Here is a 52,101-nt window from a genome sequence, read left to right as displayed (position 1 = left end):
CTGAATGTTAAATAGATCTTTGTCTTTTAATTGCCACCGGGGGCGGGAGGCCACCATTACGTTCAGTTCTGTTTTTTGGTTTGTTTGTTTTTTTAATGCTGTTGGGCTTATTTTTGTTTGTTGAAAATCCATACCAATAAAGCGGTCTACTGAGAATATTCCTGATTCTTGGTGTGTGATTGGCAAACAGAAAGTGCAAGAATGGCGACTAGAATGATGAACGCTTGAACGTATACGGGTGTCCTACTCTAAAAAATGAGGGCTTTGGGGAGTGGGGGGCAGGCACGCTGATGAGATGCTGCTGGCTGCCCATCAAGGTCATTTTTCTGGGAGAGAATCTGGCAAAGGGATCCATGTTCTTCATTTATATTTGCACTCCACCCCACCCCCCACCCCCGTTTCGGTCTACACTGCAGGAACAACCAATCCTCAAGAGCTCAGTGGCTTGAAACAACGAATTCTTTTTCTTGCTCATGGTAACCGCCCACTGTGGGGGGGGGGGAGGACACTGTCCCGTGGTCCTCATCAAAATAGGGGGGCTGACCCGGAGCCTCCACCCTCAACACTGCTCAACAACTTGGCAGGATGCAACACATTACTCCCTGGCTCTTAAAGCCTCCACCTGGAAGTGATGTTCACTTCTGCTCACATTTCATTGGCCAAAGCAAATCACCCACTCACACCTAAACTCAAAGGTGTGGGGGAAGTGGGACTCCACCAAGCGACAGAAGAAAAACGGGACTGTTCACAAGCAGGGCTGATGGCCATCGCATCTATCACCACCCGGCTCAGCCGACTTCCTGGTGAAGGTCTGAGCCAATACATCAGCGAAGGAAAGGGAAAGAAGTGTGATAATTGGAAAGAGGAAACATTTGTCATTATTTCTAGGTTATTTTTCTCTCCTATCTCTACTTAAGAGGACAGAGGGTCACAACCTGGCGGAAGTTGGCATCCGTGTCCCACAGGTATGAGTTAGCTCAGGCAGAAAGCATGCATTTGCCTAGAGTGTTCCTTCCACACCTTACCTCCTTCTGGCCATGAAAAAGCAAAAGCTTCTACAGAAAGACCAGAACAGAGAGAAAGAGCTGAAGACAAAGTATTAATGGTGAGAGAGAGAGAGAGAGAGAGAGATACTGCCTCTCCTAACTGAACACAGATCAGACTGACATAAGGCTTCTGGCTGGCAAGTTGTTATCTTGCTCTTTTTGAATTTCTGTGGTTACTATTATGTTACATTATCTCTTCAGTTCACAAAAACGAATCAATGGCTCAAACAGGTTCTTCAAATTGTAAACTAATGATGAAAATGGCAACATAAGTCCTCAGAAGAATACGGCACACATCCTGAATAAGCAGTTCTCCAGTGTGGCGAAGAAATAGGGGACCACGTATTCCAGGACAAGCAAATTCTTGGGTAACGGTTGTACGCGTGCAGCCGTACATGAAAACTGGGAGAAGTCCAATGGGAAATTCTGGAAATTTTCATTGATTGCACCAGCAGCATGTTTGCCCCTAGTCCTCAATATGTTACCAGTAACATTAAAACTGGGATAAATAGTAGTCTGAAGCCATAAAAAATATTTTCCATTATCTTCCCCAAAAGCAACCAATCCAGTTTTCCCAGAACAGAACAAACCCCAAATAATGCTTTCTAATGTAAGACCGATTGTTCTTGTTACTAAAGGTACAGAGGAGGTCAGAGCTAAGGGGCATCATTCTAAATTGCTGCCCTATGAACAAATGTACAGAAAAGTCAGTTGTACAATTACCAAGAAGCCTATAAACCAGCTGCAAAAATAATGATAAAGACTGCATGGAGAGAAAGCCAAAAGGACTCTTGACAAAACTCCTTTATCAGATAAAACGGTTGGAGGTTACACAACAGCAAGAACACACAAAGTAGAAAAGCAATCGGTGCATACACATGCTAGTGAATACTTGGCTTTTGAGCAAGCCAAAACTCTCACGTGAGGCGTATGAAGCAAGCCCTTGGCACAGACGGGGTTCAAACGTGAAGGAAAAATGCTGCCTGGCTTGTCATTTTGTTTGTCGTGCCAAAGTATGATAAGAGGCTTTTCATTTATAGATTATTTACTTTGTGAGTCATGTGCTAGCAATGGTACTTTGGGATCAGTGCCAGAGTTGAAGGAGCCGTGGCTGCCATAGGGAAGGGCTCGGCTCTGCGAATAAAAGAGGTTGCTCCACGCACTGCTTTCTTTGTTCACGGAAAAGAGTTGATGGTCAACAAAAATGCATCGGGACCTTGATTCGGGGTTAAAGGAAGTAATTAAAAAAAAAAAAAACACGAATATCTTCGAATCCTGGCAGAGTTAAATGCACATCTTTTCGGCATGCTGTGAGAAAAAGCAGGTAGTGGGCAGGTCAGTATGCTTTCAGTCAGGGATGATAGAAACCCAGTTCCAAGTGGATTAAGCACTAAATGGAACTAATTAGATCATTTGTGATGTCAGGGCTTCTGGCTCCATTTCGCTGCAGGTGCCTTGGCTCTGTTCTCCTCCTTGTTTTGGCTTCTTTTCAGACCAGCTTCCCTTGTGGTAGAAAAATGGTACAGCAGGACCAAGCCCCACACGTTCACCCCACACCTTCCAGACCAATCCCAAATTCCCTGAAAAAGACCTGAGGTTCACACTGATTGGATAGGCTTAGGTCACATGTCCACCTTCGAACCAATCACGGTATGGCTAGGGGGTGGAACCCACTGACTGCTCCACCCCTGACCCGACTGAGGGCCAAAGGCCAGCAAAGCTGGAGCAAGAAGGGCGGGAGAGCGGGAGAGAGACCTTCTCACGGATATGAAACTGTTCTGAAGGTTCAAAATACTGTTTTATCTTGTAATTTAAAATCGTTGATGAAACTCTACTTTTTTGCTACAAACTGGTGATCTGTGGTGTGAAAACTTTGAGGAACTGTGCCTTACGAGGGTGCTTTAAGTATCTGATACCTGATGCCCATCCCTTGCAAAAAAACCTCTCCTTCATCCGTTCCCCTCATAGTGAATGGAGTCAGTAAATGGCAGGGAGAGAACTGGAAGCATCAGGCGAGACCTTCTATTATGCTATGGTTCTGAACTCTGTGCTGACCAGGCCCCAGCGCCACAATGTCAGTGTTCCCAGCAGGCTGTCCTCGCCATGACCGCTCCTCTGTCTGCCTCTTCCTGTTTGTTTCTGCTTCTCCTTCTTCAGTTCCTTCACTCCGTCGCCTCATCACTCTGGTTTCTCTGTTCACACAAGGACTATCATGGCTGTCTGTCCCAAAATGGCTCTCTCAGCCCCAGGTCTCCCTGACCTTCCAGGTCTAGCAGCCAAAGCTAACCTAGAAGAACCACTGCCTGGCGCGTCTCACTCTCCAGAATAGAGAATCTGATTGGTGCGGCTTGCATCAGGTGTCCACACCTGATCCAATTAGCAATGGAAGACTTGGGAGGGGGGCACCAGTGTGGGGGAGGAGGGGAGATGGCAGCAAAGGGGACCGTGGCTCAGTAAGTACTTCAAAGTGTTTACAGATCCTTTAGAAGACATCTCGACACCCTCCTTGAAGTATACCTTTCATGAGAAGATGGTTCTTAAGGGTGACAGGGCCAATGTTGCCCAATTAGTGAAGAGTAGCACTCAAGCAGACCATGTGGAATCAGGATAAGACCCCAGCTCACTGGAAAAACCTCCCTGTTCCCAGTGCTATGAGGAGAGGGCTGGCTGCATCTCTGGATCTGATTGAAGTCTGGGCAACTGCCAAGCTGATTCTTCCAGGAGCTGAAGAAAACCACCTGGCTGCAACTCAGACCAAGTCTTACACTTCATCACCTGAGCTGTATCTTGTTCCCGTACCAGATCCATTGTGTCTTTATGGGCTCTCCTACTGACTTCTTCTGTCTTTGGGAATTACTCCTTACTTTTGCTGACCAAAGCTGGAACATGCATGAGGCACTGAGACAGGGAAAAACTCTGGGCCCTGCCAAGGTTTGAACCCATCTCTTTCCCCTCCTTAACCTTAGACCTAAGCTCCTGGCTCCAAAACCTGATCAGCAATAGTTGCCATCACAAAATCAGCTTTCTAATCTTTGACACAATCTCCAGACATTAAACAAGATGCTTGTACAGACCTCAAGTCCATTTTCCCTTGTGAAATTTGTGTCTCTGCTTGCATAAGAAGAAAGTAGACAGTGGTGGTGGGAAAAATATGGCCTTTGGGGTCAGCAAGACCTGAGTTCGAGCCCTAGACTCACCACAAGAGCAATGGGATCTCACTCAAGAGGCTTGCCTCTATGAGCCTGATTCTTGACTGAAAAACTTGTGATAAATCTCCCATGAGGATTAAATTAAAGAACCTAATTTCAAATGCTGACACAGGTGAATCTCAAATGTTAGCCCCTTTGCCCTCCTTCAGAGCAGGGATGAGAGCAAAACTTGAGTACCTACTCTAGGCTCTATCTCTTACACACAATATCTTATCAATTCAACCAACACTTACTGAACAATCACTTCAAGGTGATAAGGGAATCCAGCATGAACCCTGAGCTCCAGGAATTCACAGTCCTGTGTCTCCATCCTCATCTATAAACATCATCAGAGAGAAATGGTGGAGTCATGTGTTCCCCAACAGAGATCTTGGAGAATATAAAACTTTGTAAATGATGATTGCAAGGAAAAAAAATCCTATTTTCCTCTCTCTAGAAATGTCTCAGCAACAGGATTCTCTAAAGGACTTGGTCTGCTTTTTTCTCTTCCCTCTCTCACACCCTGGCTCACCTGATTCCCAATTCCTGGGAGGGGTTGAACAGGAGTCACCACTGCCCCAGGGGAAAGTGGAATAACAGCGCAATAGAGACCGGCAGCTGTAGTTCAGGACCATGAACAGCACCAGGTGAGCACCAGTTCGCCTGGTGGAAACAGGTGAGTCCTATTAGCCCATGGCCTTATTGGCCCTGTTTAAGAGCCATTCTGATGGCAGAATCTCCTGCCTCTTGTAGGATTGGCTCCTACTGCAGGAGAAAGTGGATCTACACCAGAGCTTGTGTTGTGAACTATTACAACACTCTCCTGGGGGAGAGTGAGTCTGAAATGAGTCTGAAAACCCAAAATACCCAGGAATGCTTTCCATTTGGACCAATGCATGGAGAAAGGGAAAACCCAGCTGTCAGCTTCTGGGGTAAGCAGATATAAAGGGACATGGCATTTGTGAATTTGCCCAAGAGCAATTTCTAAGCCAGGTTACAGTGCTTTTCTGCTTTGAGCCTCCTCTTCAAGCCAGTCAATGACTTTCAAACACAAGAGTTCACAGAGGAATGCCCCAGTAAGAGAAGCCCAGAGCCAAGTCCAACATATGACTGATCCTTTTCTCTTGGCCCATATGTGGCACTTGAAAGGGTTGATCTTCCCCTCCTTCAGACTCTGTTTTTAGAGCAATGCCTCTCATAGCAAAACTGCTCAATTGACATTCCTTCTTCCTCCTACCCCATCACTGAATGCCTTGAATGACACCAAGTCTGGACTACTACTCTGTTTGCTCTCTCTCTGTCCTCCTTTTCTTCCGTCTGAAGCCTCTGGTCTCACTTCCCTGTCTTTGCCTCTAAAATGTGCTTCACCATCCTGGATTCTTAAACCCCAGTCCTTTAGGTTAGCAATGTAGAATCACCTGTGATTCTTTCTGTCCCTCCATCCCTTGTTAAATCTGCTAATGAAACCGTTCATCCTTTCATTAGAAAATGAATGATGAATAAATCAACCAGTCCTCCAATATTTTCTGAACCAAAATATATGTAGACTGAAGAATAGGGGTATTTTGTGTGTGTTTTTTTAATAAAAAATTTGTTTGTTTATAGAGAGAGAGCACAAGTGGGGGAAAGGGCAGAGGGAGAAGGAGGGAATCCACAAGCAGACATCCCATGGAACAGACATGGGACTCGATTCCACGACCCTGAGATCATGACCTGAGCTGAAATCAAGAGTTGGATGCTTAACTGACTGAGCCACCCAGACGCCCCTGAAGAATAGAGTTTTAAATGATAGTTCAGACATCCAGTTGAAGTTGATGAGGTGACCACATGCATCCAGCCCATTCATCTCTGGAGACTCTTCAAAGATGATAGTAAAGAATAAAAAATGAATGAGCCCATAATTAGGAAGAGAAAGGAAGGGAAGTCATTGAAAAGAAAGTAATCTGAAAGACTGAAAATAGATGGAGAAGAGAAAACCAGTGATGCTTAGATACGTGGAGGGAAATCCAACCAAGAAACAAGCTGATTTGCCCCCAGGGACCGCTCACAAAATGGAGGGCAGGGCCCAGGCTCACTGTTTGAGGTCTTGGATCTTGGATGGATTGCCCTCTGCCTGTGAGAAGATCAGGAAGCCTGGGGGGTAGGGGAGTATGAAAGATCGGGGGCTGCTGTTCTGTAACTGGATCAGTCATAGCCCAATGTAACAGCAGAACAGTAACACCCAGAACTACTGTGAAATGGGATCAAGATTGGGGGCCTGGAAGACCCAGCAACTGAAAAATGCTGAGCAAGGAGCACAGTTGGGGCAGGGGGGCAGGAGAGGAAAAATAAAGAGATACAAAAACAAAACAGTTTCCTTTGAAAATAACTCTGCAAACCAGAATTCCCAAAACCTATCAGGAAATGTAGTGCTAAGAAAGGAAGCCAGCAAAATCAATGCATGAAGTCACTATAGATTAAGCAATCCTATAGGCAATACGACAATGGCTTTAAAGAAGTATATTGAGAATATTCAATGATCTGAATGCCTGCTCTGACTCAAGGCTGGGAGACATTTGTAAAGAGCCTTCCTCCTGGAATTTCTGGGAGGTGGGCTTAGTGTCAGACCCCACCCTTGAACCATTGACACACATGGCGTACAACTCCTCTGCTTTTCACTACTTGCTGGACTCCTGCCTTTAAGAATATTCCAACAGTCAGACCTCAGTCCCAGTAGGCTGAAGGAGGAAGATAACGAGGCATCCCTGCAGCCAGAGGGGGGAACATCAAGTTGAACAGTTAGAACACATGCCTAATGTAGAGGCTGAATAATGGCCCACCCCTCCAAAGACATTCACATCTCAGCCTCAGAACCTTTGAATGTATTACCTGGTATAGCCAAAGAGACTTTGCAGATGTGATTATGTTAAGGATTATAAAATGTGGAGATTATCTTGGATTATCCAGACGGGCCCAGTGTAATCACAAGGGTCTGTATAAGAGGGAGGCAAGAGGGTCAGAGTCAGAAGAAAGAGATATGACAGTAGCACCAGACGTTAGAGTGATATGCTTTGAAGATAGAGGAAGGGGCCAGGAACCAAGGAATGTAGGTGGCCTTCGGAAGCTAGTAAAGGCGAGGAAGTGGATTCTCCCCTTGCAGCCTCCAGAAGGAAACTGACACCTTGGTTTTAACCCAGTGAAATGTATTTTGGTCTTCTGACCTCCAGAAGTGTAAGATAATACATTCATGTTGTGTGATGGTCACTTTGTGCTTATTTGTTACACGAGCAATTGAGAACTAATATGCCTAGTGAAATGGAACTGCTTAGTTTAAAAATGAGATCTAAAATCTAAGTGCTGGGTGGACACGCACACACACAACTTCTTGGAGCATAAAATATGATTTTCAACTAAAAACCTCCACAGGTAAATGAAAGATTACTGAGACCCAATTAGTGACCCTGAAGATGACATGCAGGAAATACCTCAAAAACATGGAGAAGAAGGATTTTTTAAATGTAATTTATGAGGGAAAAGAGGCACAGTGAACAAAACCAGGAGATCTAATGGACAAATAATAGCTGCTCCAGATGGAGACAAGCATGAACAGATGGGGAAGAAGTCTTAATTGAATACTAGAAGAAAATCTTCCTGAGCTGAGGAAAATACATCCATCAGCTGATTGAAAGGCTCGCTGAGTTCTATCTGGGTTGATGAGAAAGTCACACGTGAGGGCGCATCCTGGTAAAATGCATGATCTCAGAGAATAAAGAGAAAATCTTCCAGGCTTCCAAGCAGAAGAGCTTAAAAGGATGGAGTTGTATCTTACAGGGTGCAGTTTATGCTTTGGGTTAGAAACCTATATATGGTATTTTCTCTCTCATCACTGGAATATAGGAGTCCAGGAATTAAGGGATAGAAATAGGAGTGAGTCCTCTCACCATTACGCCTAGTAACCTGCTTGCAGAATTTTTACTTCCCTCTGCACAACTCTGAGCTCTGTAGATTTGGAGGTCTTGCTTCCTAAGAGAGGAATGCTTCTACCAGAAGACACAAGTAAAGTTCCATTAAATTGGAAGTTGGGATTGCTACCAGCCATTTTGAGTCTTCCTTCCACTAAACCAAGACGAGAAGAATGGGGTTACTCTACTGCCCTAGGTAATTGATCTTGATTACAAGGTGAAATTTGTTTGTTGCTACACAGTGGAGCTGGAGGGAACCATATCTGAAACCCAGAAGATATTCTGGGATGTCCCCTAGTACTTCCATGTCCCATTGCGAAAATGAATGGAAAGCTACAGCATTTCAAAAGGCAGAACCACTAAGGATTCAGAGACTTCAGAAATGAAGATTTAGGACACCTTATCAAGTAAAGAATCCTAACCAGTTGAGAAGAAAGGCTATGTAGAATGAAAAGTGGAAGAAGGAATTATAAATGTCAACCGCAGCCTCATGACCAGTCACAGAAACGAAGACTGAATCAACTGTGAATATTTTCTTCCTTGCTTGCTCTATAATGTGTGTATTTGTGTATATTAACCATTTTTTCCTTCTCCCTCCCCCGTCCTGTTATTATTTTATGTAACTTTTGTTGGAGGTTAACTTTCCAATTTCATATTTAAGTAACAGAATATTCAGGGAGGACTGTAATTAGATTTGAGAAGTTGTTAGTTGACCAGAGATGAATACAGCCCTTTGGGACTTAATGTCTTCTCATTTTGGGGAAAGACTGAGAATGTCTTTTTTGCATGAAATATAGTTGCATCATGTTAAATGGAAACATAGAGTTATTTTCTTGCTGCGTGAAGGTCAAATGTATGTGTAACGGTGACTGTGAATGCTAAGAAGCCAAAGAGAAGGACTATGCCACAGAAAGCAATGTCTCCCAGCTCTAAACCCACTCTTCTATACTCAGCTTTGTGATGGGGACCTGAGACTCCAAACCATATTGCAGCTTGGTCAGCTGGTGCCATGTTAGACTCTGCCAGTAGGGGACACTAGGGGAACAATAGGAGACCAAGGGAGGAAAAAAGGGGCTGGCTACTTTTCATCTGCTGCTTATTTGATTCCCATCAGCTTGCTTTTCCTGTGCGAGTCACCTAGCAGATCTTCCTACAACAGCACCTGAGTCCAGTCTGAAGTCTGTCCAACACCTGCAGAACCACCCTCTTCATGCTCTTCACGCACAATCCAAGGACACAAGCACCAGCCAGCCTGGGCTCCCTCCTAGGAAGTCTGGTTTCCAGCTCTGTGGGGCTCCTCCTCCAAACTGAGCAACACCTGCTCTAGCCTGACAGGACCTCCTCATTAGATGTCTGAGTTTCTCCTCTATGAGGCCCCTCCTCCCAGTCACTAAATTTTAATAATTCCAACATCTTCCCTTTGTTTCCCCAACCCTAGGAGTGGTAGCTGCATCATGAAGTTACTTCCTCCATATCTTAAAAGGATCTCTTTACCCTTTCAGTTACCTAGTTAATGCCTTTATACCTAGTTCACGATTCTTTCTTTTCAATTCTCTCGGCTCAAATAACATGTAGTTTTTATTCCTTGAGTAGATCCAACTTACACACTATTCATTCAATGTCTTTAATGATTATAGGACTATTCATGTTTTCTACATCTTCTTGAGTTATTACTGGTAGGACATATTTTTCTAGGAATTTGTCCAGTATAAAATTTCAGATTATTGGTATAAATTTGTTCATAATATCCCATTATTATCTCATGGATGTCTGCAGCCTCTGGAGTTGTATTCTCCTTCTTCCATTCTTGTTATTATATTATGTGCACCTTCCCTCTTTCTCTTACCAGTCTCAGCAGAAGTTTATCAAGTTCATTAGTATTGTATTTTAGTTTTATTTTAAATTTTTATTTTAATTCCAGTTAACATACAGTGTTATATTAGTTTCAGGTGTACAATATAGTGATTCAACATTTCTATACCTCATCAGGTGCTCATCACAAGTGCACTCCTTAATTCCCATTACCTGTTTCCCCATCTCCAACCCCTCCCCTCTGTAACCATCAGTTTTTTTCTCTATAATTAAGAGTTAATTCAATTTTTATTTTAATTTTTTTAAGACTCTATTTATTTATCTGACAGAGAGAGAGACAGCAAGAGAGGGAACAGAAACAGGGGGAGCGGGAGAGGGAGAAGCAGGCTTCCCGATGAGCAGGGAGCAAGACCCTGGGATCATGACCTGAGCCGAAGGCAGACGCCTAACTATCTGAGCCACCCAGGTGACCCTTAATTAGTATTTTTAAAGACTTAATTATTATCGTTGTAGATCTCTTCTACTGTATGTTTGTTCTCCCTTTCATTAATTTCTACCCTTTATTATTTCCTTCCTTCTCTTTCTTTGGGTTTGTTTTGCTGCATTTTTTTTTTACTAACTTCTTGAAATGAGCAAATCATTAATTTCAGTTTCTTATTTTCCAATGTATGAAATAAAGGCTATAAATTTTCTTCTATATACTATTTTAACTGCACATCACAAATTTTAATATGTGATATTTTTATATTATCTTTCAGTTCAATGTTATAATTTCATCTCTTTCAGATTTGTGAAAGTAAGCATTTTAATTTCCAAATATGTTAATAATTTATTATCTTTTTGTTGTCTGTTTATAACTTAAGCAATATAACCACAAAAGGTGATCTGTATACTTTTAATCGCTGATATTTGTTGAGACTTGCTTGGTGACATATGGTTCATTTTCACAAATGTTCCACAGAAGCTTGAAATGAATGTGTATTCTCAAATTCTTGTTCAAAAAATTATATAAATTAACACTCAATCATACTTGCTAACTACATTTCATAGCTTTTACATCCTTACAGGGTTTTTTCTGCTTGATCTGTCAATGATAGCGAGAAGTATGCTAGTATCTTCCACAATGGTGATGGATTTGTCAAGTTCTTGTTCTGTCAGTTTCTGCTTTACTCATTTTTAAGGCTATCTTATAAGATGCATGTAAATTTTGAATTGACTTGACTTCCTGGTAAATTGAATATTTTATCACTACTCTCTATTCTCAATAATGGCTCTTCTTTAATGAATATTTTATCTGATGTTAATATAATTAAAATAGTTTATTTTGACACATTTTTTTCAGCTTTTTGTTTTTAAGCTTTCTACACCCTTTTAGATTGAAGACATCTCTTAGACAGCTGGAAGGGGGTAGGTGGTTAATCCATTTTGCAAATTTCTGTCTTGCCTTACATTGGGCTCCCTGCTCAGCGGGGAGCATGCTTCTCCCTCTTCTCCATGCTCATGCTCTCTCTCTCTCGCTATTTCTCTCTCTCAAATAGATAAATAAAATCTTTTTAAAAAAAGGAAAGAAAATTTCTGTCTCTACCTGGTGAGTTTAGTCCACCTACTTCTGTGATTATTAGTAAATTTGGACTTATTTCTACAATCTTATTCTTTTTCCTCTTTGCATTTTCTTTTTGATGCTTCTTTGTTTTCTTTCCTGGCCTTTTTTTCCTTTTCTTTTCTTTTTTTAATGACTGAGCTTTTCTTTGTTTTATTTTCTTATTCCTATTTTCTATTTCATGTATTCTCTGGAATTTATTCACTCAATTTCCCCTTTAGGGATGATCTTTGAAATTATACCATGCATATATAACTTACAAAGTCTAAAATTAAGCAATATCTTATTCTACCCTCTCCTGAACAATTCAAGAAACATAGAACACTTTAACATCAATTTACCTCTCTTTAATTATAAGCTATTGTTAGTCAGTATTATGAGTCCTAAACTTTATTATCCATTAAAGTGATGAAGTTTTAGAACATAAGTGAGGTTCAGTGGGGTGGAGTCCGGAGCTGACGACTAAGAAAGAATCCTTGAGACATCTTTGGTGCAAAATGGTGGTTTATTAAAGCACAGGGACAGGACCCATGGGCAGAAAGAGCTGCTGCACCAGGGTTGTAAGGGGTGGCTGATTATATACTATGAGGTTGGGAAAGGTAAGGAAAAGGGAGGTTTCAATGTTAAAGAAGACTCAGGATACTGGAGGCCTGGCCATTGTCAAGTTAAGGTTGTTTACCCCTCTAGTAAGGCATTAACATTAAGATAGTTGGGAACTTCCTGGAAGAATGTCACATGTCCCACCCAGGAGTGGAGGGTGGGGGGAGGTTGCAGGGTGTTGGCTTATGCTTTGTCTCCAGCCAGCCTTCTGTTCCCTCATCAAAAGAACCAACTTTCAGCTTTGTAGGTTTTTTTTATCATCTGTTTCTTTTTCTTTTTTCTGTTATCTTTATTATTATCTTCCTTCTGCATACTTGGGTTTAATTTGCTCTTATTTGTTTAAATTGTTACAGTGAAATCTTAGATTATTGATTTTAAACTGTCTTCTTATTCCTTTTCCAATATCAGCATTTAAGTTTTCTTTTATAAGCTATATAGCTATAAGGTATAAGTTTTCCTCTAAGCAATGCTTTGGTTGCATCCCACAAATATTGATAAATATTGATAAAAACTAAAAGGAAAATAGAAAAACTATACAGTTAGAGACTTTAATATTTCATTCTCAGTAATTGATAGAACCAGTAGACAGAAAAAATCAGTAAAGATACAGTAGATTTGAACAACACTATCAACCAATGCAATCTAATTGACACTTATAAAACACTACATCCACAAACTACAATATACATTTTTTCAAGTGCACATGGAACATTAACCAGGTTAGCTGTATGCTGGGGCACAAATCATATCTCAATAAATGTAAAAGGATTGGAATCATATAGAGTATGTACTCTGACTAAAATGGAATTAAATTAGAAATCAATAACAAAACGAAACCTAGAAAATCTCCAAATTTGGGGATTAAGCAACACACTTCTAAATAATTCTTAGGTCAGGGCGCCTGGGTGGCTCAGTTGGTTAAGCGACTGCCTTCGGCTCAGGTCATGATCCTGGAGTCCCTGGATCGAGTCCCGCATCGGGCTCCCTGCTCGGCAGGGAGCCTGCTTCTCCCTATGACCCTCACCCCTCTCATGTGCTCTCTCTCTCTCTCTCATTCTCTCTGTCTCAAATAAATAAATAAAATCTTTAAAAAAAAAAAATAAATAAATAAATAAATAAATAATTCTTAGGTCAAAGAGGAGGTCACAAAAAAATTAGAAAATATTTTGAACTGGAAGTCATCCAAAGCCCAGGGAATTTCTTCTGATCAGTGGAAAACCCACCCATATCTTGACCGAGTGCCCACCTCTGGGAAAGAAGCTGCCATAGGTACCCATTTACTGTGAAGGAACCATTATTTTCTTTCTTTTTAAAAAAATTTTTAAAAGATTAATTTTTTTTTTTAATGAGAGAGAGAGAGAGAGAGGACAAGCAGGGAGAGGCACAGAGGGAGAGACAATCTCCAGCAGACTCTGCACTAAGCTGGGAGCCCTACACGCGGCTTGATCTCATGACCCTGAGATCATGACCTGAACCAAAACCAAGAGTTGGATGCTTAACAGACTGCTCCACCTGGATGCCCCACCATTATTTTCTGTAATTTGGTTCATTGTGACTTCCTGACACACACTGCCCTTTGCTAGGCCAGTTTTTAAAATATGTTTTTAATTCTATTTAGGTTTTTATTGTTGTTACTAATGGAATGAAAGTCTTTTTTGTTTTTGTTCTTCATAAACAGATGTGAAATGCCCCATTGTATTTTTTTTTTTTTTAAGATTTATTTATTTATTTGAGAGCGAGAGAGAGCGAGAGGAGCATGAGCAGGAAGGAGAGAGAGAAGCAGTTTCCCTGCAAGCAAGGATCCCAACACGGGACTCGATCCCAGGACCCTGAGATCATGACCTGAGCCAAAGGCAGACACTTAACTGACTGAGCCACCCAGGCACCCCAACTTCCATTGTATTTCTTGAATCTGTGGATTCATCTCTTTTTCATCAGTTCTGAAAATTTTCCCGCTATTATCGTCTCAAATTGTGCCTCTCCTTTGAACTCTCTATTCTTTCCTTTGAGACTCTGAACAGACCTTTCTATTTTATTTCCGTATCTCTCAACTCCTCTTCCATGTTTTTTAAATTCTCTATGCTTTATAGTGGGAAATTTCTTCAGAGACACGTTTCACTACACTAATTCTCTCTTCAGTTGTATCTAATATGCTGCTTAATCCAGTCAGTGAATATTTGATTCCAATATATTTTTTATTTATTTTTTCCAATCAACTTGTCCATTACTTATAGTCTCTTGATGCTCGTTCATTTGTGTGTATGTGTGTGTATCCTTTATTTCTTTAAATGTGTTACAATAGTTTTATATAGAATCCTAATCTGAGATTATATATCAATTCCAATATCTGCAGTCCTTAGTGGTCTACATGCTTTTATGTTTGCTATTTTCCTGACTCTAACTCATACTGCCTCAACTTCTTGTATGCTTAGAAATCTCTGATTGTGAGTTCTTTGATAACTGTAATCTGTGGAAACCCCATAGGTCCAAACTGAAGCTTTTACTCTGGGCAATTGAATTGTACTTTAAGTCCTATTTGTGGTTGCCTGAGGCTCCAAGCAGCAACAATGACAAGAGATAGCTTCAAAGCCAATGTAAAAAGAAACAGATGACCTACAGAGGAATAATGATGCCTGATTTCTTAACAGCAAACCAGAAGTGTTGAGCTACCTACGAAATCATGAAAAAAAATTTGTATTTCCAGTGAAACAATCCTTCAATAATGGGAGCAAAACAAGGACACTTTCAGACAAAAACTGAGTTTACCACCAACACACTCTCATTATAGAACTTCTTAAAAATGCTTATTGCAATATCCATAATTAGTCTAAAATATTTCATCATAGACAAATTGTCCAAGCCTAAAGGAGTGGTCATTTGGTATTGTATTAGGAGACACATTTCAGGGGCAGGGACCACTTCTGCTATCCATATCTAGATCAATATGCCAGGCTTGTTAATTAATAAATTGAATAGCAGGAATTAGTTTTCACTGACAAAATTAACAAATTGCTAAATAGCATGACGACTGTTAGTAAAAGACTCTCATGGTTAAGTTAAAGGTATTCAAGTTATGTTAACTTATTTGAGTGACACTCCTTATCCTTGTATAAATAAGATCTAGAAATTTAGCAAGTCCTGTAAGCTGCACACTTAGGGATGCTGCCTGAGAATTGAGCCCTAAAATGCCCTGTATCCAGGCAATGATGAGGAGAATTACGATTTGCCTGATACCAACCATAAAAGTAGTACAACCCTGTCTCTGGAGTGGTGTCACATCTACCTTTAGTGCACATTCTATGCAAGATGATGGCTAGAGCACCTGAAAGGACAGATTTGGGGCTTCATTAGCATATAGAACTGCTTTGTACCTACTTGCTAATTACTGTTTGTTTATTAAACATCTATTTTTATATGTGGCAGAATTTGGATGGGAGAAGCAAGTAGCACATCCTCATTCACCTCAAACTCTTAACAGTTACCAATATCTACTAAAACAAAGCTAGGAGCTGGCTTGACCACATTAGCTTGGTCAGTTCACATTATCTGACACAAAAAGCAATGGCAAAGACCTTTTGTAGGATCCAAACATGCATGCTGGCAAGGCAGTGTGTTGTTATGCTTCTATTGTATAAACCAAAAAGAAGGAAATGGTGGGGTGGTGGGGGGATTATTTAGAAACAAATCCATGGCATTGAAACCAAACCATTGTGAAAAGTTGGGGAAACTGTGGGAAGCAGCAAGCCAGTCTCTGGATATTTTGGTTGAGTTTAGAGATTGTGTGAAGGAGAATAGAGAGTTTGGTGTAAAGGACAGTGAAAATGAGATAAAGAGACAATGAGGTGAAGGATGTTAAGGAGAGAGTATGAGGAGAAGGATGGAGTAGGAGCTAAAGAGTAAAATCTTAGAAGAAAACACAGGTATATATTTTCATGACTTAGGATTAAGCAATAGTTTTTAAAATATGACACCAAAAGCACAAACAACCAAAAAAATAGACTAAATTGAGCTTCATCCAAATTTAAAACTTTTGTATTTCAAAGGACACTATCATGAAAGTGAAGAGACAACCCCCAGAATGGGAGAAATCTTGCAAATCATATATCTAAAGGTATTGTCTCTCAGCTCTAAACCCACCATTCTATACTTCACTTTGTACGGTATCCAAATATGTAAAGAGCTCTTACAACTCAACAACAAAAAGACAACACAATTTTTAAAATGAGCAAAGGACTTGAAAAGACATTTTTCCAAAGAAGATAAGATTTTACGATGAAGATAAGCTTAGAAGGTAAGTGTTGTCTTACACAAATGAAAAAAAAGAAGATATACAAATGGTCAATAAGCCCATGAAAAGATGTCCAACATAATTAGTTATTAGGAAAGTGCAAACCAAATAACAATAAGATACCACTTTAAACCCACTGAGAAGTCAATAATCAAAGACAGACAATAGCAAGTGTTGGTGAGGATGTGGAGAAATTGAAATTATTGTACATTGCTGGTGGGAATGTAAAGTGGTTCAGCTGCTGCAGAAAATAGTTTTTCAGTTCCTCAAAAAGTTAAACATAGAATTACCCTATGACCCAGCAATTCCATGCCAAGGTATATACCCAAAAGAATTGGAAATAGGTATGCAAACAAATACATGTGCACTCATTTCAAGCAGCACTGTTCAAATAGCCAAAAGGTGGAAACAACCCAAATGCTGCTCAATGGATGAAAGGATAGACAAATTGTAGTATACGATGGAATATTATTTAGCCATAAAAAGGAATGAAATACTGACACATGCTACAACATGGATAAACCAGGAAACGTTATCCTAAGAGAAAGAAGCCAGACACAAAAAGTCACAAATTGTCTGATTACATTTATATGAAATATCAAGCACAGGTAAGCCCATAGAGACAGAAAGCAGATCAGCGGTTGTAGGGGTTGGGGTGAGGGGAATGAGGAGTAACTTCTTAATGGGTGTGGGGTCTCCTTTTGGGGTGATACAATGTTTTGGAACCAGATAGAGGTGGGGATTGCCCAACATTGTGAAAGCACTAAATTGCCACTGAATTGTTCACTTTAAATGGTTAATTTTACGTTGTGTGCATTTCACAACAATAAAAAATAAGGCGAGTATTTTTGTCAGGTTTGATAGAAACAAAATCTAAGTTTGAAAATAAAAGAACAAGGGGCGCCTGGGTGGCTCGGTTGATTAAGCGACTGCCTTCAGCTCAGGTCGTGATCCTGGAGTCCCGGGATCGAGTCCCACATCGGGCTCCCTGCTCGGCGGGGAGTCTGCTTCTCCCTCTGACCCTCCCCACTCTCATGCTCTCTCTATCTCATTCTCTCTCTCAAATGAATAAATAAGATCTTAAAAAAAAAAAAGAAAAGAATGAAAAATACATAATGGGAAAATACTAAACCAAAGAAAGCAGGTGTACAAATATGTAGATTTTTTTAATCCTTTACCGAGTTAAGAGAGTTTCTTTGTATTCTTGGTTTACTTGGTATTTTTTTAAATCATAAATGGAGGTTGAATTTTATCAAACACTTTTTCTACATCTATTGAGATGATCATGTGGTTTTTCTCCTTTTATCGGTTAATGTGATGAATTACATTACATAATTTTCTGATGCATTCCTGGGTCCAGTCCAAACTTGACCTACATTTCCTTTATTTACAACAGTCTTTGGTTTGGATACCAAGAGTATGCCAACTTCCTAAAAAATGAATTAGGGAGTACGGGTATTTTTTCTCCTCTCTGGAAGAGTTCGTGTTAGATTGAAATTATTCAATCCTTAAATATTTGGTGAAACTCCCTGGTTTAAGGGAAAAAAAAGTCTCATTCTTTGGTATGGAGATTTTTGATCACCAATTCAATTTTTGAAATGGTTCCAACACTGTTCTCATTTTAAATATTTTCTAGAGCCAAATTTCATTACTTGTAAACGTGGATAAAGTGTGCTTTAAAATTTCAAATTATTGGCCAAAGGTTGCTCATAATATCCTCTTACTATATTTTTAATTTATTCTTTGTCTGAAGTCATGTTTTCTTTCAATTCCTTTCAATAGTTTATGGGTTCGATCTTTTGTTTCCTAATGAGATCTGCTGGACCCGTGGCAGTTTTATTAGTCTTTTCTAAGAACCAGGATTTGGCTTCATTATTCACATCTAGTTTATGGTTTTTTCTATGTCACCTATTTCTGCTCTTATCTTTTACATTTCCTTTTTCCTACTTTCTTTGGGTTTATTCAGCTGTTCTCTTGCTAACTTCGTAGGTCGAACGTTTGGCTTGTTGGGTTCTCAGCCTTTTCACCTCGTCTAAGCCTTTGCACATTCTGATATGTGAAATTTTTATTATTGTTCACTTCTGGTATATTCTAAAGTCCATTCTTTTTTTTTAAAGATTTTATTTATTTATTTGACAGAGAGAGCGCGCGTGTGCACACGCAAACAAGGGGAGCAGCAGGTAGAGGGAGAGGGAGAAGCCAATTCTCTGCTGAGCAGGGAGCCTGATGTGGGGCTTGATCCCAGGACTCTGGGATCATGACCTGAGCTGAAGGGAGATGCTTAACTAACTGAGCCACCCAGGTGCCCCCCATTCTTTCTTTTTTATCCAGGAATTATTTAAAGAGAGGCTTTTGTTTTTTTTTTAATTTCTATATATCTTGTGATTAACTTCTTGAGTTATGTGGTGGTCAAAAAATGTTATTTGTTCAATCCAACTTTTTTGACAGTAACCAAAGATTGCGTTTTGGTAAGATAAATGATCAATTTTCATCCATGTCCCAGGTGTGCTTGAAGAGAATGTAATGTCTCCAGTTACTTGGTGAAATGTTCTAGGCATCCCCATTAGTGATGTTTATAATCCTGTAGCTCCTGTCTTCTCTATCCTCAGACTTTTTGTTTGCTTGTTTGTTTGGGTTGTTTGCTCCAGTTAGTTACTGGGTGAGGGGTGTTAGATGTGGGAAAAGCAGGAGACAGAAGGATGAGTTAAACTCACAAAGAACCCATCAGACACATCCGTCTGGAAGGCCGAACGTTCTGCAAAACGATAGCTTAGTCCCTTCAACTCATGTTAGGAAAATAGGGACTGTTCTAAATTTAAAAAGATTTAGGAACGTAAGGGTGCCTGGGTGGCTCAGTTGGTTAAGCAACTGCCTTCAGCTCAGGTCATGATCCCGGAGTCCTGGGGTCGGGTCCCGCGTCGGGCTCCCGGCTCAGCGGGAGCCTGCTTCTCCCTCTGACCCTATCCCCTCTCATGCTGTTTCTCGCTCTCTCTCTCAAATAAATAAATAAATAAAATCTTAAAAAAAAAAAAAAGATTTAGGAATGTAAGCAGGTTGGGCCCTGGATCCTAATTTAGAAAAACCACAGCTCTAGAGGACATTTGGGGGACAATTGACTTGGGGCTAACTCCTGGGTCCCTCCTGTCTAGGTCCAAGGGCATCCAAGTGTCCTGCCTTTCTGGATGGCACTTTGGTTGTGCCAGAGGAAGGCTGACATCATCGTCAAACTATTACAATGATAATAGACACTTCTGTTGCTATGATAACAAGTCAGTCCCAGGCACCGAGAAGAGTATCTGGTAAATGGCAGACACTTGAAAATATTATTTTGAGTGATTTACCAGTGGACTTCAGAAACAGACTGTGTGGTAGGTCTTGCTTTCTCTAAAGACTCTGACGTTGGGGTACCCTCTCCCCCGTGTCCCCTCCTTGGTTTCACAAAACCCAGAGCAGGTTTATCATTACCCTTGTAGCTCTCTCAGTAATCTGTTTATGGGCCTGCCTCCTCTACTGTGCCCTCAAGAGCAGAGACTGTCTAATTTCCCTGGGTCTCCCCAGCACCTAGCCTGGCTGGTGGAGCAAACAGAATTAGTAGGCCACGGAATCCGGCCTCTGTCTTGGCACAGCCCCCACAGGCTCGATATTTGCAAAATTCTGGGCCCAACTCCCTTACCTCCTTCATCTCTTTTCAGATAGAATATTCTGGCGCATCAAAGTGAAAAACATTATGTACAAGCCCAGCCCTGACAGATCGGAAGGAGGGCAGATGGCAGAAGATTTCTGTGGCCAAGCGATGACTAGGTCTGTCCAAACGGGGAAATTTTGGGGTTTGGAAATTCCCCAGCTGAGGACAGGCAAAGGCACCTCCCTGGCCAGCTCTCCCAGCCGGCAGCCGGTGAGGACAGCTTCATGTTGGTGTGTGAGGCTGGGCCACACCCTCAGGGGGCCCCAGCAGAATGAAACCACTGTTCAGAGAAGTTGGGGAGCCCCTGGGTTTGCAGAGAAATGAGAATCTGCAGCTGGACTCGATGGGACCAGATCAGCTGTTATACCCTCCACTAATCTTTTTAAGACCTTTCTCGAAAGTCAGGCCACTAGACATAGTCTAAGAAGATAATTGGGCAAATGCAAGAAGATGTGTGCATAAGGGTCTTTGTCACAGCTTGTTTGTAATTAAAAAAAAAAAAATGGAAATAACATCCAGTTCCATCAATTTGGGATGGCATAGATAAATAATGATCATCTGCTCAATGGACTACTGTGTAGGCGCTAAGGGATAATGATAGATCAATATTCATTGATATGGAAAGAGATACATGATAGATACAGACATACATACATAGAGACTAAGACATACCTGTATATATATGTATGAAGAGGATGTCCAGAAGGCCAAGCTGTACCAAACTTCACCAAACTGCACCGAAGATTATCACTGGGTAGTGGAATTTAGGATGATTTTTATCTTCTCATTTATACTTTATGTTCTATTTAATTTTTTACTGTGAGCATACGTGGTTTTCCTTATCGGGAAAAATGAAGTCATTCACATTTTGGAATACATAAAATGCACTGTTGGCATTTTTGAAATGTTTAAAAAGAATATTTTCTCAATATACACATATATCAAATCATTACGCGGCACGCCTACAACCAACATGATGTTGTGCGTCAACTATATGTCAATAAAAGAAAGAGTTGGGGCGCCTGGGTGGCTCAGTCGTTAAGCGTCTGCCTTCGGCTCGGGTCATGATTCCAGGTCCTGGGATCGAGCCCCACATCGGGCTCCCTGCTCGGTGGGGAGCCTGCTTCTCCCTCTCCCACTCCCCCTGCTTGTGTTCCCTCCCTCACTGTGTCTCTCTCTCTCTGTCAAATAAATAAAATCTTTAAAAAAAAAAAATAAATAAATAAAAGAAAGAGTTGGTCCACATGCATGATATTCTATTCTAAAAGTGGTAAAACTTTAGTGCACTGTTTGCTCTGTTTCCTCACCCCTCCGTGTAGGTTCTACTAAAACCTGGAATTTAAGACGGAATTTAAGCCTGAGATTTGTTTCTGTTTTAATGATGCTGCTTCCATGTTGGAAATTCTGAACAACCGAAGCACACTGAAATAGTTAGGGCCAGGCGCCGGAGTCAGACCACCTGGGTTTGATCTGGATTGGGTCGTGCTCTATCTAGTTCTGTGATCCTAGCTGGGTCGTGTAATCTTACTTTGACTCATATTTAAATCTGGGGTGATCATAATACCTACATCATAAGATTAAGGATCATTGTGAGGGTTCAGTGGGCTGATACACTTACAGACAGCACTTAGAACAGTGCCTGGCTTAAAGCAAACACTCAATAACGGTTTTCATTTTATTTTTTATTAAAATTCACAGTCACATCATCAATTATGTGGACTTACCGTGCATTTTATTGGTTTACTCTTAAATTGCACATCTCCCGTTTTGGATGCCATTCTTTTTTTTCTGGAGTAGATCCTGAAAAACTTTTTCCCGAAGTATTGACTAGGAGTTAGCTTTGCATGTCTTTGTATGCACAAAATTGTCATTATTTTGCTACCATCCTAAATAAAATTCTTCATGAGTCCAGGTGGGTTAGAAATTATATTCACCGGGACACCTGGCTGGCTCAGTTGGTGGAGCATGAGACTCTTGATCTCGGGGTTGTAAGTTCAAGCCCCATGTTGGGTGTAGGGATTACTTAAAAATTTTTTTTACTTAAAATTTAAAAAGAAAGAAATTATATTCACCTAGAAATGTGTTAATGTTGTTCCTCTGTTTGACATTTCATGTTATAGATGACGCTGGATTTTAGGCATTCAGAAAGTCCTGAGATTGACAGCTATTATGACTATTATGACTGCCCACATGACCCTGGACAAATGACCTAATCTCACTGTGCTTCAGTTCCTTTATCTGTAAAATGGGAAAAATAACAGCACCTAGTTTGCGAGTTGTTACAATTGAATAAATGAATGAATGAATGAAAAGCATGTAGAATGATCCTGGGCACATAGCAGGCCTTCAATAAACATTAGCTAGCTATGTCATAAAGTTCAAAGGTCTTTAGACATTTAAACATCTTAAGAGGCAAAGAAATACAAAATCCAATCAATGATTTGGAAACGAAGTTTGCAGATTTCCATCAACAGAGGGAAGAATTGGGTAATGATAGGACTCAGTTCCAAGGATATGGACCAAAGCAGTCATAAGAGCTCTGAGATGACCCCACACAGTAGGTCTTGAGATAAGCATCTACACATAGTCCTTCCATCAGGGTCATGGACGAGGACCCAGCATATAGATCTCGGGTCATTATGCAACATCAAACAGTTGAGTAAGTAGCCTCAAAAATTGCTCAAATGACCTGATGATTTCCCTAGTGAGTAAGTACTTTTTACTCCCCAGGACGACTTACAGAAATGTAAAAAGAACAAATACCGAAGTGTTAATATTTGTATGTTAACGTGGTTTTGCTATTATAGCCTTATAATGTTAGTGTGAACTTGGGTTATTAGAATAACAGATTACCTTGTGATTCCAATTTAAAATACATAATTGAGGGGCGCCTGGGTGGCTCAGTCGTTAAGCGTCTGCCTTTGGCTCAGGTCATGATCCCAGGGTCCTGGGATCGAGCCCCCCATCGGGCTCCCTGCTCGGCGGGAAGCCTGCTTCTCCCTCTCCCACTCCCCCTGCTTGTGTTCCCTCTCTCGCTGTGTCTCTCTCTGTCAAATAAATAAAATCTTTAAAAAAATAAAAAATAAAAAAAATAAAATACATAATTGAGGGGCTCCTGGCTGGCTCAGTCAGAGGAGTGTGCAACTGTTGATCTCGAGGTCATGAGTTTGAGCCCCACAGTGGGGATAGAGATTACTAAAAAAATAAATAAATAAATAGGGGCACCTGGCTCAGGTCATGATCTCAGGGTCCTGGGATCCAGCCCCATGTTGGGCTTCCCGCTCAGCAGGGAATCTGCTTGTCTCCTTCTGCTCTACCCCCTCAGCCCCTCCAACCCCCTCACACACGTGCGTGCATGCTCTCTCTCTAATAAAATAAATAAAATCTTTAAAAATAAATAAATAAATAAATAAATAAATAAATAAAATATATAATTGAATGATTGATCTGAACTTAAGATTTTACTCTTTCTTTTTTTTTTTAAATGAACTTTTTTTTTTTTTTTTTTAAGATTTTATTTATTTGCGAGGGAGAGAATGAGAGACAGAGAGCATGAGAGGGAGGAGGGTCAGAGGGAGAAGCAGACTCCCTGCTGAGCAGGGAGCCCGGTGTGGGACTCGATCCCGGGACTCCAGGATCATGACCTGAGCCGAAGGCAGTCGCTTAACCAACTGAGCCACCCAGGCGCCCAAGATTTTACTCTTTCATACATTATACTGGGACAGCTCATCAAACTTCAAAGACACCGTATCTATAATCTAAATGTGTTAAACTTATAAAAATCACTTAAGTTACTTGACAAAATTTGTCAGCTAATTATACTTAGGAAGTTGAGAAAATATACTATATGTGATGGATAATGCAATAGGAAAAATTTACAGGAGTTTATGTTTGCAAATGAGACCAAAATTGATCCAAAGCCTCCCGAGAAGTGATTGCTAAAATTTGCTAGACCTATAATTAAAATAATAAATTATTTAAGCTGCAATTAAGAGCTTAAGGACGAACTAGGATTTTTCTCTTTATGTATAACTGTAACAAATTGAATAGTAATTTTTAAAACCTAAGCAAACCCCTAAATAATCTTCTCTGCACATAAAAATTACTTTTTAAAATACTTTTTTGGGGTGCCTGGGTGGCTCAGTCGGTTAAGCGTCTGCCTCCGCCTCAGGTCATGATCTCAGGGTCCTGGGATTGAGCCCCACATCGGGCTCCCTGCTCTGCGGGGAGTCTGCTTCTCCCTCTCCCTCTGCCCCTCTTCCCAACTCACACGTGCCCCCATGTGCTCTCTCTCTCTCAAATAAATGAATAAAATCTTTAATAAAATAAAATACTTTTTTAATTGAAATATAGTTGACACACAATGTGACATAAGTTTCAGGTGACAACACAGCAGTTTGACGACTCTATACGTTCTGCCATGCTTACCACAAGCGTAGCTCCCGTCTGTTACCCACAAAAACTACTTTTAAGGGCATCAAAAAATATTCACATTAATGTTTATATGTGTGTATGGGTTTGAGATTATTTGGGACAGTCTTTTTTTTTTGAGGGATAAGACAGTTTAATTTAGAAATAAGCTTTGGACAGCCTCCCAATCGGAGGGGAGCCTAAGGGCCCACCCGTGGAGAGAAAAGCCCTCATGGAGGGTAAGGCCCCCAGGTAGGGAGGGAACAGCCCAGGAGCTGCTTCCAACAGTACCAAGAAGCAAGAATATGCTGGGGGTGGGGGGAGGCACCGGGGTGGCTCAGTCTTTAAGCGTCTGCCTTTGGCTCAGGTCATGATCCCAGGGTCCTGGGATCGAGCCCCACGTCGGGCTCCCTGCTCGGCGGGAAGCCTGCTTCTCCCTCTCCCACTCCCCCTGCTTGCGTTCCCTCTCTCGCTGTGTCTCTCTCTGTCAAATAAAGTCTTAAAAAAAAAAAAAATATGCTCAGGGGCCATGCTAATCTTCTCTGTATCGTTCCAATGTTAGTGTATGTGCTGCCGAAGCGAGCTGGAAACAGTCTTGTCACCTCTCATTTCTGTCTGTTTGGGGCCAAGAATAGGACAAATTCCCAGCAGGCCCCTGGGCTGACCTCCCAGCCCCCTTCAATTCACACAGGAACTGGGCACGGGTCACGACTCTTCAGGCAGTATGCACCCATCACCAGCCACGGGTCACACAGAACCTGGAAGACAGAAGTGTCCCCAGCCCTTATGGGACTAAGGGTGTGGCTCACAGTGTTCCCCAGAGGGATGGCCCATCTTGGTGTGAGAAGCAGCAATGTGCAGACGTGTCCCAGAGTCGGGGGCTGGGGTTGTGCCAAGGATCCTGCTCCCTCCATGGCTCAGAACATGAAGATCAGGGGCGCCTGGGCGGCTCAGTGAATTAAGCGTCTGTCTTCAGCTCAGGTCATGATCCCAGGGTCCTGGGATCCAGCACTGGGCTCCCTGCTCAGCGGGGAGTCTGCTTCTCCCTCTCCCTCTGCTGCTCCCCCTGCTTGTGCTTTCTTGAATGCTCTCTCTGTCAAATAAATAAAATCTTTTAAAAAAATAAAATAAAATAACTACATAATCAGGCTGACATAACTCTTTTGTCCTCAGGTTGTGGCCTGCCTGCTCACCTGAGAACACCACACCACTGGAAAACCCCTCTCGGCAATGTCTGGGAGGCCCACGTGTGTCCCCAAGCCCTGGGGACCCACTCCCCTCCCACGGGATCTGGGCTGCTTGGCTGGCACGGCACTCTCTGGCACGTTCTCAGCTGTCCATGCATCTTGGAGGCAGAACTCAACGAATCCATTAGAAGAATTCTTTCTAATTAACCCCTAGAAGTTTATGTTTTCAGACAGTCCCAGAACTGCCATGTCACAGTAAGATTTTGATCTTTATTATCACTCATCCTAAGGACTCCCTCAGGACCCCAGGGAAGGAGACAAAGGTGATGTGACACTAGAGAGGCTCACGTCCAGGCTGGTCCTCACTGTGAGCAGAAGCAGGGGACTGAGGCCAGGATCTGGGAGAGCAGGCGGTCAGCAGCCCCGCTTCTCTGGCCCCCGTGCTGGCCCACTGCGCCCGCCCGGGCAGGGACCACACTGCTTGACAGAGCTGACAGAATAGAACCAAAAGAAGCACCAGCCCCTTGCCTCACCCCCTCTCAGATGCAGCCACCTGGCATCCACCTGTCCCATTGCCCCAACCGCTCCTTGCCTCGAAAAAGAATCTGGGAAATTAACACCCCCCCTTCCCCAACAACTGAGAAGTATTTGAAAAAGTTTCCCAGCATAACAGGAAGAGCAGGAAGAGGACAAGTTTGCACAGAGCTGGCTGCAGTCTGCTGGGAGATAAAAGAGAAGGCTCTTCTCATCTGTTTTGCATTCTCTAGAAGAGGGAGGGGTCATCAGGGCCCCCGGGGCTCACATGAGCCAGAATCATTCCTGATTTTATTTGTAATTGCTTAGGAGTCAGTTCCCCCCAACCGTGGCCTTGACCCTCCCCCACAACAGTTCTGTGACCTTGCTGGGAGCCACCAGCCTCCACAAGCCAGATTGCTATCCAAGAGAGAAACAAATCATTGTATTTTGGGGTATCTTTGTACAGAAGCTTAACATTTGCCCAAACTAAGTAGCATAACGGGGGAACGGTTTCCTCCCCCTTGTCCGCCTTTCTGTTGGAGGGTACCCAGGCTTGGAGATTCTAGAGATAGCTCTTTCCATGTCTATTTGTAGCCTCTGCCTCCCTGGATGTACGTCGAGGAGGCTGGGTGGTGGCAGATTTGAGAAGCGGCCACCACTTGGCACTCGGGACCTCACCAACAACCCAAGCAAGGCTTTGCCTCTGTGGCAAGCTCACTGTGATGGGTCCTTTTTCCTCTTGCAATGAGTTTTCTCCTGGAGCTTCCTTGCTGCACTCAGAACAAAGACCGATCTCTCCTTCATGGCTGTAAGGTCTGCATGTGGAGTCCCTGCCTTCCTCAAAAACCTCAGCCTTCTAACCACTCCATTCCAGCCCCACTGTCTTCCTTCTCTCCCTCAGATATGCCAAGTGTGTCCCTACCTCGGGGCCTTTGCACTTGCTGCTTCTTCTGTTTGGAAAGCACCTCTCCCAGATCTATGCAGCTGCCCCCTTTTCCTCATCAGGTCTTACTTAGATGTGGCTCTTCAAAAGGCCTGCCTTGACCACCCTAGCTGAGCACCCCACCCGCACACTCTGTTCCTCTCTACCCTGTGACCTGATTTAGTCTTTTTATGACACAACTCTGGCCTGATAAATCATCTCCTCGTCCTGTGTGCTTATTGTCTGTCTGGTACCCTCATAAGAATCTAGGCTTCTTGAGGGCAGGGGTCTGTCTGTCTTTTCTCTGCCACATTCCCAGCACCTAGGTGCTAGGCTCATAGTTGGTGCCCAGTAGGTATCAGGTGACTGACTACCCAGTGTCAGGAAGGTCCCTGCCCTCAGAGAGCTCAGGCTTTACCGGATTTGACGAGGGACCAAACAGAAGTCTCCTGTGTTCTTGAAACTCTGCAAATCCTCAAATGGGGCAAACGAAGGCTGGCTAGTTCTACCTGGAAGGCCAGATATGGGTTCATATAGAAGGACTCCCCAGAACTGAGTTTTGAAAGATATGTAGGTGCTTCCCAGGTGAACCAAAGGTGCAAAGGTGTAAAAAAAAAATAGGGACTATTCAGGAAACAGTGGACAGACCAAAGGAAGGGTTGTGCAGGATGGAGGGAAGGGAGCAGAGACCAGCAGGAGGGGCCCCTCCACCAAGAGAAAGAACTTGGGTTTCCTTCTAGAGACAGCAACTGGCTACCGTGAGGGTTTTTTCCCTGTTGATATTTTGGCTCCTTCCTGTGTTGAAGAGTCTTAAACAGAGGGATGACTTGGTCAGAACTGCATTTCCAAAAGATCGCTCTGCCAAAATTGGAGTTCCCTGTGTCCCTTGCCCAATTATGACCGTATTCAGGCATATTTCCAAAAGACTCTACTGCCCTCTTTCTAAAAATAGTTAGTTTTTCTTTGGGGGCACAGAAGTTTGCGGCACGATCTTTCAGAAAGAACTATACATGTTTCAATTCCTTGAGACTTATATCGTCACCTGACTGCATGTCTTCAGCTTTTTTGGTCCGGTTTCGAAAGTCAAATTACATCACATGGCAGAGCTCATGGGGTAGTAGGAGGAAATAGAGGGTGTCTGATGGACTAGAACTTACGCTTTGTTCAGCTCAGCTCTGCATCTCTCATGTTTGGATAGAAACCCAGCATCTGCAACAGTGAGGTGGAATAGTACTAGTATCTGGCCACTAAGATTGTTTTGAGGTTTAAGTCAGTTAATATCGTGTATCAAGCACTTGGAAGAGTCCCTGACAGATGATGAGCACTATATAAAGTGTTTGGTGTTCTCTCTGACCAACACAGATTCGATTTCTAGAGTTGACAAAATAAACTGAGTTTCAGTGGAAGAAAAACATGTAAGTATATACACTGTGTGTGTGTGTCCATTGCCCTTTAGCTATGAGCCAGCCTGGGGCATATACATACTTCCACTCCCACTCTCACAGACCTACTATGTGCCCAACAGAGTTCCAGGTGACATACATGTGTTATCTCGTTATTTGCACAGTAAACCTGCAAGATAGGAATGATTACCCCCATTTTACAGATGAAGAACACTGAGGCGCAGAGAGGTTGACAACTAAAAGTTGCACAGTTCAAACTGCACCTGTTTGCGCCTTCATCCCTCCCTGCACCTCAGTACCTAGAGGACACAAATCCCATCCTTTCCATCCTTGCATTCCCAAAGCCCATCAAGGGGGTACCCAGTGAGTGTTTGCTGGGTCTGTAGCCCTGTATATGTTATATAAACATTACTCTTGAAAAGTTACTCTTGAAAGCCCTTTCAATGGTCTGTTTATGTATCCAAAACATATTTATTGAACACCTACTATGTGCAGGGCCCTGACCTAGCGCTGGAGATAAAATGCCCCAGATGGGCAAAATCCCCGTCCCCGTGGAGTTTGGAGTCTAGTGAGGTACTAGCTCTATGGTTAATATCACATCAGATAGTGTTAAAGGCCAGGGAGAAACAACAAGGTGACTAAGGGAATAGAGAATGACAGGCACTACTTTAGATAAGGAGGTCAGAGCATACCTTTCTGCAGAAGTGAAATTTGAGCAGAGCTTGAAAGAAGTGAGGAAACAAGACATGTGCCCATCAGGAGAAAATGTGAGTGTTCCAGGCCAAGGGAAAAGCAAGTGTCAAGGCCCTGGGGTGGGAATAAGCTTGGAGTTTGCAGAGCCCGTAAAGTGAAATATACATGGTATTGTAGCTCAGCCCTTCACAGCGATATCTGCGGGCTACCTAGATCCCCGGGGGGGGGGGGATCCCCTTTGTCAAATCCTCACTCCCCCCCCCCACCCAGAGACCTAGGTGCCATGTGCTTTTCCTTCCAACAACCAGCACCTGCGCCTCTCCTTCTGACCTCCCCAGGATACTAAAGCCACTTTGCACACTGAGGTAGAAAGCAAGAAGTGCCTGGAAATTGACATCTGCCCTCCTGACACCTTCTCCCTGCAGCCTTTAGCCAGTGCCTGGAGGTGGGGGACAAGTATGGAGGAGTGGCTTTCATTCCAGAGCTCCCCTGCAGGATCAGGCTGGGCCAGCCACTCCTGACAGCATCTGAGATGACCCCCTCTGTTCTCTGCTTGGCTTCTCTCCTTTACTGTCCTGTTTCACCCACTCCCTTAGCATCCTCATGGAAGCGCATCCCTGCTAAGTCATTGACTACCTGAAACAAACATATAATGGGTAGTATTGCGGAACATAGTAAGGAACACATCTGTAGAATGTTTTCTGTTTTTAAATGATGGCAACAAATACATAGATTTGGCTGTGTTGAGTTAAATGCACATAAGATGATACCTCCACTGTATTGTATCCCCCAGTCCAGCCCTCTGGGACTGGAAGGCCTATGGCCTGTGGCTCTGAGCTCAAAGCACTGCCTTTTGGCATCAGGGAGGGGATGGTCCACTCTGGGAAGTGAACTTGGATCGATCTTCAGAGAGACAGGAGCTAAAGATATTTTTTTCCAATTCTAAGTTTCATCAAATGATGAAAACTGAGGAGAGGGTTGTAGGAACCCTCAATGTACAGCTGCCCCGTCAAAAGTCTGAGTAATCCAGACTCGCTATCAGTGCCTGAAGTGGGGAGTCTTGCGGGATCTGTGCTAACTCCGGATGCTAAGGTGTCAATTGGACCAAAACATTGGACATCCAGTTGGTGTCTAGAGAGCTGAAAATCCGGTTGTCAGTGTGAGGAGCAAACCCACACACTGGGTGTCAGAAGTGCTGTGAAAAGAGTATCAGATCAAGGACTCCCTTTGATGAACTCAAAGTCCGCTGGTTAGGGATCTTAATCACATCGCAAAAGCCCTTACCTTTTCACTTAACCTGATCATGGGAGAAAAATCCAGCTCATTGCAAGTGCCATCCTCATTCAGGGGAGGGGGTTATGCAGGACCAGCACAGGGGCCGGGGGAGGGGGCACAGGGAAGCAGGAATCTCCAGGGCCTTGAATCCTGCCAAATCTGACTGACAGCGTGCCGAGTTGTGTAACTTCCAAGGCTGGGCCTCAGGAGGCCTTGCAGTGTTCTTCACCTCCTCATATGGCTCTGGCAGCCCTGTAAGGAAGCCTGCACTGGACTGCTGAATCGTGGGAGGCCACGAGGAGAGCGAGGCCCAGCCAATACCCAGGACTAAGCCCCCTGACATGTGAGTCAACTCTGGCCATGTCTCTGATTGCAACCCCATGAAGGACCCGAAGCAAGACCAGGTAAAAACAAAACAAAACACACATAAAACTGCCCAGCTGAGCCCAGGCAACCCACAGAATCATGAAAAATAGATTCTTGTGTATGAAGCCACCAAATGATGGTGTTTTGTAGCACAGGCTATAACTGAAATGCCCTCTCTCTGGGCAGCAACTCGCACAGTCCAGGAGATTAAACTTCTCCCTTTTGGTGTTGGACCAAATCTCAGAAGGACAGACTGTGGAAGAGGTACAGGGAACTTTCTCTCATAGAATAGAGATGATCTGTGAGGCACCCTCAGTGCCTCAGATGGTTGGGCGTCCGCCTTCTGCTCAGGTCATGATCCTGGGGTCCTGGGATCGAGCCCCACATTGGGCTACCCGCTCAGTGGGGAGTCTGCTTCTCCCTCTCCCTCTGCCCCTCCCTGCCTTGCTCATGCTCTCTCTCTCTCTCTTTCTCTCTCAGGTAAATAAATAAAATCTTTAAAAAAAAAGATGATCTGTGAGAGGTGGAAGGATTCGAGGTGGAAGGGACTTCCTCTCCTTAAAGCTCCGGCTGACCCCTCTACCTGGGCTGCCTTTCTCATTCTTCACTTGCAGGCAAATTCGTCTTCAGCTTCCAAGGCCCCAGTCAAATGACCCCACCTCTGAGAAGCCCTCCCAGCCTCCTCTCCTCCAGGTAGTGGGCTGCTCCCTTATCTAGTATGATGGTTCATTTGATTTGTCAGCTTGCTGGGCTCTGAGATGCCCAGATAGCTGGTAAAGATTATTTCTGGTGCGTCCGTGAGAGTGTTTCCAGAAGAGATTAGCATTTGAATCCATAAGCCATCCTTGCCAATGTGCCCTGTTATCTTGTATCCATTGTGGGCCTGAACAGAACAAAAAGGCAGAGGAATGGTGAATTCTTTATCTTCTCGAGCTGGGACATCTATCTTCTCCTGCCCTGGTTCTCTGCCTTTCCAATCAGGGCACTAACACCCGCCTCCTCATTCTTGGGCCCTACGCTACCAGCTTCCCTGGTTCTCCAGTTTGCAGACTTCTTGACCTTCATAACCACATGAGCCAATTCCTATAACAAATCTCCTCTTAATGTATTTCTGTATACACCCTAATGGTTCTGCTTCTCTGGAGAACTCTAATACATTTAGACTCCCAAAGCATCCTATACATACCTTTTGTGGTAGGCTGCATATGCCCCAGCCACCCAAGGATGTCCACATTCTAATCCTCAGAACCCATGAATATGATACCTTACATACGCTGTATAATATGTTACCCTAGGGTAAAAGGGACTTTGCGGATATGATTAAGGTAGGGATGTTGAGATGAGGAGATAATCCTCAATTATTCGGGTGAGCCCAATGTCATCACAAAGGTCCTTATTAGAAAGAAGCAGGAGGTAAGTCAGGGGAAGGCAAAAGTAAATATTGGAGTGATGCAGCGACGAGCCAAGGAATGTCAGCAGCTTCTAGAAGCTGGAAGAGGCAAGGAATGGATTCTCTTCTAGAGCCTCCAGAAGGAACCAGCCCTGGGGATATCTTGACTATAGCTCAGCGACGCTGATTTGAGATTTCTGACCTCCAGAACTTTAAGATAATAAGTCTGTGCTACTTAAAGCTATTAAGTGTGTGGTAATTTGTTACAGCAGCCATAGGAAATTACCACATGTTTATTCTAGCACTAGTCACACTATATGGCAGGTGCCTCTCTCACCTGAGAGTTCCTCAAGCCTGGGCCACCTTTGTTTAGGTGGCTTAACACAAAACCTTAAAAAGGGTCACAAAGGCTGCTGAGTGAACTAACACATGGATTTAATGTTTACCCATTTTATCTGACTGCTACCTCTCTCAGCCTGAACGCGCGCGCGCGCGCGCGCGCGCGCGCACACACACACACACACACACACAGCTCATCTGCCCATTCACCCTGATCGTCCCCAGGAAGGCAGCTCTATTCTTAGACCAAAGCCCACTTTGGGCTGGCCAGCAAATAGCTATTTTTCAAGAGCATGTTGATTTTAAGGAAGGTGAGGGGGATTTCTCCCAAGATGATAATTGGACAAATCTGCATAAATGCAGAGATGAGAAGCAGCAATTTTGATGCAGTCGATTTGAAACCACAAGAATTGGTATTACGGTACAGAAATGTAAAAATCCTCTTTTCTAATAAACAAGTGATGAAAGCAAGAGACGACCCTGATCCTCACCACATCCCCATTCCTCTCCACCTCCATCTCAGCCCCACCACAGCCACGAAAATGGTGGCAAAATTTCCAATTAATGACACCAAGAGAGGTTTGCTTTTTTTCATTAAGGGAGAAAAGCAGAACCCAGACGGTGTGATTCATAAGATTCCATTTTGTTAAAAAGAAATAAAAAATATATATACTATGTATATACAATGTATACATACGCATACATACATGTGTTTGTATAGACGGAGAACAGGCTGGAAGAGGATTCATGAAGATATTAACAATGATTTGATGGAGATTATGGACAGTCGGGTTTTGTTTTGTTTTTTTAATTTACAAAGAACAAGACCGTTGGGGTAATAAAGAATAAAGTTTAAATAATTCAAAGGAAAAGAAATGGAGCGTTTTGTGTGGCGGGGCTATTTTGTGTCCATTCCGGGACAGCCAGGTCTCCCAGTGTCTCCTCACACCCGAAGCTGGGGGCTGGTCTCCCTGTGAGCAATGGCGGAACCACTAAAGGAACTGCACGCAGCCGAAGCTTGCCGAGGCCAGGGGGCCTGGGAATCAGAAAACATATAGACAAGGTCATGTGGGTGGTGTCTGCCAAATGACCCAAGGATGACCCACTCGGGCCTAATCTGGGGTGCCAGGAACCCATCTCACCCCACAGCCTCTCTGTCCCTCCTCTCGCCGCCGCATAGTCCTGGCTGCGATCTTCAACCCGCCTCCAGGGTGAAGGCAGGTGCCGCCCAAGACCCCAGCCCGCCAAAGAACAGATGCACAGGATCCTCCCGGCCTTCCTCCACCCCAATACACCGCCCCCACCCCTCTCCCTGCGGTGGAGTTTTTGTTTTAATTCATCTGAACTGGTTACAAAACCACACTCCCACGAATACATAAATAATGGATTGGGGAGGGGGAGGGCAATGTTTTAAAGAAATTCCCGCAGGGCCTGGCAAGGCAACAGCAAATGCATTTCTGCTGTATCATATTTAACTGTTTGCAAACTTCTGCTGGGAGGATGCGCAGCAGCTGCAGAGACTCCATCGTCTTTCCCCTGCTGGGGCCTAGGGAGACTTGCAAGGGGGAGGTGTTAAAAGGAGGGAGAGGTTGTCAGCTATCGGGGGCCGGGAAGATGGAAAAGGGAGTAAGAAACTGTTTGTTAGACTGCACTGCGCCCGACCAGGCTTCCCGCAAGCCAAGCATCCACCCGGCTCCGGGCCCGGACTCCCGCCGCCAGGCGAGGCCCCTTTAAGAGCCAGCGCGCGCCCCCGCCCCGCGAGCGCTCACTTTCCCTAGCAACCGCCCCGGGGGAGGGGGTGGTCCTGGCAACGGCGCGCCTGCCCCGAGGGGTCACGTGACGGCCCGCAGCTGGAACACGAGCGCGCGCCCCGCCGCGCGCCCGCCCGCCGGGGCCTGTGCGCTGCGGCGCGTGCGCGAGCGGTGCAGCACCGGTCGCGGGAGCAGGGAGTATTATGGGCTGTGGGTGCCGCTGAGCAAGATGGAGCTGTCTGCAGTGGGCGAGCGGGTCTTCGCGGCCGAATCCATCATCAAACGGCGGATCCGAAAGGTGAGCCGCCTCCCGAGGCGGGACGTCTTGCCCCGGAGCCGGTGTCCGGGTCCGCGGCCCATCAGGGCGAAGCGGTCCCGCTAACACGGGCTCTCTCGTCCACCCCCGCGCCGCCGCCTCCTCGCGTCCCCGCATCCTCCCCACCCCCACTCTCCCCTTTTTTTCTTCTCTGTTTTTCAGGGACGCATCGAGTACCTGGTGAAATGGAAGGGGTGGGCCATCAAGTAAGTGCCGGTGGGGTCCAGGGGCGAGGGGGGAGGGGAGGCAGCGGACACCGGGGCCTTTTTTTCCCTTGGTGGTGGTGGGGGGGGAGCGTGCACGTTCGGTGCCTCGCATGTGCCTCTGCCTGTTAGGTTTTCATTTTTATTTTGTGCATGTGTGACTCGGCAGGTACAGCACTTGGGAGCCCGAGGAGAACATCCTGGACTCGCGGCTCATTGCAGCCTTCGAGCAGAAGTGAGTTTGGGGAGCTGGCAGGGGCGGCGGGGCCAAGGCTCGGCTGGGGCGCCGCGCGGGGAAGCGGGGGAAGCGGGAGAGCCGGGGAGGGCAGCGCGGAGTGGGGCCCTGGAAGGGGCTCTTTTTAACCTTTGGCGTTTCTCGGCCGCAGGGAGAGGGAGCGTGAGCTGTATGGGCCCAAGAAGAGGGGACCCAAACCCAAAACTTTCCTCCTGAAGGTAACCTGGCCCAGCCCCAGCAGCCCCGTCTCGGGCCCCTAGCCCTGGCGCAGCACGGGGCCTGCAAGGGAGGGACAGATCCTCGGCTGCCCAGGCAGGCGGACCTTTCCAGAGGGGCCCCAGCTGGGCAGGGGGTGGTTGTGAGCCCCCGACCGAGCCCCTGGCAGCCGGCCCTGGCCAGCTCCAGCTTCAGCAAGAGGGGCCTGGGAGTGGGGAGTGAGGGAGGAGGATAATCCTCGCTGACAAAACCAGGGTCTGGGCAGGCCAGCCGGGCTCCAGCATGGGGGTGGATGAGGCAGGTGGGGGCTGTCCACCTGAGGGGGTGGCAGGGAGGTTACTTCTGCACATCGGATGAGGAGAAACCCTCATCTCCCCCAGCCTTGAGCTGGTAGGGCTCTGCCTGGAATTAGAATCCATGGGGAGAGTAAATGTGGTTTTCCTCACAGCTGGGAACAGGAGAAGCATTTGGGGGCCACCTGCCTCCCCACCCCCAGCTTCCTTCTCTCTGTTAGGATTTGTTCTGCATGCCTCCCCTCCTCACTGGGGAATGCAACTTGAATTTGACCTTAGATCACTTCACTTTGAGTTTATCACCTGGCCTGGGCCTCTGGCTTCCCCCCACCCCTGGCTGTTTCTGGAGGTTCTAATGAGAATGGGGTGTGGGGGAGTGGAAGCATAAACACATTAGCCTTGGCAAGGGAGGGAGACCTAGCCCCAGAGGAAGCCATCTTAGAGGTTTTGGGGGGTTAATTTTTCTTAGTGAGAAAGAACAGAGTCGGAGAGGGAAGGTGAGATGACCCTAGGAGACAGGCAAGACTGCAGGCGGGCCTCCGTGGGACACCACCGTTGGCCCAATAGTGCTGAAGTTGCCTTGGGGCCCCTTCCCACCCTGGCAGCCTGTGACTTGGTGGCAAATGGCACGGGAAGGCCAGGGAAGAGACTGTGCAGAATGCACAGCCTCAGCATCTCCGGTTTTTGCAAAAGGCTCAAAGCCCGGTGAGGGTGGGGTGGGCCGGGCCTCTCCAGCCCCACCCCCACCCCAAAAAGTCTTTCACTTAAAGCCGACGTGAAAGAACCGTTGGTTTCCAGAATTACGTATTTCCGTGACTCCTGTTCCCAACCGCCACACGTTAGGGGATCCATGGAGGAGCACCCTTAACCCTTGATGCTTCTTAGGAGGAGGGGTGGGGCGGAGCAGCTGGAGGGCGGGTGGGCAGTGTGACAGCCTCTCAGCGCAGCTGGAGCACCCTCTAGCGGTCAAGTGAGTAATGACCGTGAGCTTGGATTCACGAAATGCCTTTTTTTTTTTTCCCTTGATGGCTCTAACTTCTGAGCTGGCTCTGGGCCTAACACAGTGCTGAGCCCTCACGTGGATTATCTCCTTTAATCCTCTCAACAACCCTATGAAGGAGTATTATTCCCATTACCCAGATGAAAAAATCAAGGCCCAGAGAGGGGAGGTGACTTAACGTGAGGTCCCACCACCCAGCTTCCTGGCTTCATTCTGGCTCCTTCTCCTCACCCTGTCCCTCAGACAGTACATACATCCGGTTGAGGGGACAAGGTGGACACACCCAGGAAACGATGAAGGCTGCAGAGGTGGTGGGGCAGGGGGTGGAGAGGCAGCTGAGAGGACCTGAGCCTTACGAGAGTGATGTGGATGTTTGCCAGGGGTGGTGGAGACCAGCTGGGTCTGAGCCCATGGCTCTGAGTCACTGAGGCGGTGTATGTAGTAAACCAATTATTCTCGGCCCTTACTTTCTGCCCGGAACTGTTCTGAAGGGAAACAGGAGCCCATGAGGTAGGTTGTGATTTAGCCCCATTTTACACCTAGAAAAACGGAGGCCAGGGAGGTTGTGGAACTGGCCCCTGGTCACAGAGAGTCAGCTGTAGAATCCAGGTGTTTGATCTTCTGTGCTCTTGTCTGTGGTACACGCCAGCCCCTCAGAGCCGTGCCTCTCACCGCGTCAGAGTGCAGTAAACACGCTGGCTGTGGTTGGCTATTTAATTCACAGGCTGACCCGGGTCCCACCTTCACAGAATTCTCAGCCTGCGGAGGGGAGAGGAGGAGGAAGGGTAAACCAGTCTTTAAAAAAAAAAAAAAATTATGTATATTTAGAAGCTATGAAGTAAGAAATGTTTCTCATAAAAAGTTTGGAAACTGTGCGTTAGTAAAAGATTATTGCTCACCAGCGCCCTGTCCCTCACGCCCATGGAGAGAGAAATCTAGTCTCTCTCGAGTACTTGCTGTGTGCCTGGCGCTGGGCTGAGCAGGTAGCATATATTATCTGATGGTATATATGGCCCACCGAGCTAGAGTTTTGTCCCAGGTCTGAGGTTTATACCCACTTTTGCCACGCCTCAGGGTCCTTCACCCCTGGACTTGGGCAGAGCCATGACGACAGAGGTCTGGGAGCTCAGGCGACATGCTGATGGCATGAACACTAACACCCTGGAGGGGGGGCGAGTCAGAAAGAGTGGAGATTCCCCTAAGCTCCCTTGGGGATGAACCTGCCAAAGGCCCTGCTTGCCATGCCGAGGAAGGCTGGCTGTCTCCTGCCTTTGTTTGAGAAGGGATGTGAGGGAACGGGGCCCTGGCTCCGCTGGCCGGTGCCCAGGAGGAGTGGGCAGCCCTGGCATGGGGCACGTGGGGGTGCTGCCACCTAGTGCTCAAACGGATTGTTGGCCACGCAGCCCCAGGAGACCCCCTCCCAGCGGGGCCAGGGGGGCCACTTAGCGTTAAAAGCGTGTTTCCACCACCTTCTAAAGACCTCCTCCCTAATTCAGCAAATAAGTCCACCGACACCGCTTCAGGGGATTGTGCTCAGATATAATCTAGTTTTGTCTGAGGGGCACACAGGCCACCTCTCAGGGACTGGTTAAGCATCTAGTGCTGGGGGGCGGGGGGGACGTGGGGAGACCCCAAACCACAGATCCCACTCTCGGGGACCTCACAGACTGACCGTGGGAGTGTGCCCTCCCCCTTGGCCACCACTGTCTCATCCGGATTGAGGTAGACAGCGCCTGGCGAGTCTCCCCCACCAGGAGCGAGGATGTGTGTAGATGCCCGATCAACCATTGCTTTTAGTCCCTTGACCACCGCATCCTCTCACCGCTGGGCTCTCTGCCTCCCCCGCTGGTCTTAGCGGCGCCCCTGAGGCAGGCCACCAGAGCCTCTGTGGCTGCCTCAAGCACTACTGGCTCGGAGAGGACCAGGCCTCCCTCCTACTAAGGCTTCATCCTCCAGGGTAGGCCTGTGCCCCTAAGCTGTGCTCCGCTAGGCCCTATCCGTCCTTTATTACATTGAATCACCCAACATCCTCACTGCCCGCCTCGTCTTTCCCAGGGAGGGCAGCCCCTGGCGGGGAGGCTGTGTGTGTTTGGAGTCGTAGCTCCAAGTGGTTGGCTTGTGACTCTAGTATTTTGTTAGTGAAGGAAGGACTGGCCATGGAGGACGGTTTATATGGCCTTGTGAGTCCCCTGCCCTGAACACCGGGGGGTTTTCCGATGTCACACCTGGGAGCGCAGCTGAGCCCAGGAGCCTGGGACAGGTTCCCTGGCTGCCCACAGGCCTGCTCAACTATCCTGCCCTCCCCCCACCCAGGCCATCCCAGCATGGATATGAAGTTGGTCCATCCCCACCAGACCCTTGTCTCACTGGGGTGGATTCCAACCTAGGCTTTAGGTGTTGGCTTTGGAATCTGTTGGCACTGATTTGCTCAGCCCCAGGCCTTGAGCCAGATCCTGGGCAGACGTGAATCAGACCCAAGAGGGGAAGTGGAGGGGGCCGGGAGCGTACAGGAGGGGCTGAGAGGGCCAAGGGGCTGTCTTGGCCAGAGGTGCCGACCAGCCAGGGAGGCAAATCCAAGCTGGAGGTGCAGCCTGTTCAAAAGCAGAGAGCGCAGAGCCTTTGAGACTCTGCAAGTAGGTCAATGGCGCTGGGGTGTGGGGTGGAGCAGGGAGGGGCCTCCCTCTTCCTTCTGTCACCAAGAATTGGTCCGTGGAGGAGTGCCAGGCTAGGCTGGGATCCTTCACAGAGCAGAGTTGGTCAGGGGCTTCTGAGCAAAGAGTCGTTCCTTCCATGCAGTGTCCTCATTGCTGACGCTTCTCGTTGTCAGCCAGGATAGCTGCCATCTGTCCCAGGGGCCCACGGCCATCAAAAGTAGCGGGTCTTAGAGTCCCGCTTGGGCGCTTCGCTTCACCTGTCTGAACCCATTTCCTTTTATCTCTTAAGACGGGGTTGGGAGCACAGCGGATTCTCCGAGATGCTCTCAGGATGGTTTAATGAGACAGGACTTGTGGGTGGGTGGCGCAGGGGCATCCGGAGGAGGTCAGCAGGAAGCTGAGCCTCCGCTCACCCCCTCCCTCCACCCCTCAGGCGCGGGCCCAGGCTGAGGCCCTCCGCATCAGCGATGTGCACTTCTCTGTCAAGCCGAGCGCCAGCGCCTCTTCACCCAAGCTGCACTCCAGCGCGGCCGTGCACCGGCTCAAGAAGGACATCCGCCGCTGCCACCGCATGTCCCGCCGCCCCCTGCCCCGCCCTGACCCCCAGGGTGGCAGCCCTGGCCTGCGCCCCCCCATCTCACCTTTCTCTGAGACGGTGCGCATCATCAATCGCAAGGTAAAGCCTCGGGAGCCCAAGCGAAACCGCATCATCCTCAACCTGAAGGTGATCGACAAGGGCACGGGCGGAGGTGGCACCGGGCAGGGGGCCGGAGCCCTCGCTCGCCCCAAAGTCCCCTCGAGGAACCGCGTCATCGGCAAGAGCAAGAAGTTCAGTGAGAGCATCCTGCGCACCCAGATCCGCCACATGAAGTTCGGCACCTTCGCGCTGTACAATAAGCCCCCGCCCGGCCCTCTGCCTCCGCAGCCAGTGGGCAAGGCCGACGCTGCGGCCTCCCCGGGCCCCGGGCTGCTCCTGGCCGCCCCCACTGCCCCCTACGACGCCCGCAGCTCCAGCTCCTCCGGCTGTCCCTCCCCAGCACCGCAGTCCTCCTCCGATCCTGATGACGCGCCCCCCAAGCTGCTCCCTGAGACCCTGAGCCCAGCTGCTCCCGACTGGCGTGAGCCCGAAGTGCTTGACCTGTCCATCCCTCCCGAGGCCGCGGCCGCCAGCAAGCGGGTGCCCCCCGACGTCCCTGCTGCCGTGGGCCCGGCGCTGCCCACAGCCCCCGAGCCTGAAGCTGGGGACTGGCGCCCTGAGATGTCACCCTGCTCCAACGTGGTGGTCACCGACGTCACCAGCAACCTTCTGACAGTCACTATCAAGGAATTCTGCAACCCTGAGGATTTCGAGAAGGTGGCTGCTGGGGTAGCAGGTGCCACTGGGGGTGGTGGCAGCAGTGGGGTGAGCAAGTGAGGGGGCTCCAAGGAGGGGGGGCTTGGGGGGGCCCTCCTGCCCAAAGTCCTACTTTTGCTCCCGCACCCGCCCCTGCCCTCAGACACCTCTGCCGTGCTTTGCTTGTTTCAGATGGCTCGGTGTTGCCCCCCGGGATGGGGCTGGGCAGTTGGAGCCCCCCAAAGCCCAGTGGGAGCAGCAGTCCTGGAACGGGTTAGGGCTGGGGTGGGGCGAGGGCACTTGCAAGTCTTCCCTCTTGCCCCTTGGCACCCTCCCTGCCCGTGTATGGTGGGGCCTGCTGGGTGGCTCCCCGGGAGCCCCCGAACCTTGGGTTCAGCTGCCTCCTCCGCATCCCACTCTGTCTCTCCCCAGCTTGCTTCCAGCTCTCGCACACAGCATCTGATTTCTCGGTGCTAACCGGGCAGCTGTGGGCCCCTTAGGAGACCCCCTCCCGGCGGGCGCGCTGCCCCTTTCCTCCCCCACCCGGACGCCTGGGCAGGAGGGCCAGGGATGACAAAGCCCAGTCAGAGGTTGAGGTGAGGCCGGCCGCGGCCCCTCCCTCCACGTCAGGGAGGGTGGCAGGAGCGGGGCCAGAGGCCTGGCTCTTCCCGCAAACTTCAGCACCTGACCCAAGCAGGTCCCCTTAGGCTCCACCCCGCCCCGGCTCCCTCCTCAACCCCATCTCAGAGGTGGGAGGGGCCGGCAGGGCCCTTCAGTTCTCGACCAAAGGTGCTACAAGAACCTGCTGTGGAAACTTCCAGCTGGCGTGCGCACCTGCCGCCCCACGGCGTGTTTGTGCGTGTGCCCGGATGTGCACGGGGCGCGGGCTTTCCAGGCGGCTCTGTTGAGGGTTCCTCAGAATGGGGTTGTCCAAGGCCCGACCTTCCCTTGCCCGGACCTGGCGCGGGTCCGAGGAGTTTGCTGTGGAGCCCCCAGCCCCGCAGTGCTGGGGTGCGCGCCCCCACGCCGTCCTGTCCCGGGCGGTCCGCTCAACCAGCCAGGCCTTTGCTGCGGACATGGCCCGGCGGGGACTGAGGTGGAGACGGGAGGCCCCACCCCGGCCTTGCCCTTCCTTCCTCCCCTGCGTCTGGGGGAAGGAGGAAGCCTGGAAAACACTCCCGGGGGGGGCTCCAGCCTCTCCCCCCCTCTTCGCTTCTGATCGCTGAGGCTTCTCTCACCGCGCAGTCTGCTCGAAGCAGCCGGAGGCTCCAGAGCCCAGGGCAGCTTTCCTTCTCTCTCTTGCCAGGGAGCTAGGGTGTCCATGCCGGTGGCAGAGACCAGGACCCCTGCTTCAGGCCGGGCCCTGGGAGGGCGGGCAGGCCAAAGGGGGTGACCAAAGAGGGGGCTTGTGCTCCCCAGGAGAGGGAGGGCATGCGGGACTGGGGCGCTGTGGGGGCCGCCCGCCCGGCCAGCCCTGGGTCTCAGTCTGGCCTGGGCGGTGTGGTCCTGAGCGGGGCTCGAGGGAGCTTCCGGGCGTGTGCGGTGATGGCGGAAGGGAGGAGGAGGCAGAAAGGGAATCCCGTTAGGTAACAGATGCCTTTGTCGGAAGTATGGGAGGACTCGCTCTTCCAGATCTCCCTGCCAGGGTGGCCCCTGGCCCTCCGCACCCCCGGATGTAGAACAAGGGCCCTCACAGGGTTTGGGGGGCTGGCACTCCTAGACCCCTCCCCAGCCTGCCCTTTGTGTTGGCTCTGTGGCCGTCCAAGTGCCAATTGGCTTCCCCCCCAAATAAGGGCTGGTATTTCTCCTCTGTCCTTAGAGGGGATTTCCCCCCGACCCCTCACCCCAGGTGAGTGACCACCTGGGTGCCAGTTACAGGTGTTTTCCAGAGACCATAGAAATGTGTTTTCCTGAGAGTCCGTGTCATTCGTGACTTTTTTTGTAAAGAAGTTGTGTTTTCAGAGGTGATTTTATGACAGGAAAGTGAAAGAATTAGTTTTGCAAAAAAACAAAAAACAAAAAAAGAGGAAAAAAAAAAGAAATAGAAAAAAATATTGTGGGATTCCTATGGGGTCGGGGTGGGAGTGGGGGGGAGAGAAAGAGATATTTAAAGAAAAACTAGTACCGCAGTGATTGCACAGGTAAGGTGGCGATGTTAGGAACGGGGATGGAGGCCTAGGCCCGGCTGGTGGGGTCCCTGGGGTCTGGCCGACTGCTCTCTCTCCTTGGCCTGAGGCAGGGGGCGGCCTCCCTCCTGTCCTGGGCCCAGCCCCCACGCCTACCCTCCTTCAAAGGGAAGGATGACCGCTGGTCCCAAGGGAACTAGCCAGAGCTGCAGGGGCCAGGCGAATGGAGCTGAGATTTGGGGGGAGTGGGGGGGGGGTGAGCGGGAGTCCCACTGTTGCATCCTTGGTCACTTTGTCCAGGAAAGCTGGTGAGTAGATACAGTTGGGTTTCTCGCTCTCTTCCACTCATTTGCCAGCTTGTCCGGTCATCTGGTCCCTCCCTCCCTGTCACCCCGAAGACCGTGACACCCCTGAGCTTCCCTGTCCAGGTAGGGGATACAGGCCTCAGAAAGGCAGGAGCTGTAGGTTCTGGGAGAATCTTAGGTGGTGACCCTAAGGGATTGGGGGTGCCCGTGGGGAGAAGAGAATGCCTAGCCCTTCTCTTTCCACAGGTGGGTTGCTGCCCCTGACCCTCAGCCGTGCGGCCCCACCCCATCTCAGCACACGCGGGGGCACACATGCACACTGCTTCGAGGTGGGCGCCTCCCCTGGGAGGCCCAGGTGGGCACAGGGTCAAGAGCAGGTGGAGCTTTCCTTACCTCTCTCCCAGGGTGGCTCTGAGCGGGGACCCATAATCCCCCCACACACACTTGCACGAATCAGCCTCCTCTGGGCCCTTCCTCTCCCCTTGCTGCTTTTCCGTTTGCCTAATTACCAAGCAGAGTTGCATTCTGGTTTGCTTTACTTTTATATGTGAAATACCCCCAAAGCCCAATCTCCCATATTCAATATCGGTTGGGGCATTGGTCCTCTCCCCTTAATGTCACCCCTTCCCCACCCATGTGCCATAGGAAGCAGGTGAGGTCTGATGTCCAGTTTGAGATGGGAAGTTGGGACACCTCCCTGTCTCATTCCCCTCTCTGACCGTCAGTGTGCCCTTCTGTGAAATGGGTGTATTGGGCTCAAGGCCTCTTCATAAAGCACTGCTGGTGTCCAGACAGCTGCTGAGGATTCAGTGCTGGTGGAGGTCGCTGGCGCTGGGACCTCTAGCCTCCCACAGCCCCCTCTCATTCTTGCCTTGCAAAGGGGTCTGGGGCAAAATGAACACCATCCTTCCCCTGCTCTGGAAAGAAGTGATGATTGAGGTCCAACCTCAGTGAGAGGTGGGCAGAGTAGGAGGGATCACCCCATTGAAAAGACCAGGAAACTGGGGCTCTGGGAGGCAAAGCTGCTTCGCTGGGGTGAAGAGCCCAGCTGCTCTGGCATTTTGGGAAAAGCCCCTTCAAAGGGGGTGGGGGAGCGGAGGCTGAAGCCACTGCAGAGCTGGCAGGTGCCCCCTCCACCCCTTTGCCAGGCAGTCCTGGGTGAGGGGTCAGCCCAGACGGAGGAAACAGGTCGGGGGTACTGGGCCATGACCAGCCCTTTTAGCCTCCATGGGGCCCAAGTGGACGCACCACCATTCCTAACTTTTGGGGTTTTATTGGTTGGTTGGGTTGGGTTGGGTTTTTTGGTCTTTTTGGTTTTTGTTTTTGTTTTGTTTTTGTTTTGTTTTTGCACTTGGCCCACGCCGGACAGTGGAGCCCCACACGGTCAGTTCCGCTTTCGGGCTCCCATGCACTAGCCCAAGGCAGCCTCTCGGGGGCTTGTATGGTTTAAGGAATCACTTTTAAAAAGAAAAGGAGAGTGTTTAAAGGTTTTCGTTTTTCTCAGTCTGCATCTCCTCTCAGATTCAGAAAGGAGTTTAGGGGCTAACACTCCAGGAGAGGGTCTCCCTAGCCTGACTCCATCTTGCTGACAGTCACCAAGATGCCGAAATAGGGGGACAGGCTGAGTGGGGACTGAGGACCCCACACCCCAGGCCTGTGGGGTCCCCCTACCTCGCCTTGAAGGAGTCGATAACCCACTCCAGCAGTGAGTGAGTGCCTACTGTATGCAGAGCTTCAGCTAGGCAAACAGGGCTGATGGTCTAACGGGACTCCTTGCAAGAGGCCAGGGTAGAAGGAACCAAGAGTTCTGGGGCCTGCCCCCGCTGTTGGGCGGAGTGCAGATGGACACTTTTTGTTTGTTTTAATTTAAAAACACAAAGGCCTAAAGAAATGTATCTTATAATTTTTTTAATTTTTGAAAAGCTCATTTAATGAATTGTGCACGAATGAATTCTATATATATAAAATATACGTATATAGCTCTATATTTGGGGAGGGGCGCTGTCTCTTTTTTCTCTTTTCTCATTTTAAAAATGAAGTGTTGTTGCCTTTGTCTGTGGCTCAACCATCCAGCTCCCAGCTGGCTAAACTTTGCATCCAGTGGTGACAGAGGGACCGAGTTGGGTTGGCAGGAGACCAGGAATGGAGCTGCCGCCCCAGCGTGGGGGTGGGTCCCCCAGGCCACCTGCCCCCTCCCAGGGGTTGCGGGTGTGGGTTTTGGTTCTGTTGTTCTGGATTCGGTTGTTTCTGGGCCGGGGGAGGGGGGTTTGTGCCGATTACTCTCGTCTTGTACGTTTAGTTCTGCTGCTCTTCAATGTTGTATCAATGCCAGGAAGGGGGAGTGAAAAGCCTCTTTTGCCCCCCAAATAAATTGTCACATTCCGAAGCTAAGGTCTGGCCCCTAGGGTGGGGATGTGTCAGTCTCATTTCTTCGGGCTGTGCGTGTGGTCCCTCCAAGCATCGGGCCAGCCTCGCCTGCTGCAGTGAGGAGGGGCGTGGCCTGTCCCTCCAGCTGTGGCCCGTTTCCAAGCTTGCTACCTCCCACCCTCTCCCCACCTCGCAGCCTGTAAGTGGGCTGAGTCGGAGGTAAGACTGAGGTGCTGCCAGGCAGGCGGGCGCCGGGGGGGGGGGGCGCCACTGCCCGCTCCCCACTTGGAATGGCAGCAGCTGCAGAGGAGGGGGCTTGGGGGACTGGGTCCCTAACAAGTTTCTCGCCGCAGAGCCTGGGAGAATGGGCTGGTGCAGAGAAACGTTTGTTCTCTGGGCGCTCGGGCGCCTTCTCTGATTAGATAGATGAGCAGCCACGAGGAGCCCTCTCCCCACGTAGGGTAACCTCATGGCTTGAAAAGCTGCAGCCCTGGGCAAACCTATGCCTTCCTCAAGGGCCCCATCGCTCTGCCCTTGAGCCACGCCTTTGTGCTTCGGTGGCCACCCATTTGCCAGACCTTGAGCAGATGTCCCCCCGAATCCTCCCACAGCACCCCCACCCCTGATCATGAAATCCCCGGTGTCTCCCCACCCTGCGTGCACCTTCCCCCCCCTCCCCGCCCCGTCCTGACCGGTCTGCCAGGCTCCATCCTAGCCTGTTCCACCCCTGCCTCTTACACGCCAGTGCCACAGGGGGTGGAGCCCCCCCTCAAGCCCCCTGGGAGCCCACTGACCTCAGGATCATGTCCCAAGTCCTCCACCTGGCAGCCTGCGGAGGGTGCCGGCCCCTCCCACTCTCCTTGAGTTCTCTCCAGGGGCCTCCCATAGCCTGCAGCGCCTCCCAGGCACCTACCTGGGGCCTTGTCCCTTCCACGTCCCTAAGCTCACAGCCCAGCGCCTGACACACGCTAGGCCCTCCATTCATCTTTCCTCCAGTTGTCACCCCCTTACTGATGGGGTCATTGAGGCGGGGGAGTAACTGAGCAGCAGACCTGGGACCGCAGGACAACTCATCCCACTGGTCCTGGGCCAGCAGGACAATTGGGAGCGTGGCCCTGTCTGCCCCTGGTCCCGGCAGGTAGGTGGGAAGGTGGGCGAGGGCTGTGAGTCCTGCTGTGAAGTCAGGGCTGGCCCTGCTCCATGGCACCTACTCCAAGCCACCCCTCCCCACCCTCCTCCTCCCTGGTCATCTCGCCAGTTTCAGTGTTCTGTTCTCCGGAAATCCTTGACCCATACTGACGGAAAAAACAGCCGTGAGCTCAGTGCACCCACTACAGGCCAAATCCTCCTCTCTCCCCCTGCCCACCTCCACACCTCCACCCCCTCCCTGGGGCCCAGTGAAGCCTCAAGTGAAGAGCTGTGTCACGGGGGGGACTTGGTTAACCCATTCATTTGCCTGAAGTGGCATAGTTCTCGGTGGTGGAGGGGGCTGCCCTCCAGCTCTTGCCCCCAAGCCCCACGCTCTCTGGGATTGGGAACACCCTTGTGAGGCAGGTGCGTTCAGAGATTTAGAGTCACTGCTGTCCCTTGTCACAAGTCATGCCATTACTAAGCAGTGAGCTCTGTGTATTAGTTGCCCCTGAGTGAGTGTGACCACAACTGCTTCTTAAGGAGGATTGGAGGGTTTGTTTTGAGTGCCGGGCAGGACCACGAAACTCAGCTCAGAGGGCACGATGCCCTGTCTGAAATGCTCCAGGGTTGCTGTTGGTGTCACAGGGTTTTCATCTGCCAGGTGGTTCCTGACCTCCCCATCCTCACCTCCTATTCCTGGGCCTCGCCAGGGGTCCGGGTCAGCCACGGGGTGAAGCCCAGGGCTGGGACAAGGGAAGGATGGGGGTTGGGATGGGTGAGAAGGATAAGCTTGCAAAATTATGCCATCATTTTTTAAAAGCTGTAAGTACAGTGGCTTTTCTGTCTTATCAAATTCTGCCTGAAGTGAAGAGGGGGGCTCAGCATGGTTGCATCCAAATGGGAAGCCCCCCTCAAGCCAGATCACAGGCCTGTGTGCCCATTCTGCACCATCTTTGTTCAGGCTGCTGGCTTCTGACAGTTCGCACTTCAAAGAGGGCTCTGGCTCAGAGAGCTCAGGGACGCCTGATCCGTGCAGGGGGGTTGCAAGGGAAGCAGCAGGTGAGGGGCCCCACCCTCCAGACATCCATGCGCTCTGAGCTCTGAGTGTCTCTTCATCACAGGAGGGATGGAGGAGGAAATAATCCTGGTGAGCAATAATGAGACCCGGACACAGCAGAGGCAGTGGGGATTTTAGGAAGTGACCAGAGTTGAGAGAGATTTGGAATATTGAAGATTTTGTGACTGGCTTTCAGTGCTTGCAAGAGGGAGCCTCTGAAAACCTCCTGGGTATCTGGTGAGCAAAGGAGGGGGTGTTGGTGCCACTCACAGGCGGGCTGGGGAGCCTGGTGGAGGAGTCAGCTTGGGAGGAGGGTGAATGCAGTTTGGGACACCTTGGGTGTGAATCAGGAGGGATTTTGACCTATAGATGTGAGGCTTGGAGCAGCAATTTCCTGCTCACCCAGGCACTGCGAGAGAAATCTGTCCCTTTGTTGAAGAGCCTTTGTCCCCAAGTGCACCTCAGCTCTGAGATGTCACCAGACACCCTGGAAGGATCACTAGGGACTTAAGTGCTTTGCTCCAGAGGCCACTGGGATATCTAGCCCCAGCCTGCCACCACCCAACAATCTCATGCCTTTCATCTGGGTGAGGTTGTGGGGCAGGTGGCTGGGGACAGTGAGTCAGACAAGTGGTGGGGAGGTCAGGGGAGGCTTACCAGAGTCACTCGGGCTCAAGGAGTGGAACCCAGGTCTTGGGCATGGTGGATGGAACCTTCTGATGGGATGCTACACAATGCCTAGAGATACTAAAGTATAACAGACATTCTGTTAAATACCCAGCGACCTTCCAAGATAGTAAAGAAATCCCCATGGACCATAAACAAAAAGGAAGCCAAAATCAGAGTGATAAGCTGATGCCAATCCTTTGCCCTGCAGGGTGGGTCTGCGGGTGACACAGGGACAGGTGTGGGGAGGTATTGGCCTTTGCTGATCTTGGTAACCAAGGAGCTTGGATTCTACATCTATATACGGATGGGAGACAAGGCCTTGAGCCCTTGCCAAAAGAGATCTGAAACCAAGACACCTGAATATAGCATATCTTCAGTGAAAAGGCAAATGGTTACAAAAAAACCAAAAGCCTGTCATTAAAGACGTTTCATATTTGGCTCTGGTTGGAAAAACAAAAATTAAGTCTCTCTTGAGAAATTATGACTCTAGACCTTCCTTAACACAAATTTGAGATTTGAATTTGCATTACCCACATGGTCCCAGAACTGTTAGATCTGGTAATTAACATACAAAGCAAATGTGGGATGCATTTCACCCACAGAGCATGTGGCAATAGTAAATGCAAGCCTCTCTGGAAGGACATTCCCGCAATAAAAGCCACAGGGGGATACTCACAGATAAAACCCTTGTTAACGTGAGCTTGCAATCCAAAATTACAAGACATACAAAGAAGAAAGCCACAAAGACACACAGCAGAATGACAAACAGCATGTATGGAATCCTGCACCTGACACGTCATTTTCAAGCACACATTGAAGATTTCCAGACACTACCGCGGACATCATGCAGCAGGATATAAAGCAAATCCCAATACATCTCAAGAAACTCATCACAGTTCATGTATAATTAAATGAAAAATCAATAGCTAAAAGAGAACTGAAAAACCAAGCCTCATATACTTGGGTGGTAATCCACATCTCGTTCCCTGGCGTCTTGCTCCCTCCTCCCCAAACTTCTGAAATCTCCGTAGAACAGTGAGACTCAAGATGAATGTGGAAATGTGAATACATGGCAGATACACAGGAGGTGCACAGCCAATTGGAGTTGAAGCTGGATGGGAACAGGTCCCCCGTGGTCCCTCTAGACGGAATATGACCTTCATTAGAGCAGAAGACCAAAGTCGTCTCTGTCTCTTCCAAAGGCTGAGCTCAGAGTGTGACAAAGACATGAGCCTCCATTTAAATGACAGCAGCTAACGATCAGCCTTTATGAGCCAGAGGGAAACATCAATGCAGAGCCACGATGAGCTGATGGAAATGGGACAAAGCAGATGGCAGGGGTTCTTGGTGCTGTGGCATAAAGACAGGACCCCCCCCCCTCCGCCAGCCTTCTGCCCACCTCATCTCATGGTGTGAGATCCCAGCACGAGCAACTCACTCTTTTCAGGTGGATTTGGAGGTCCCTAGGGGTTCTCTGTGAAGGCTCCGATAGTCCCATCTGTGAGCAAGGCAACAGGACACACTTTGGAAAAGGCAATTGTAGACTGTCCTCCACAGGGACTCATTAAAGTGACCGTCTTCTCTCAGCCTCCCTTGACACAGTGTCCATGGCGAAGTGTCCTGGTGGAGGCTTTCTGTTCTCATCAGCCCCGAACTGCTCCCCCACACTCATCCCTCCTCCGCCTGCCTGCCTATCACACCCCCGTCACCAGAAGGAGACCCCTGTCTGGGTTTAGGTGGTCGGGTCACTTCTCTCCAGCCCTCGTGCCCCTCAGCCATCGTGGAAGCCGGGAGTCCCTACTTCGCAGGGTTCCTTGGGAGGCCTGAGGTGATGGGTGCGAAAGGGTGTTCATGCAAGCACTGCTTGGGTAAGAGGAGACATTCCAGATCTATGTGTCCAGACTTGACCATTCTTCCGACTTCCGGCCCGGGTGCTCCAGGGCTCTGCTCACCAATTCTCAATGCCCTCCTCCCATGTAAGAGCTTCGGGATAGTTGAGGAACAGTGGATGAGTCCCAGCTCTGTCACTTTGTGTAATCTCAGGCCCGTCAATCACTCTCTCTGGGCCTCTGCGTCCTCTTTTATAAAACAGAAGAGAGGGGTTTCCTCTAATTATCCTTCCAACCCAGAATTGCTCTAAGAAGGACAACTAACACAGACAGAGTGGACTTTACAAGGATTAACTAATTAAATCCTCACAAGCCAGAGAGCACAGTACCTACAGTATAGAAGTGAGGGCACTGTGGTCCAGAAAGGTGAAGTTACGGCTCACGAATTCCTCTGTGGTAGAGGTGGGATTTGAACCCGTGCAGTCATACTTCCCACTGTGCCCACGTCCTCCTGTGTGGCATGGTAGGTGAGGACACAGTAGGTGGAGCTGGGCTGCCTGACTGTGTGCGCCTGCCCCAGCATGTTGCTTAGCGCACCGTGCCTCAGTTTCCCCATCTGTAAAATGGGAGATGAGAATAATACTCCCTTCCTCGTGGGATTCCAGGGAACCCTGCTGAGGGCCCCACGAGCCAGGCTTTGAGCTGCACACTGGAGTTTCACTCTGGCTTAATGCTCCCGTGGTGCAGCCAGGGAAACTGGCGGGAGAGACTGAGTCACTTGCTCCGGGTGGTACCCTTGGTAAGCTGTGTGCGGAGCTGAAATTGAAACCCAAACACCCTAACTTCAAAGTCCATGCTTTCAACCCCTCTGCTCCACCCCCATGTGACACCCTCAAACCCCGTCTTCAAAACCAGCCTCCAGACTGCAAATTGGCCCCCACGGGATGCCTGACTCACTGCCTTCCACCGGTGGGGCCTGAACCCTGTGCCTCATCTCTGATTCATCCCTTTCTGGCCTGTCACCAGCATCTGTGACTGAGGGACCCCTGAATGGAAATCCCACTCCAATCCCTCCCTTCCCCCTCAGCCCTGCTGCCCGCTCCAGTCCAGACCCCCAGAGCTGAGGGCAACGGGTACCAAGTACCCCATTCCAAAGCATAGACTTGCAAAGGGCCTGGGCCAGAAGTGCTCCTGGTCCCTCAGCCCTCCAAGGCTGTGTGGCTGAGTGGAGGGGGGGGGAGGAGGAGAGAGGAGAGGGGGCTCTCTTTAGAGACAGTTGATAGTGCTCCCCAACCTCAGGCCAAGTGAGGGGGGGGCTTCAGAAAACCCAAGGGTATAACACGTGTCCCCTGGAATTCTGAGGGTAAGTGACAAAGGGGAAAGCCTGGCTAGGCTTCCTTGCTTCTTCGAGGCAAGGACTGAGCTGCTTTGGGAACAGCCTGCACTTCCAGCCTTTGGGGGCCAGGATGCAAATGTGTTTCCCAGGGCCCCAGAGGGAACCTTGAAGAATGTGGCTGGTTTGAGGTCATTTTGAATTAGGACCCTGCCCCAAGAGGACTGGTGCCAGGGGTGGGGGCGGGCGGGGAGGGAAGCAGGGAAGGGGCATGAGATCCTATCAGAAGGACTCATGTTGGGTTGGAACCCGGAAAGCAGGTGCTGAAGGGGGCTGTAAGCCCAGCCAGCCCGGGGAGGCTTTGCCCAGGTAGAAACTGCAGGTGGGAGATCCCTAGTGATTGGGGGGGTCTCTGAAGAACCCACAGAAGTACCCCTAACGAGAGAGTGACTCCTTCCTCATTATACAGGTCTTTGAGTTTAAGGCAGACTTGAGGGAAAGAAGAAGCCTTGAACAGAGCTTAAAACTTTGCTACTAAACTAGATGATTTTAATATCTAAAAAAACATGTAAAACCTGAGTAACTGAAAAAGTTATGAGATATGCCTGAGATTTCATCCAAG

The 52,101-nt window shown here is 48.2% G+C and overlaps 1 protein-coding gene and 1 pseudogene across 1 annotated transcript; one reads left to right on the top strand and one right to left on the bottom strand.

The window, feature by feature from the left end:
• Positions 1-25,059: 25,059 nt before the first annotated feature.
• LOC118527036 (U6 spliceosomal RNA) lies at positions 25,060-25,154 on the bottom strand (annotated as a pseudogene).
• Positions 25,155-34,519: 9,365 nt separating this feature from the next.
• Positions 34,520-45,484, top strand: CBX6 (chromobox 6). Its single transcript, XM_036078608.2, has 5 exons — positions 34,520-34,710; positions 34,891-34,934; positions 35,101-35,166; positions 35,318-35,384; positions 39,763-45,484. Exons 1-5 carry the CDS (start codon positions 34,642-34,644, stop codon positions 40,741-40,743), a joined length of 1,227 nt encoding a protein of 408 aa, XP_035934501.1. The 5' UTR covers positions 34,520-34,641; the 3' UTR covers positions 40,744-45,484.
• The last annotated feature ends 6,617 nt before the right edge of the window (positions 45,485-52,101 follow it).

The sequence above is a fragment of the Halichoerus grypus genome, chromosome 6 (assembly GCF_964656455.1).
Source record: "Halichoerus grypus chromosome 6, mHalGry1.hap1.1, whole genome shotgun sequence".
Classification (NCBI taxonomy): domain Eukaryota; kingdom Metazoa; phylum Chordata; class Mammalia; order Carnivora; family Phocidae; genus Halichoerus; species Halichoerus grypus.
The sequence above is the reverse complement of the archived record's forward strand: the minus strand, read 5'-3'. Positions and strand labels throughout refer to the sequence as shown.

Excerpts from the sequence above, each read along its gene's own strand:
- CBX6 (XM_036078608.2), top strand. The coding sequence starts at position 34,642 with ATGGAGCTGTCTGCAGTGGGCGAGCGGGTCTTCGCGGCCGAATCCATC. Across the intron at positions 34,711-34,890 it reads TCAAACGGCGGATCCGAAAG|GGACGCATCGAGTACCTGGT; the intron begins GTGAGCCGCCTC and ends TCTGTTTTTCAG. Across the intron at positions 35,385-39,762 it reads CCAAAACTTTCCTCCTGAAG|GCGCGGGCCCAGGCTGAGGC; the intron begins GTAACCTGGCCC and ends TCCACCCCTCAG.